This window comes from Carya illinoinensis, chromosome 3 (assembly GCF_018687715.1).
Source record: "Carya illinoinensis cultivar Pawnee chromosome 3, C.illinoinensisPawnee_v1, whole genome shotgun sequence".
In the NCBI taxonomy this organism is placed as follows: Eukaryota; Viridiplantae; Streptophyta; class Magnoliopsida; order Fagales; family Juglandaceae; genus Carya; species Carya illinoinensis.
Window position 1 is genome coordinate 46,887,651 of NC_056754.1, and position 72,089 is coordinate 46,959,739.

The 72,089-nt window shown below is 37.9% G+C and overlaps 1 pseudogene; it reads right to left on the reverse strand.

The window, feature by feature from the left end:
- Window positions 1-26,139: 26,139 nt before the first annotated feature.
- LOC122304875 lies at window positions 26,140-32,147 on the reverse strand (annotated as a pseudogene).
- Window positions 32,148-72,089: the final 39,942 nt, after the last annotated feature.

Here is a 72,089-nt window from a genome sequence, read left to right on the forward strand (position 1 = left end):
GAGCTGTCGCCATTTTGTCTCTGATGATCCGGACTTGGCTTTGCATTTCTTGAATTATTTCGGGTCCAATTACCCTACTCTCCCCAACTTCATCCCAACACAAGGGCGACCTACACTTTCTCCCATAAAGAGCTTCATAGGGAGCCATCTGAATGGTCGCATGGTAGCTGTTATTGTAGGCAAACTCAATGAGCAGCAAATGATTTTCCCAACTCCCTTGGAATTCCAGGACACATGCTCGCAACATGTCTTCCAGGGTCTGAATGGTACGCTCTGACTGGCCGTCTGTCTGCGGGTGATAAGCAGTGCTGAACTTCAACTTAGTACCCAAAGCTGCCTGCAAACTCTTCCAGAACTGCGACGTAAACCTCGGGTCTCGATCCGACACTATACTCTTTGGTACGCCGTGTAGTCGCACTATCTCTTTGACATACAAACGGGTCAACTTACCCAAAGAGTCGGTGTTATTAACAGGCAGAAAATGAGCACTCTTCGTTAACCGATCCACAATCACCCAAACAGAATTCTTCCCACTAGGTGTTCTCGGCAAACCCACTACGAAGTCCATCGTGATATCATCCCATTTCCACTCAGGAATAGGGAGGGGTTGGAGCATACCTGCAGGTCTCTGATGCTCGGCCTTCACCTGACGGCACGTGTGGCATTTCTCCACATATAAGGCAACGTCCTTCTTCATTCCATCCCACCAGAAATTTTTCTTCAAGTCTCGATACATCTCTGTACTGTCGGGATGAACTGAATACGGGGCCGCATGAGCTTCCGCCATGATCCGTTCTTTGAAATCTGAGTCCTTTGGGACCACTCTGCGATCTCGAAACCGAAGTATTCCATCACTATCCATGCTATAGTGCAACGGCCCTCAAGACTTTCAGACTCTTTTCCTGATGTTCAGCAACTTCGGATCCTTTCTTTGGAGAGCTTTCAATTCTTCAAAATCAGTTACCCGAATATCAAGAACTGAAGACAAAATCTCTACTTGCTGCGAACTCTCTATAAGGAGCCTTCTCATCCCACAAAGCAATGATTCCAATTCTGACGGCTCGGCTTCATCTTCCAAGTGTGACTTCCGGCTCAAAGCATCAGCAACTATATTAGCCTTCCCCGGGTGGTACTTGATCTCACACTGATAGTCACTGATTAGCTCCAGCCAACGCCTCTGCCTCATATTCAGATTTTTCTGGGAAAACAAATGCTTCAAGCTCTTATGATCAGTAAATACCTCGCAAGCTTCCCCATACAAGAAGTGCCGCCAGATCTTAAGGGCAAAAACAATCGCAGCCAATTCTAGATCATGCGTCGGATAATTCTTTTCATGGTCCTTTAGCTGACGAGATGCATAGGCTACAACCCGTCCTTCCTGCATAAGGACACAACCCAAACCAAACTTAGACGCATCACTGAAGACTACGAATGACTTATGCGGTTCTGGGAGTGCTAACACTGGTGACGTTGTCAACCTGTTCTTCAATTCCTGGAAGCTTCTCTCACACTTCTCTGACCACACAAATTCTGTATTCTTCCGAGTCAAAGCTGTGAGAAGTCCGGATAGGCGAGCAAAACCCTCTACAAATCTTCGGTAGTATCCGGCGAGCCCCAAGAAACTCCTGATCTCACGTACTGTAGTCGGGCGTGGCCATGACCAAATGGCTTCTACCTTACTAGGATCAACTGCCACTCCGCCCCGGGAAATTACATGCCCAAGAAATTTAACTTCTTCCAACCAGAACTCACACTTGCTGAGCTTGGCGTATAGCTGGTGTTCTCTCAATCTCTCAAGTACCAGACTAAGATGATACACATGCTCTTCAACATCTCGGGAATAAATCAGTATATTATCAATAAATACTACCACAAAGGAATCCAGGTAAGGCTGAAACACCCTATTCATTAAATCCATGAACGCTGCAGGGGCATTAGCTAACCCAAACGACATCACCTTAAATTCATAATGCCCATACCTCGACCTGAAAGCAGTTTTAGGCACATCCTGGTCTCTGATTCTCAGCTGGTAATATCCCGACCTCAGATCAATCTTAGAGAACACGGCTGCTCCTTGAAGTTGGTCAAACAAATCATCAATCCGCGGGAGAGGGTATTTATTTTTGATGGTCACCTTGTTCAATTCCCGATAGTCAATGCACATACGGAGGGTTCCATCTTTCTTCTTAACAAATAAAACTGGTGCACCCCACGGCGACGTACTAGGCTGAATAAATCTCTTCTCTACTAACTCTTGCAACTGAGTCTTCAACTCTTTCAATTCAGCCGGTGCCATGCGATAAGGAGCTTTATGCACAGGAGCCGCTCCAGGTTCCAAGTCTATGACAAACTCCATCTCCCGAACAGGGGGTAGTCCGGGCAAGTCATCCACAAACACATCGGGGAATTCTTCCACAACTGGAATGTCTGCCAAAGACTTCTTCTCAGACGGCGTGGACACCATCTGCATCAAGAATGCATCCGCTCCCCATGCAATCTCTCGTCTTGCCTGAATCGCCGATATAATTATCGGTTTCTCCTTTAACCTACTCCCCACAAATTCCAGACAATCACCATCTGGAAGCTGAAAGCTAATTATCCGACTTCTGCAATTAATACTCGCAGAATATCGGTATAGCCAATCCATCCCGAGGATGATATCAAAACCCAACAGCTTGAACACCACCAAATCAGCATCCAGGAATCTTTCCTCAAAATTTAACGGGCATCCCAAAGCAACCTTGGAACACCACACCATCTCGCCATCGGGTAGAGCCACTACCATAGCCTTCGGCAACGGCTCCGTGACCAAATTACACACCCGAGCAAACGTGAAAGATACAAACGACCGTGAAGCACCGGAATCAAACAAAGTACAAGCATAAAACTCATACAAACGGACTCTTCCTGAACCAAACACACAACCCATGAAATCCAAAAAAAACAACGAAGAAACCAAATGCACCAAAAATTAAATCCAACTTAAAAAATTAAATTAATCCATACCTGTGATTACTCCAGCATCATGGGTCGCTGGTGCCTCATCATCCACCTCTCCGGGTGTGACAGCATAAACCCGGGCTTGCACTGCTTGTCTCTGGTTGGTTCTTCCACCGTGTCTACCTCCACGGCTTCCTTGAACTCTGACGGGGCAATCCCGAGCAATATGTCCCACTTGGCCGCACCGATAACACTGGGGTCCGCTACTCGTCCGACACTCGCCCTCATGAGCTCTATTACAAACTCCACAAACAGGCATACGTCCTCCCATGCGAACACTTGAGGATGCTTGAGGTCGAGTTTCGGTCCGCTGAACAAACTTCTGAGGTGAACCCGAGCTGCTTCCTTCACCAGAAAAACTCCGCCTCTTTTGCCCTGGAGGGGAGCCCATACTCAGATTATTTTCCCGCTCTATAAGGGTGGCCACATCCACTAACTCCTGAAAAGTGGATATCCGATGGCTGACCACCATACGGCGTATGTCATGACGCAGCCCCTCCTGGAAACGATCTGCTCGCATCTCCTCCGTGGCGACAAGGTGAGGAGCAAACCGCTCAAGTTCTATGAACCTCCGGGCGTACAGCTCCACTGTCGCGCCCCCTTGGACCAGATTGGAGAACTCTCTTGCCTTTTGCTTCCTTACCGATGCGGGAAAGAAGCGGTCATTGAACTCCTTCTTGAAACGCTGCCAGGTCACCGCAGCGAAAGATCCCAGTTCAGATTCCAACAGCACCCTCTTGGTATCCCACCAATCAGAAGCGGTACCTTGCAAGAGATAGCTGGCGTAAAGTACTTGTTGTGCGTCAGTGCACCCACACACCTCAAAAGTCTTCTGCAGATCTTTGATCCATTTTCCAGCCTGAAGTGGATCCTCATTTCCAGTGAAGTGTGGAGTCCTATGCGCCAAGAAGCGCTCATAGGTGCATCCGGCTTGCACCATGCTACTGGACCCTCCTGGATACATCCAAGGCCCTCCCTGATATGGCCAGGGACCTCCTGGTTGTGGCCAATACCCTCCTTGTTGCGGACAAGGCTCTCCTGACGGTGGATAAGGCCCTCCTGATGGTGGACAAGGCCCTCCCGATGGTGGCCAAGGACCCCCTTGTGGTGGCCAAGGTCCTTGTGGTGGCCAAGGCCCTGCCTGTTGAGACCTCGCACTCTGTTGCATAAACTCCGTCATCTGCCGAATTGCTTCGGCTATGGAGTCATCCCTGGAGGTATTGTCCTGTGGTTCCTGAGTATTTTTCCTTGGTCTCCCTGGTCTCCCCATACTCTTGTCACAACACCACTCTTGACCCTCCTTTAAGAAAACAAATAAAACCATCATAAAACCAACAAAAACAAAAACAGCACTACACAGCAAGAAACAAAAAAAAAAAAAAACCAGCATGCCAAAACATAACTAAATAAAATAAAACAAGCAAACAAGCCCAAACAAATAAAACAAATAAAACAACTATACTTAACATAATTTTCAAAACACAACTTTAACAACATTCTGGTACTACCTACGGGACATGTGGCTTTACCCAGAGCCAAACCGCTCTGATACCACCTGTGACGCCCCCAAATCCCCACGCCCGAACACGGAAAAATTGAGACGTCTGGATGGTGACAACCCGGGTCACCATCCCATCGACGGGTGCCGAGTGTGTGCAAGGCAACAGATGTGTACAGAGAAACACGCAACGGATAACGAAAGTCATAGCTAAGTACCAGAATTTTTCTTAACGTAATACAAGCTGTTTAAAACGTACATAGATAAAATATTACAAAACACAAATACTGTTTTAACAAATACAAAAGATAGCATCAGCAACCCGACGGAGCCGCATCCTCGGGCTCAGCCTCCTCCTATTCGTCCTCTAACTCTGCACCAAAAGCTACGGAACCACGAATGGTACCACAGGTAAGTAAAACCCAAACACTACCAGATAAAAACACATAAAACTCAAACAAGATGCATGAAACATGCCCAATGCACAAAGCCCGTAAAACACCAGTTTTCCACGCACGCCAAAAACCCATTTGGCCCCAAAAAACATCCTTTCCGAAAAACACGCCAAAAGTCACATTTGGCCGCCAAAAGTCCATTTGGCCCAATATCTCGCTAGAACTCCATCTGGCCCAATATCTCGCCAGAAGTCCATCTGGCCCACGCCAAAAGTCCCATTTGGCCTCACAAACCATTATCCAATTTTAACCGTATGCACCATGACCTCCCCTAGGGGTCATCCGCACACCCTGGCTCCAGTGCCACACCGCAGAGTACCACCGCGCGTGCGACACCTAACAAGCGATGCCCAGTTCCGCGCCCCGCGCGTGCGTAGCCAAGCATCCTCTAGCCCTCACCAACGAAGGGCCACGGAGTCGGTGGGTAGGGCGATGCCCGGTTCCGCGCCCGGCGCGTTCGTAGCCAAGCATCCCCTAGCCCCGCTCTTGTCATCGCTCTCGACAACTCAGGGGCATCACTCAGTTTATTCCGCTCCCGAGTGACCAGAGGAGCTCCACCGAGATAATAACCCATCCCGGCTTGGGCTCGTGATACACACGCACCCGCAATACACTTACGCCAATACACAGGCTTTTCACATAAATCCACAAACACACGTGCATGCACCATGTAATGCCATAACAATGCATAATAAAATAATCCAACAATCATAAATCAAATAAACAGGCAACTCCGTCCTCCATCCATCCGACCCCCGAAACTCCTCGGACTTAGTCCGGAATCAACAACCAACAACAGTAAATAATTGAATGAGCAATATATATTAAAATTTGAAAATAGGGTTTGGAAATTACTTACAGCGCTATATGGCAATTTTAGAAAACAAGCGGCGTTGCAAACGGCGGAAAAACAGCAACGTCACAGTGAAAATTCACTGTGGTCGTGGGTTGTGAAAAACCCACTTTTGAACGGGGACAAACTAGGACACGAGATTGATAGGGTATGGTCTAGGGATGGTTGTGAAGCTATTGGAAGTGATGAACGGCCGTGGGTGGCGGCGGAATCGCCGGAAAATGGCCGAAATACCCAAATCGGAAAACAAGCTCGTAGGAGCTGCTCCGGTGGTCGTTGGAGGCCGGAAATGGGTGGGTTAGGACGGAAAGGGACCGGTGATGAAGTGGTGAAGAAATGGTGGCCGGAGGTGGAGCGACGGCAGCGGATCGGAGCCAAAACCGTGCGGCTTTGTTGGGCTTTTTCCGGCCAAATGGCCGGCCGGTTGGGGGTGAGCTTTGGAGGGGTGGTGCACCGGAGGGAGGGGAAGAGAATGGGACCGGTGGGGGGCCGAACGGTGGCCGGACGGCGGCGGTCTGAGCTGTTGAAGGGACGTCGGCCTGAGGGAGAGGGAGGAGAGAGAGAGAGCTCGGGGGGGGGTCTGAACGCGGGGAGAGAGAAGAGAGAAAACGAAAAAAGAAAAAAAAAAGAAAAAGAAAGGAAAAAGAAAAGAAGAAGGAAAAAGAAAGAGGAAAAAGAAAAAAGAAAGGAAAAAAGAAAAGAAGTGTAGGGAAAAGAGGAGATCTAATCCTCATCCGGAAAACAAAACTAAACCGCCAAAAAGAGATTAAAACCACAAAACAACTAAAAGAAATAAAACAAAACCTCAAATAAATTAAATTAAATTAAAAAACTAATTTTAAAACGTAAATAAATTAAAATAAATAACTGATATATTAATTAAAATAAAAACAATTATTTCAGCAAAAATACACTCAAAAGCGGGTCATCACACTTGACATTAATGTGAACTTAAACATAACATTAACTTAAACTTGAACATAACATGAACGTGAACTTGAGACTTGACATTAATGTGAACTTAAACATAACATTAACATAAATTTGAACATAACATGAATGTGAAATATATGAACTTGGAATCTTGTTCAATAAATTGAACTTGAGCATGAATGTGATATAACTGAACTTGAACTAAAACTGAACATGAATTTAACATGAAATGAATGTGAACTTGAACAAAACATTAATGTGAAATACTTGAACCCGGAATCTTATTCAATAAATTGAACTTGAGCATAAACGTGACATAAATTAACTTGAACTCAAATTGAACATGAACTTAACGTGAACTTTGAAACATAACATGAATGTGAACTTGAACATAACATAAACGTGAACTTGAATTGAAACTTAACTTAACATGAACTTGATTTAAGTTTTAAAAATCAAAATGATTTTGCCAGTGGTTTCATCAGGAATAGTGAACAATCATAATGATTCCGCCCAACGTATTCCATCTGAGATACATAGACAATCAAAATAATTCAATCATGAGTATTTTAAATCATGTACCCTAGCAATCAAAATGATTATACCAGGAATACTTTGTAATACTCTGACAATTAGACTGATTACATCACAAATATTTTAAATTAAATACCCTAACAATCAGAATGATTATGCTAGGAGTATCTACATAACTAAACTTGAACTAAATTCTAACAATTAAAATGATTTTACCAGAAGTACCTCGTGCGAATTATGAATGGAGATGCTTGGACAATTATAGTGATTACATCAGGAGCATTCTAGATATAATTGACTTAACATGACTTGAAAGGTGATTCTCGAGATGTACAAACTGTACTCGTAATGAAACATGACATGAAACAAGAGGACAGAGATCCTAACATAGTGTAACATGACATGAACGTAAGATGATAGACATAATGTACTTTGAGACATAAATATAATAGACAACATTTAATAACATGACATATATCTAACAGAAAATATTTTGTAACATGACATAACATGTTATAGATAATATTTCATAGCATGGCATAACATGTGATAGAAAATATTTCATAATATGACATAACATGTGACAGACAGTATTTTGTAACATGGCATAACATGTGATAGTGAATATTACGTAATATGACATACATGTAACAAATGACATTCATGATGTGACGTACTTGCAATAGAGAGCAACAGGTGATAGAATATAATGTATAACATATAAGTATTTAATGACCAAATAATTCATATAACAGATAAACATTTGATGACATGGCATAACATGGGATATATAACAACATACAAACATTAAACTGAAGTTCCCTTACCCATCACACATACACAATAAACTGATAGTAAGTTAAGAGCTAATTTATCTCGATGGTCGAGTTCTACGAGAATAAAGTACAAAACACGAGAGAATGTAAAAGGGTATTCTAAAAGTTAGAAATTTAATTACTAACAATTAAACGCGTGTAAGAGAGAAATTATGGTAAAATTACCATTTTACTCTCTACATATAGAAAAATGACTATTTTATCCCTAACTTTAGGATTTCATATCCTAACTCCAAAAATTATCAAAATTTATATTCTTCATGTAAATTTTATCTTAAACTCAAATATCAATTCAAAAAAATTTAAAACAATCCACAACTATGGAAACTCACTGTGGCCGAAACATTCATAGGCCATTTCACTTAATTTTTATTGCAATTTCTTCCAACTTTAAAACTCTTGATTAAACCAAAATTTTGTAACAAAGATCATCCTATTCTAATTTTAAAAACATACTTAAAATGTCCATTAAGAAAAAACTAAGCATCAATACCAAACTTTTTGTAAAATAACCCAAACTTTTTAACAAAAAGCAAAACCTTGAATCACAAGTTTTGACTTTAATCAAAACATTTCTGAAAATTCCAAAAAATCAAATCATACTTCTAACATATTCATAATATCATCTTAAGATCAACCATCCTTTAACTCATCAAATAAAAGTCACCAAAATTAGGAAATAATACTTGGAGTTTTTGGTTTTACACTTAGTTCAAAAACAGAAACTTTTTCTCAACCAACTTTGATCAATCTCTTGATCCATGGTTTAAGATCTTCGAACTAAAACATCACATGGTTTAAAAATGTGTCCTAAAGAAGATCCAACCATCAAATTAAAAATGAAATGGCTAAAAATCAATAAAATATGGATCTAACCCAAAAACATCAAATCTTAGGCCTAACCGAAATTCTCTTGCAGAAAAAAATCATATCTTTTATAGTAATAGTAAATATCTTCAAAATAACATTCTAAAATGCAAATAAGAGACTTCAGATAAAATATCAAAGCCTTTGGAGTAAGATCAAATCACAAAATATTCAAATTTTCTCAAAACAAAAACTGTTTTCCACTTCCATTTTTCAAGTTTCTATATCTAAGAAACTTTTGTGAAGAAGTGATTGTGAGAAAATACTTATAAAGCATCGAAAATCACCATTGCAAAAAGACACAAAAATCTACCCGAGAGAGCTCTTTTGGGTTTCTATTAAAGAATGGGGTGAAAAAGTAATGAAAGGAAGTGAAATATGTCTTGCATGACTTTAGACCTCTGGAAGGGGAAGGCATGGGCTTGAATGACCCTTGATTGGATGTGCTCATGTCACATAAAGTGAAGAATAGTGAGTGGCATGGACTGCTTGCATGAGCTATGAGGTATGGAGGGTGATGGGGGTGGATTTCTTCTTTACATTAAGATAGTATTGGTTGCAGCCAAGGATAGTGGATGGCCTACCATGTGAGGGAGGAAACTTCTTCAAGAAGTTTTACCAAGGTGACCAAGTTCGTGGGCCTCAACCATGTGGGCTTCAATTTGGGGTTTAAAGAGGGTTTGGTTAGGGTTTGTGATGCTATCAAGCCCAAATCTATTTTTTTTAGCTCAATAAAATTTTCAATATTTAAAAGGTTGGATAACGATATTATAACAATAATTTGATGAATTAATAGCATGTAAAAGTGATTTAATCAAGTAATTAAACACAATATTAGAAATTGGATAAAAAAGGGTTTGAAGGCCAACTTTAGGGTTTGGGAAAACCGTTTAGGATTTCAGTTTCAACCAAGCTTTTAGGGTTTCAATTGGATTCCAACCATTTAGATTTTCACTAGGGTTGAAGCTCTCTTTGTTCAGGCACAATTTGGTTGATCAGATGAAATAATAGAGTTTTGCTTAGGTGGCATGATCTCACACCCTAATGGTTCCTTTTTGTACCAATTGTCTAATACTATTCACCAAGTGTGACTAAGATCTTATCAAGTATCTAAATAAAGTTTCTTTAACCTAATTTGGCCATTCACACTATGCTTTTAAAAACACTGTGCTAGGTGCTACCATTGAGCTTACTATTTACTCTGGAAAGGTGAAAAATAAACTTTATACTGAAAAATCGTAAATATTTATACCAACATAACTGTGCAATTCATTTATCAAAATTCAACCCCGAAGTGCCTCAAAGAAAGCAAAACATGTTTTCAAATAAGCGTATCGTCCGAAAATTAAAAATGGAATTATTGCAGTATAAAATCTTAAATAATCAACTGAGTCAATTGGTGCAGACCATAACACATTCTAACATTTTTAACTACCTCAAATAAATAAAATTATACTTTTGGCGCCATAGTGAGTGATAACACTGACTATGCTGACTGATTAAATCTACGCAATTAGTTGATTTGTGAAAACTGATAGGATTTTCATGAGGTTTTTAAAATCTATAGAAATTCCACCACTAGATTTCTAGCATACTGTTACACCACATGTTTTGTGCCTAGGTGGGGTGACAGCATTAAATGCACTGAAATGCCTTCTCAAGAGACATGCGTGTGTCAAGCTGTAAGGGTCAGAGGTGTAGAGGAGATCACAAAATGAAGTGCAATAATGAGCCCCCTTAGTATACGCGCTGATGTTAGGCCACCAAAAGGAAGGAAGGGCCACGACAACACCATGGGCAATATATAGGGAAGGAAAAGTGAGCTTGTAGGTATGATCCTATTTCTCTCCCCTTAGACACTCACACATATATACACTCCAAAGAATATTAACTGACTTAGGCATTAAAGGCTCTCCCTTGGGGCCACTGAAGCTTAAATTTTGTCCCTAAAAAAAAAACGGAAGGCGTTTACCTTTCAAACCCGTTCGAATGGTATATGTAGGAACCAAAAATTTCAGTTCTAATAAAATAACTGTATGAACATTGATAAAAAAATATGTTCAAACAAAATAAAATAAACATTTGATTGAATATTATATCTGGTCGAATAACAATTTGGCATGTTAAGTAACAAAATTTAGTGGGACATTGAATTATCATTTGAACAACATACAACAACTTTCAAACATCATGGTTAATCAATGTTCAAACAGATATTATATATGATCGAATGAGAAATTGGTGGGTTAAGTCACTAATTTTAGTAGGACATTGGCAACTTACCATCCGAACATATTATTATGCCTCAAAACATATTTCATTGTATATATTTAGTTATTTGCATTTATTTTAATGACTCTATATCTATTAAATATGTATCTAATAGCAATAGTCAAATACCAATTACGATATGACAACATTCTTTGTCTTATGTGTCGGAAAACATGATTGCTCTACGTTCTAAATCTTTATCATATTAAAATTCCTTAACTAGTGATGTTGAAATTTGTACCAAAGTTCTGAGTCCACATTCAGGATTTTTGAGGAGTTTGGGTCATTGAATCAAGCCTTCTAGCTCTTCCACATCGTCCAACAATGCCTCCAACAACTCTAAAGAATTGGAGGAAGCGAGGTCTGAGATTGAGGAATTGAGGACAAGGCATAATGAGTTAGAGGCTCAATTGGCCCAAAGAGCCTACAGGTAGATGCAAATGAAACAACAAGAATAGCAACAAGAGGAGTTCAATAGAGAGATGCTACTAGAAATGCAGGACAATTCAAGCTTTCAATCAACTAATTTATTTATTTGTTTATGTTTTCGTACGATGAACACTAGTACTATTTTATTTATTTTGTTCCGACTTAAGAGACTATTTTTATGTGTCTTGAAAAAATTGATTTCTGTTTTTTTAATATATTATGTATGTGTATTTGTTTTTTTATTATTGTGTAAAATCAATTTATTACTGTTTGAACGACAAAAAAGCATTCGAACAAAAATAGTCAAACGATTCAAACAATGAAATATACCACTCGAACATTGTTTGTAAGAGACTTTCGAACAACAATCGTAAATCGTTCAAACATAAAAAAAGGTTCAAATGCTTACTGACTACATCAAATGCATTCAAACATATTTGTCTGCTTGACCACCAAATTTAACATTCGAATAGTTTTCGTTTGAAAAAATTTTGTTTCGGTCAACTACTCATGAAGTATTCATTTTAACATAATTAATGGTGGAACGTTATGTTTTTATCTTTCGACGGTAAATTTGGAGCAAAACTAAATTGTTAAAAAAAAACCATTGTTCGAATGTGATCGAACAGTTTTGCTCAATTTCATCCCGAAAGATATTTTTTGGGAAAAATTTGATATTTTCATCCCAAAATACTTATTAGAACGTTTTATCGTCCCAAGAATTATTTTGGGAAGAAATCATAGTCTTATTGGACAAAAATTTTCATCCCAAAAAACCACTTCTATTGTTGTGGAATAGGGCATTTGTGCTTCGTGTTCAATGATTTTTGGGTGGCCAATTTATAGAAAATGATGGATTTAGGTTCTTTACTTAGCCTATAAAGGGATAACATTGATGATTGTGCTAGTAGTGCATGAGACTAATATTGGCGAAAGCTTATGTTGATAAGAAAATAATAAAGTTTGTGAAGATGGGAAACATTTCAAGATCACTCAACAACAAGTCTTTGAGGTTAATAGAAATGTTATTTTACTTTTTATCAAAAAGCTTTTAAACTAAGTCCTAACTCAAAAATTTATGATTTATGCATATTTGTGAACATGAAGTGCACACCAACAACAGTTAGTAAGTTAGTCTCTAACTTACTCTTGGTATATGCTAATATGCTAGATAATAAATGCCCGTGCACAATGATCCCATCTTTCATTTAAATTCTTGTAATATGCAAAATATTTATGTCATACCATGATCCCATATGTTATAAGCATGAATATTTGTCATATAGCATGAACATCTGTCATGAAGCATACAAGTTTGTCATGAATCTCGAGTCAAATATGAAAGTTAATTTTTTATCACGACTTCAAATGCTAGAATGAGAGATTATCCTAGTAAAACTTCCATGTCCACTTTGAAGTGATTAAAACAGAGTGGAATCCATTAGGTTGACAAAGAACTGTCAACAGGTTTCGAATGGAATCAATAGATTTTCGAAGCAAAGTCAAAAGCACTTAGCACTAATGGATGCACAAATGAATAAGATACTCATGGTGTAGGCATTTTTATATGTCTGAGTATCTTTGATAAAATGAATAAAATACACATGGCATAGGCATTTCACTGTATCTGAGTATCTTTGATAACGTACTCATAGTTAGTGGATGGACCTATCATATGATGTGGTAACCAGCAAGAGCACATGGTTTATGGGAAACTGTAGAGCTTTCATTCTATTTAAGAACAAGAACAAGAATGAATGGAAACGGTATATGAAAGTAAGCATGTCATGAAGTATGAAACTCTATTGATGATGATGTTTTCGATAATGCAAGTTCATGTCAGTCATGTTTATTAGTAACCATGCTGATGCACGAGGATTCGAGTTAGATGTTGTTGAGTTGTCAGATGGCATATTGATGGCACTAAGATACCTTGAGCTAGTGATCAGCATAAAGATGGCAGGCAATCGTGATGTTTTCTTAATTGGGGCAGCTTTGGGCGCGTTTTGGTATTTTGGCAATAACTTTATATTAAAAAACATAAGCCGAGGTTGGGGTGTCACAACTTTGGTTGTGTTACGTTTGGGCTAAGTGAAGGTACTCCGAACAAGTAGATTTGAATAAATGCATCATGCTAAATTCTGGTCATAAGTGAATAGGCCTCTAAGTGTATTTAATGTATTCTGGGACACTAGAGATTTTGATGGGAGTTTAGGTATGATCTATTTGATTTCTTAAGAACAGTGTTCAACCAAGTTAACTCAAGATAGTAGTAATTATGTTTAGGTGATAATTGCTATCTGTTTGGGACATTTGAAGGAAATTCAGAGAAAGTTAACAAGTCAAGGAAAGCAGTGCTCCTATGCTAAGATTTTCCTGAAAACAGACTAAGGTTGATTTTATGAAAGCTTGCATGTTTTGTTAAGAAAACAATATTCATTGCTTTTTCGCACTATTTCTTTGTAAAAAGTAAATATTATTCATGATGGGTATAGACATGAACATTTTTCACACTTTGTTCTCAACTTGTAAAAGAGTAATTATGAAATTTTCAAATTTGGATATGAATATATGATTTGTATATATTTAGTACTCTATTATGATATGATGTTACATTTGATAACCCTCTAGCATGACATTTTATTTCTGCTTCCATCCTGACCTTATCACAGGTGTAAAATTATGATTTTTGTTATTATGTTGGTACTAACATGTCTATTGCTGGTGCACCTACTTTAGAAATAAAGTGATTTTTTGCATAACCTTTCTTGTGTGCACACTCGGCACACCGAGTTTAAAAGGAATATTACACATTTTATTTCTACTCAGTTGGCCTCCAAGATTTGCACAACTTTACTATAGGGCTTAAACATGGAATTTGTTTTGATACGTTGTTGTTTAGTTATGTTTTTGCCTAAGGACTTTTATATGTCGTACTATTGTAAATAAATGCTTTCTGAACTATCACTCTGTTATTTTTATATTCTGCTTTGTTCTGCATTCTATAATAGTTAATGTTTAAACACTTGTATATGTTCACTATTTACTGAGTTGTTGATAACTCTCCCAATTACTTTCAATATTTTTTAGATGTTTTTGATGTCTCAATTGAGGACCAAGCATGGTAAGCATGGATGGGATTAGTTGAACATAGTGGAATAAGTACCCAAGAGTCACAAATGTATCAACATATAAGAATAAGTGGAGAAAGTTGCGCAAGATTATTAGATGGTCTTATTAAGAAAATTTTTCACTTTCTTTTAATTTGATATTTTGGGATATTAATGTTTCTATTGAGACCATGTGGAATTTTTTATTAATTATATTGGAGGAGTTCATTGATGTCTTTGTGGAAGATAGTATACTTTTGAATATTTGATTTTTTTTTTTTTAATGTTATAAAGGCTTTCTTGGTATCATTTGGAGTTATGTTTTGTATTGTTGGGAACCTATATTACCACATATCAGGAAAAAGGGTTTACCCCTGGGTATGGGACATTACACAACTTATCCTCTATTTATAACAAACAAAAATAGAATTAAAAGAATAAGAACAAGAGAAAAAGCAAAGGTACCTAGGTCTAAACTGGTCAACCTTATATATAGCTTTGACCCACCCTTGGAGTATACTTTTATGTCATTCAAAGCACCTAACAAAATCAAGCATCCACTTCCTTTTCCTCTAATTTCTAAGTTTGAATACGCTATGCAACAGCAATATATCAAACAAAACTCTTGACACTACCTTAGGCTCATGGCCTTATTAAACTAGGAAGAAGTTGTGTCAGGCAATTTCCCTCAATCAAATCGAGTGAGTTTAACCAATGACACCAATATCACCTCAATCCGATATGGGAATCAAAAGTTATGATCAATTTACTATGGATAGGTCGATCACATCAGATCTTTGCATATTTGCAATCTTTGCACTTTTTGTTTCAATTGCAACCTACACTCTACATAGCATATTTACAATTCAATTGGACTAAATTTTGTCATAAGAACATGCCAACATATTATTTTTATACTAACAAATGAATTTGTTTTTAATTCCATGATACTACTAACATCCATTCATAGTATGATGAAAACGATTTGTTAGTATCACCAGAAAAGAGCCCATCAAGAAACAACCTTGGAGGGATTGAGCCAAAGTATGTACCCTATCAAACCAAACAAGGAATTGGGATATTTTTGTAGCAAAAATTATTAGAGGACCATAAAATGGCTGAATCTTATGATCTATTATTAGGGATGTAATATTCATGTCCAATTTTGGATAAATTTTGGAACCAAAATTATACATACCGGTTTTGGGAATTTAAGAACTAATACAAACCGACTCATCATGGAAATCGAAACTTTAAGTTTTTCCAGTTTCGGCCCCTTTTTCTTGGTTTATCATTTACATATGTGGCACTAAATAAGTTGAGAATATATTAACGAATGTATAAAAATGTATTTCTTAAAAGAATTTATATTATAATTCATTATGTCAAAAATCTATTTATTATTTATATATCCAAAGTAAGTTTATATTAATAACTTAATATGAATGTTCATGTTTAAGATTGAAATTTCATGTTATATTAATTTTATATTATAAGATTAATAGACATGAATAATAAGCTTAAAATTTCATATTCTATTAATTAGCAATTTAGCATATATTATATATAACATAATATCAGAAGTAATGTATAATATCAAAAAATTAAAATCTATATAACTGGTTCAGTTCGGTCTGATTTTCAAAATATGAAAACCAAAACCAAATCAGATTTGGTTCTTAAGAACCAATTCCAAACTGGACTAGTTATGAACTGAATTGAACTTACCTATCAATTTCGGTTCAGTCGGTTCAACCGATTTTTCCCTTTTTTACACCTCTATCTATTACAACAACTTTTATTTAAAGTTAATTTTAATACTTGGCCCAAGCTTGGAGGAAAACTCAGCCCAGGTGTGAAGCACACCATTTAGTTCTCTTGTAAGGGTTTTAGCTATTCATTTCATTTCCTGTCCCCCGCACCAGCACCCCCTTCCCACTCCCATTTTTGTTACACCCATGCCTCATTACCGTTACTTTCATGCTCTATTTTACCCACTCCATCCTCACATTCTTAGTACATCGTCTCTCTCTCTCTCTCTCTCTCTCTCTCGCTCTCTCTCTCTCTCTCTCTCTCTCTCTCCATGCATAGGCTTTTCACTGCATGCCTTTGTCCCTTGCTTCACTAGTTGTTTTTACTGACAACGATGATAAGATCCTCACATTTCTGTCATTCTTTATGTTTACTTTCCCTCTCTGTCAATGTCCCCTCACTTGTTCTCCCTCTGACAATCGTTCCCTCTCCTCATTGTGATTGACAACCACTGCCTACAACCATTGCCACCAGCATGCTGTCATTGATAAGTTCTTGATTGCTTTCTTTGTGTCCATATCTCCCATGTTTCTCTCCCTCTCCGATTTATTCTCTCCTTCTTGCATAACCCTATATCTAAGCCCTCGGATTCTCCCTCCCGCAACCACACACTCTCTCTCTATGCTTGGATAGTTTGGGTTAAAGGCTTAGATAGTTTATTGCAAGAGGTTGACTTTATGAAAACTTGCACGTTTTGTTATTAAAACAACTTCAGATGCTTTTTTGCACTATTTCTTTGTATTTGAACAAGAAAAGAAAATATTTTGGTTTGTTCTCAATTGTTTAAAATAGTGAACAAGAAATCTGAATATTTGTATATGATTATATCATATTTAATTGTTCAGTACTATGTTTTGATTTGATATGTTATATCTTAAGATCCTTTGGCATGACATTTATTTCTGCTTCCATCCCAACCTTACCGCATGTGTCAAACTCTAGCCTCTATTATTGCATTGGTAACAACATCTCTATTTCTGGTGTACCAAATTTGGAAATAAAGTGATTTTCTATGTGATTTTTCCCATATGCACACTCAACTTGCTGAATTTAAAAATGGGATATTTCACATTATAATTCTACTCAGTTGGTCACTAGGATTTGTACAACCCTACCATGGAGGTTAAACATGAAATTTTTTCTAATATAATGTTATTCAATTATGCTTATGCCGAATGTCTTTTGTCTAAAATAATTTTCTTGTAAATAATGTTTTTATGAAATATCACTTTGTTATTTAGTTTGTTCTTCGTTATGTAACTAGCTCAAGTTTACACACTAGTATATGTTTGCTTTTTACTCAGTTGTTGGATAACTTAAACAATTATCTCCTTTACTTTTCAAATGATTTTGATGTTTTGACTGAGGATTAAAAATAGGAAGCATAGGCAGGATTGGTTGAGCATAGTGGAATAATTGCCTGAGAGGTAAGTGTAGATTACATACTAGGATATTTGCCAAAGGGTACCAAAGGCTATTAGAGATCTTATTCAAGAGACTGGTCATTTTCTTTTGTATTATTTTGGAATATTGATGTTGCTATTGAGACTTTGTGGCACTTTTGATTAATTATGTTGGAGTAGTTCATTGATGTTCTTATAGAAGAACTTTTATGCTTGGTTTGAGTAAATGAATTTTATATCTTATGGAGCATTGGAGTTTGTATATATATATATATATATATATATATATTTATATATATTTGCACTAAATCAGTTGACAATGTTGAATATATGATCATAACGCTAGCTAGGACAAACAATGGGTATCAGCACAAGAGGAATCATACAAACTAGCTATAATCATTTGGTCTATCATTTACAACCCGAAAAACTCTCTTGTTAAAAATGTTTTGCTGCTAGAAGAAGTGGAAGAATTTTTTCTAATTTGTTTGGAAAATTAGGATCTGCAGAAGATTGATATAAAAGGTGGTTTGAAAAAATGCTCAATACTTCTTCAAGCCCCTCTCTATACTTCCCAGACTGATCATACCTTGTCTTTTGACACATCAAAGAACACCTTAGTCTGACATAGGGGACATAGATGTTGAGCCATTTGGTTCCATAAGTAGTATGGCAGACAAGTTTACATGGAAGTGTCATCTATTGTTCACCTCTTTTATATTCCATCTAGCAAATCACACATCTCTCATCTCCAGACTCCTTTCTTGAAATGAAATCACACCCATACTTTGAAATTGGGAGGAAAGAAATCTGTTCTTGAGAAAGACCTCGACTTTGAGTTTCATCTTCCCTTGCATAAAGATCTCCACTTTGAGTATCAACTTCATTGGCTTGTTTCTTGAAGCGTATTGAGCATAGTAGTCTTAAATTTAGCTTTCCTTAAAGATGTCTTCCTAATTTTCAACTCGTGCGTGCATACTTGTGTTTGTTGGTCAAAGTATTTGCTAGCTAGTCTAGCAACATCATATAATTTGATATCTTTTAAGTTTTGTTTATTTGGATTAAGATCTTTTACTCTTTTCTCTAATCTATTTAGAGATCTCAATTAGGGTTTAGCAAAAATCCAAAAATCCGACACCACTCCAATTTCAACAAAATAGAGTTGAAGTCGATTTTATTTTTATTTTTTTAATTTTTCATTCAAAGTCAAAGTTGGAGGTGTTATTGGACCAACTTCGACTCCAATCCAATTTGACTCTGACTTTATGCTCTCTGACTTTGACTCGTACTTTGCCCTCTGAATCTGACTACAGTATTGTACATATGTTATAAAAATATGTACTTATTTATATATTTGTTATATATACTAGTATATTTATATAGTTATATAACTATAACTTATATAGTTAAATTCAATAATATACTAATATGAGCTAATTATTATAAAATAAATATACTTATACTACAATGTAAATAAGCTAATAATAGTTTAGTATATGTAAACATCATATTATTACTATGATACATAATCAATATAGAAATAAGTTAGATACTAATATTGAAATAAACCTAGTATAATAAGCTAATAATACAAAATACTGATTTATTAAAGTATAATAATATGTAATTAGACACAATAGTATAAGTCTTGCATATAAATAAATTAGACACTAGTATAGAAATAACTAATAAGTCTAGTAAAATAAGTTAATAACACATAATAATAATTTACTAAAGTATAATAACATGTAAATAGACACTAAAAATAATATGTAAAACTATAGTATAATAAAATGTAATTAGACATTATAGTATAAATCTAGTATAAAACTAAGTTAGATAATTAGTATAGAAGTAAATTAGTAGTTAATAATTTAGTTTTAGTTTTTAATGTTTAGAGAAACTATAATTGGAAAGCCCACAAAAAATACTTTTTTAAAAACGGATTAAATATCAAACTAAAAAAAAAAAGCCCAAATCCAACTCCACTTTAATAAGTCAAAATCAGATTCGAAGTCCAGATTTGAACTCCAACAAAGTCGGAGTTGAATTTAGGAGAATCTCATTCAGACTATGTCGGTGCTCACCCCTAATCCTAACCATTCTTTTAAGAAAAATACTATAAGTAAGCCTTACATGACCACACACATCCACCTAACTAATATGTAATTTAACATTTTTTACCTTATATTTAAACAAACACATTTAAACGTTAAAATGGAAGGATAAAAAAGACAAATCACATGTTAATTTGGTTGAGGTATGTGATATAAGGCTTTCATGTAAAATTTCTCTTCTTTTCATTAATCATTGATCATTACATGAACTCTCATTTTCAACAATTTTCTTAATGTAGTCAGGTATGTTATCAATCCATACCAAACTAGTCTGTAAAGATATACTTTCCTTAGCTAATAGATGGGCAACTTCATTGTTGGATCTATGTGTATATTGTACTGACCACCCATTTCTTTGCTTTAAGAGTATTTTTATATCCTGAATTAAACTACCATGGAAAGATAGGTCCTCTATAACCGAATTAACTGCATTAACCACTACTTGAGCATCCCTTTCAAACTGCACCTTTCCCAATCGAAGCTCTCTACAAACTTCCATAGCCCTCCACAGAGCATGAGCCTCTGCAACCACAGGTAGAACAATGTGTAGCTTTTGCTCTTCCATTGCCACAAAGAAGTCCCCATACTCATCTCTCATTAGCACCCCTACACCCACCTTCTTTTCCATCTTTCTAACTGCTACATCCCAGTTTACTTTAACATAACCTGAACTTGGTTTTATCCACCTTTGAACTCTTCTGCAAACATCCTCATTTCTGCTACTCTTAACTTTGATCAATTGTTGTGCCTGTTGAAACTCGAATATATCATTCTTTGCTGCTCTTAAGACCTGGCTTGGAGTTTTAAATTTTTTCTCAAAAAAGCTTTCATTCCTCCTCAACCATAACCCTCTCATAACTGCTGCTGTAACTTCTTGTTCAGTCTCATTAAGTGACTCCCTTCATTTGCCCCAAAGAGCCAATAAATCAACTTCATTGGTCTTCATTTTTTGCATCTTCTTCAAAAACTCTGACCATACATCACATGCTGCTGGGCATTGTCAAATAATGTACATCATTGTTTCCTCCTCCCTTTTACAGATATGACATAAAGGGCTGTTGGTAATTTTTCTTGCAAAGAAATTCCTTTTGGTAGCCAGAAGTTCATTTGCAGCTTTTGAGAAGAAAATTTGAATCTTCTCTGGAACATTCAACTTCCATAAACTATCCCAGCTCCTTTTCCTCTCATCTTGCTTTGAAGAACCACCATAGATGGCCTGCTTCCTTTCCTTATCCAAATGATAAGCACTTTTAACAGAAAATAGCCTTTGATAGAGGGTCCCCAAATCATTCTATCCTCCACCCCCAACTTGCTCAGAGGCAAACTACAAATATGATCAGCTTCCACCTCATTGAAAATGCTCTTGATTAAAGGTTCATTCCAATTCCCTTGCTTATTCATCAGCTCACTCACAAAAGCTTCTCTATCTAGTATTTTAATTGGTGACTGCACCATACCAGAAGATGGTAAGGCAAGCCATCTATGCCCCTATATCTTGATCTTCTCCCCATTACCCACCTTCCATCTCAAGCCCTCTTTTAGTAACTTCATAGCATTCCACATACTCCTCCATATATAAGAAGGTCTATGTCCCAACTTTGCTGTCAAAAGAGACTTTTCCTTGAAATATTTTTCTTTCATAATCTTAGCAGCCATACTTTTGTCATCTTGAAGTAATCTCCAACTCTGCTTAGCCAGGAGAGCCAGATTGAAGCTCCCTAAATCCTTATAGCCTAGCCCCCCTAACCCCTTTTGTCTTCCCATTTTTTTCCTAGCTACACCACTGCATGCCTTTCCCTATTTGGTGATTGCCCGACCAAAACTTACCCAACATGACATTGAGATCCTTGCATAATTGTTTTGGGAGTTGAAAGACACTTATAGTGTACGTGGACACAGCCTAAAGGACTGCTTTGATCAACACTTCTTTCCCTGCTACAGACAAGAAGGAGTTCTTCCAACTATTGATCTTCTTCCATACTTTTTCTTTGATGCACCTAAAGGCATTATACTTAGACCTTCCCACTACTGGAGGTAAACCCAAATAAGACTCATAGGAACCTCTCATAATAGCTCCACCACTTTGCTTGATTTTCCTTTGCTCTTCCTCCTTAGAGTTAGAGTTAAAGAAAACTGCAGTCTTGTCTTTGTTCAGAAACTGGCCTGAAGCTTTCTCATACTGCCATATACCATTAATCTTCTCCCATTCCTCAAACTTGGCTCTCCCAAATAAAATACAATAATCTACAAAGAGGAGATGGTTAACTTTAGTCCCTTCCCTAGAAACATTTACTCCTCTTGTCTCCCCTATCTAGTCTGAGAAGTTTAGCAAGGAACTAAGCCCTTCAGCACACAAAATAAACAGGTAAGGGGATAGAGGATCCCCTTGCCTCAACCCTCTCGATGGCATGATCTTTTATCCTGGTTTCCCATTAACAAGAACTGAGTATGAAATTGAAGACACACATTTCATAACCAGCTCGATCCATTTATTTTCTCCATGACAACTTTCAAAACAGGCCACTCAATCCTATCATAGGCTTTTGACATGTCAAGCTTGATGGCCATATGCCCTTCTTTCCCCCTCTTTCTCACTTTCATGGTGTGCAACATCAAAAGATACCAGAATGTTATCAGTGATTAATCTTCCAGGTATGAAAGCACTTTGATTAAGGGAGATGATATCATTTAGCACACTTTTTAATCTATTTGCCATTACTTTTGTCATAATTTTGTAAGCCACATTACACAGACTAATAGGTCTATAGTCACTAGCCATTTTGGGTTCTTTTTTCTTGGGAATAAGGGTAATGCAAGTATAATTTGCAATAGAGGATAAAGAGTTACCATTCAACTAGGCCAACACTGAGTTGCTGACTCATTCTCCTACAAGGTGCCAATATTTCTCGTAGAAGCAGGCCCCAAAACCATTGGGCCCAAGTGACTTGTATGGTGCCATATGTCTTATAGCTGCCTCAACTTCCTCTCTAGTGAAAGCTTTAGATAACTGTTCATTCATTCTGCTAGTTACAGAAGACTTCAAATTCCTTAAACAGTTTTCAACATCATCACTACCAGGTTTAGATGAGGCAAACAACCTTTCAAAATAGGCCTTGAAAGTCCCTACCAACTCTTCTTAACTAGTATATCTTCTATGCATCTCATCAGTAACTTCTTGAATCCTGTTGACCTTCCTTCTCTAGTTTGCATAGCAGTGAAAAAACTTGGTATTTTTGTCTCCGAGTTGATACCAATTCACCTTTGCTCTTTGCCTCCACCTCAAGTCCTCCTTTGCCATCACGATCCTTATTTCCTTTTGAAGGTCTTTTCTAACTGCAATGTTGTGTTCCTTCTTGTTCTTGTTACTCTCTCAATTGAGCAGTCTTCTCTGTTAACAACTTTTTTTGATTAATAACCATTTTCTTACTCCACCTCGAAAGGGCACCTTCTATCTTAGACAACTTGTTTAGGAGTTCCATGGTAGGTATCCCATCCTTAGTACCCTCTTTCCAATCTGTTTTAACAATTTCTTCACAGTTACCATCTAGTGCCCAACTAGACTCAAATCTAAACAGCCTCTTTTGTCTTCCCCCCAAACCTATTCTCAGACTCTTGCTCAGCAAGATAGGCCTATGATCTGAGCACCTGGCGACCAGCACCTCCACCCATCCTTCTATATGGTTGTCCATCCATTTTGAGTTGGCAACTACCCTATCTAACCTTTTTTTTGTAAAGGTCTCATCCTCATGCTTATTACTCCAGGTGAATCTATTCCCTCTCCATCCCAAGTCAAATAAACCCCCTTCTCTAATACCTCTCTGAATCTGACCATCTGTCTTTTTGGTCTTTGTTTCCCCCCATATTTCTCATCATGAGCTAGGATTTCATTAAAGTCACCTATCACACACCAGCCTTTATCACTCTGTGGCTTTAATGAGCTTAAAAGGCTCCATGTTTCTTTCTTAAACTAGAGTCAGGCTGACCATAGAAGCCTGTTAACAACCATTTTTCTGCACAATCTGGTTCTTTAATCCAAGCAGTTATATGCCAAACAGAAAAGCTTACCACCTCTACTTCTATCAGATGATCCCACATCAACATCAAACCCCCCTTAACCCTACTGATTCAACTACCATGCACCCCTCGAATTTTAGCCTCCTCCTTAAGCTTTCAGCTTTTGTTTTTTTTCAACTTTGTTTCCATCAAGAACACTACATTGGGCTTCTTTTCCTCCACCAAGCCCTCGGCAGTTCCAACTTAATGTTTTCGTGAGGACAGGTGGGGCTGCATCACAGCCTCCACCAATTCAGTTGAACTGTCTTCCTTTGGTTTAGCTTCACCACCAACCATCCATTTAGATTTTTTCTCTACTCTCTCATCCTCCTCCTTATCTACCCCTAATCTCAGCAGTCTTTTTGAAGGTGAAAAAGATGCTGTAGAACCCTCACCCCTTTTCCCAACCTCTCTTGCTCTTCTTTTCCAAACCCCCCTCCCCTTACTTCTTTTTACCACTTCAGACAGGATACTACTCACAACTACCCCAACAGACTCCCCTAGACTTTGTTTTTGAGTCCCCTTCTTCCCAATCCCCTTGCATCCCTTGACTTCATCATGCTCAATTCTCTCTCTCAACCTGCTTTCCCCTTCATCCACACCCTCTCCCTTTTTTTCACTAGCTTTCATGTTTAACAATGCAATCTCTTGAGTGACAGGAACACACTCCACTTCAATTCCCACTTCCCCTTCCTTTTATTTTTCTGACCCATTTCCTCTTCCTGTATTATCACTCCCTTCCACACTACAAACTCCTTCTATAGAAGCATTCATTATTTTCTCCTTATACCTCCATCCATCACTGTATTTCGACCTATTCCCTGCTCTTAACCATACTCCAAATTGAGCCTCTCCTTCCTTCTCCCCCTTGCACCCTAGCTCATCATGCATAATGCACCCACATTTAAAACAGAAATGAGGTAGTTTCTCATACCTCAAAGGGATCTAGTGACTCCTCCCCTTGAAGTTTATGGTCCTCCCCCTTGCTAGTGGTTTCTGAATGTCTATCTCTATTAGTACCATTAGATAGAGCCTCCATCCGCACCCATCATCTCCTGTCTCAACCTCAATAACTCTCCCAATAGTACCACCCACCATTTCCCCCTTGGATTTGTTCATGCATTTGAGAGGCATCTCAAACATCTGTATTCAGAACCTCTCGATATTAAATTGCATCTTGTGTGGAGGGACACACCTGTCATAATCCAATAGCACGAACATGTGATCATCAAAGAGCCAGGGTCTACCCGCCATGATTCTTTGCTTGTTTGTTAAACTACCAAACTCTACCACAAAGGTGTTTGGCCCAACTACATGCAATTTTGCCCTTCTGCTAATCCTCCAAATTTTTGCCATAACCGATTCAATCACCCCCTTGTTTATTTTTCTCTCAATCCAGACCTTCCTTATCAAACACACCTCTTCTTTGAATTTTTTTTTCTTCCAAACCTTCATCGTCCAACTCAATGTTCAGAGCTTCCTCCTCCGTCAACCTCAGCTTCTTCCACCGATCCTCTAACTCATTCATCTTACCATTACTTTTACTTGTTCTTTGAATCACTCTCCCTCGATCACTCCCACAAAATCAAATCCTCATTGTGCTGACCACTATGGGCCACCACACTCTACCTCTAGTCTACAGTGGGAAAAAGAAAACCATTATGTTCCCTCACGCCTCACCACCACAAATTCTGTTAGAATCTTGGTGGACCCCACATCACCTCCTTTTCCTAGAGAGAAAACGAGAGAAGACTACAGATACAAAAAAATAATAATTACTTAATTTGAAACAATGGTTTTATTTTAATAACTCTAGACTCGCTAGGAGATTAAAAACTTGCTTAATTATTATCAATTGATTACAACATTTATTTATTTATACCTATCTTAATTTGAAATACTTCAAGCTCTTTATCTCTAAAAGACAATGTTAATTAGAGCATTTTAGTCAAAGGAAGTAGTCTTGATCAAACGATGGATGCCAAACTTATACCATCATCATCATGTTCTAGCATCCTCTCACGCTTCAAACTCTGAGGAGGGGATAAGCATCTATATCGCAAGCATGAATACTTGCACCATTAATATTCTCTCCATAACCGAGTAAGAGCTGGTTGTAACATCGCAGCAAAACCTTCAAAACCTCTTTCATGGATGGCCGCATAAAAGGCTGTATGTGAATACAATTGAGTTCGAGTCTAAAAACCTAACACATGGAATCCATGTAACACTGTTCCTTGACCTCCTCATCCAAGGCATCAGCTATAAGTTTTTCTTCTTGAACATATCGCCATGCCCATTCTGCAAGAGATGTGTGTTCATCCTCGTCATTAGCTTTCCTTCCTGTTGTCAGCTCCAAAAGGATAACTCCAAAACTATAAACGTCAATCTTCTTATTCACTCGTGTCGTACGAGCATATTCTGCAGGTTCAAGTTAACAACAACAAGAAATAATAAAAATCATGGGGATTATATTATAGAAAATATGTAACTTGGGAAGTTTTGATGTTATACCTGGAGCTATGTAGTCGAAAGAGCCTACCTCCTTCATCAGCATCTTGGCAAGACCAAAATCAGCTATCTATGCATTGAACTCGAGATCTAAAAGGATGTTGCTGGACTTCACATCTCGATGAACAATAGGTGGTGAGCAATCGTGGTGCATGTAGGCAAGCCCTTGAGCAGCCCCAACTGCTATATGCAACCTCTTAGGCCAATCTAGGTAAATATGATGGATTGAACCTGAGACAATTGATGCTTTTCTCTTCCCGTGTAGCCATTAGTCTAGGCTATGGTTTTCCAAATAATCATAGACAAGAAGCTTTGAGTTGTCACTGGAGATGCAGCAGAGCAATTTCACTATGTTGGAATGTCGAATTGAACTTAGTATTTTGACTTCTGCTAGAAATTCTTTTTCAAGCTTTTCTTCAAGCTTTCTGTTATTCCACATCTTCTTCACAACAACAAGATCAAGTGAATTATTAAAAGAAACACAGTATACCATCCTTGATCCACCACAACCTATCACATTTTTTTCTATCAATCCTGACAAAATGTCTGATTCTGTGAAATTTAGATTCTAGAATTGGATGATGTTCCATGTGGAATCCAATCCATCTTTTCTTTTTCCATAAACTCTGATGATAAAAAATGAGATTAACAAACCTAGAAAAACTACTATCATGAGACTTATAATCCAAGCCATTAATTGGAGTGAAGTTTTGCTTGGATTTTGGAGTTTCGAATTGCACTCGTTGATGTTTAGCGAAGGACAATAAGCCCAGAGGCTAGAATTGTTCAAGAAGTTGTTGGCATATGCATCATTTTCGAATTCAATTGGAAAACTCCCACTCAGATGATTGGAAGAAAGATTGAGGGAAGTGAGCTTCAAAAAGCCAAGTTGTAGTGGAATTTGGCTAGATAGCTGGTTTTCTGACAAATCCAATTTAGAAAGGCTTGGTAAAAAACCAAGTTTCCTTGGAATTTGTCCATAGATTGCATTTCGACTAATGTTTAGAATATTAAGAGCTTTCCATGATATAATATCTGATGGAAAGGGCCCGAGAGCCGGTTCCAATCAAGCAAAAGAGTTGTCAAATTAGGAAGAATTGTTAATTCTTGAGGAATGGTTCCATTCAAGAGGTTATTACTAGCCTCAAGAACCATCAAATTCCTCTAGGAAGAAGCTCCCTTTGAAATTTTACCTGAAAACATATTGTTGCTGATCTCCAATCGTGAAAGATTCCATGACAATCTCTCAGGAAGCTCACCCGTAAAAGAATTATCACTTAACATCAACTTTCTCATGTTCTGTGATGTCCACAGGCCCCTAGGAATACACCCAGAGAGCCGATTACTGGAAACCCTGACAATAAGCAAACTACTACAATTTCCAAGAGACTTTGGCAATTCTTCATCGAGGTTGTTTTTAAAAGCTACCACTCCCAACAACCTTCCATTGTCACACAAGTATTCTGGAAACTGGCCTGTAAGCATATTGTTCGCAACCTGAAACTTTTCAAGCATTGAATACCGACCAAAGTCTGGAGGCAAAGTACCTGAAAGATTGTTGCTAAACACTCTAAGAACTATAAGCCCCAGAAGACGGCCAATGCTATCTAGGATTTTTCCAAACAATTGATTGCAAAACAAACTCAAACCCGATAGTTTTCTGAGTTTTCCAAAATCATCGGGAATTGTCCTAGTCAAATTATTTTTAGAGAGATCAATGATGTCTAGGTTCAAAGCTTCAACAACACGAGGAATCTCCCTAGACAAATTGTTTTTGTAAAGAAAAACTATACGTAAATTCTTTGGCATGAACAAATTGCTCGGAATTTTCCCAATCAGATAGTTGTTAGACAAATCCAAATGCTCCAGTGAAGTCATCTCTCCAATCTTATCAGGGATTTCCCCAACCAAGTTCGTATGAGCCATCCATAGAAACTTCAGCTTCTTTAGCTTGGTGAAATCAGAACACAATCTTGGCGCCATTTTAGAATTATATGCCAATCCTGGTTCTTCAAGATTAGACAAGTTTCCAATCTCTAGTGGTAAAGAACCAATAAATTGACATGCAAAAAGTTCAAGTGTCCTTAGTTTTGTCAACTGCCCAACAGATGATGGATGTTTCTAGAGAAGTTATTGCCTCCAAGGTTGGGATTGTGAAGTCGAGTCATGCAATTAATATCATCGGGGATGGCTCCAACAAAGCAATTCTGTGAGAGGTTGAGGTCTTCAAGCTTGGAACAATTATATAGAGCTCTCGGGAACTCAATTGAGCTGAAGTAGTTATCCGAAAGATTAATGGCTTTAAGGTTCTTGAGGTATCAAATAAAGGATGGGATTGTTCCATAGATGTTCTTGCTCTAGAGGTGTAGTTCAGTGACTGAGCCATTGAAGCAAGTAATCCCCAACCAATTACAGTGGGAGGAGGAGTTCCATGGAATCCAAAGGTTGAGAGAATTCGGGTTTTGCTAGTGTTGCTTTAGGTTAAGTAGCACTGCTTGTTCTTGAGTACTAAGCTAAGAGTTGGCACTTGGCATGTCAAAGGAGGACGAGGAGAAGGATTATGAAGAAGTTAGTGTAGAGAGAGAAATCAACCGATGTTGGGATTGTCCTCGACATTTTGAGGTTGAGTTCGTTAGCTTTGGTTTGAACTCTGATCTCAACGTTGGTCTTTTTAACATGTGAAAATCAGTAAAAAATAATAGGCAAAAAGAAAACGAGGGTCGATCGTAAAATTCAAAGAAGTGGGACACGATGTTCTTAATTGTAGGCCCCTTTTGGAATTCGTTGTTGACCAATAATTAAAAAGTTCAGTCCAACTGTCCAGCCAGGCTCCATTATTTAAAAGCCTAGATAATCAAAACGAAATCCTTTTTTTATATATAGTTAGTAGTTAATTATTGTAAGCTCAAGTCATCATTTTCAGCGGAAACAATCTGTTTTGCAATATTGTCCTCCAATCTCTTGAAGCGCCTTGAATCAATGGAAACGTTTAAGGATAAGTTTGGATAGTGAGATGATAATTTTTAGTTTTAGATGAAAATTAAAAGTTGAATAAAATATTAGTACTTTTTAATATTATTATTATTTTGAAATTTGAAGAAGTTGAATTGAGATTAGAAAAAGTTGAATTGTTTATTATATTTCATATAAGAATTTGAAAATTTTATAACGATGCTTCGTACAAAAAACCCATTTAGAGCTGACAATGTTCATTTTGGAAGGCCGAGGAACAAGATCCCAAGTACAGTTGTCACGAAGAGCTTTGATCTCGTCATCCATAGCAGCGAGCCAGGAAAGATTTTTAGTAGTGGTTTTGAAACCGCGGGGCTCAGATGTAGTAAGAAGAGCATGTAGAAGCCCCGAGACATGATAACTGAGGTAAGTAGGATATCGCGGCTGGAAAATGCCTGCCTTAGCTTGAGTGACCATGGGATGAGAAGGTGGAGGTATGGCCGGAGCACGAGAAACTGGAGCATCAGACTGTGGCAGATCCGACGCTGGAGAATCACCAGCAAGAGACTCAGTAGAGACCTGCAGAGGCTCAGAGAAAGAGTTAGGACAGAGACGACATGCATGAAACCCAGACCGAGAATGGGGATCCGATAAAGGTGTGGGGGGCAATGGGGTTGGGGTTAAGGGTAGGTCATGGGTAGGTAGAGGTTCCAAAAAACGGGAGAGATCTAAAGAGGCGAGAGGCTAGGCGAGAGAGGTGGGTAGTAAGGGAAAATGTTGTTCATCAAATTTGGCATGAGGAGTGACGTAGATTTTGGATGTGAGGGGGTCTAGACAATGGAAGACTTTATAGGAAGGGCTGTAGCCTAAAAATAAGCAAGAAATGCTGCGGGGAAGAAACTTGTTAGCAGCATAGTCACATAAACAGGGATAAACTCTACAACCAAAAGGATGAAAGTTGGTGTAGAGTGGAGGTTTACCATGTAAAATTTCAAAGGGAGAAATACCTCCAAGAAGTGGGGCCGGCAACTGGTTAATGATATAAGTTGCAGTACTAAAAGCGTCGACCCAATAGCAAGTGGGTATGCGTGAATGAAATAAGAGTGCAAGACCCATTTCAGTCACGTAGCGATGCTTGCGTTCAGTGCATCCATTTTGAGAGGGAGTGTAGGGACAGGACATTTGGTGATGATACCAGAGGAACGGAGTTGAGATTGAAAATGATTGCTACAAAACTCAGCGCCACCGTCACTCTGGAAAATTTTGATTTTGCAAGAATATTGATTTTCCACAAATGACTGAAATTGAAGAAAAATGTCAAGAAAATCATATTTAAATTTCATGGGATAAAGCCATGTAAAACGGGAATGATCATCGACAAAAATGACATAATAAGTAAAACCTAGTTTGGATTTAACTGAGGTTGGTCCCCAAATGTCATAATGAACAAGACCTAAAATGGAGGTGGAGCGAGAATTATGATTAGAAAAAGGAAGCTTATGGCTTTTTGCAAATTGACATGTAGCGCAAATTGTAGGTTTAGGCAAAATAGAAGTAAGAGATAACTGGCCTTTTTTATTTAATAAAGAAATGATAGAATGATTAACATGACCTAGACGCGCATGCCATAGATCATATGACACCGTAAGAGCAGATTTATTAAGGATAGAAACAAAAGCATCATTGCCATGCTCAAGTACATAGAGACCGCCATCACGTTTTCCGGTTGCCACCACCTTTGTTGTGAGCTTGTTCTAAATGACAAAAGAGGAGTCAGTAAAAATAACTTGAAAAGGGAAATCAGAAGTCAACTTACTAATGGAAATAAGACTTTTGGTGAAGTGGGGAACTAACAAAACATCAAGTAATTTTAAGTTGGAAGTAGGATGAGAAATACCTGTGTGGGTGATGGGTAAGGAAGCCCCATTGCCCACAACAACTTTATCCTTTCCAACATATTTTTCGGAAGTATCAAGTGCAGTCAAATCCGGCGTCATATGAGCGGAGGCACCTGTGTCAAGATACCAATCTGAACTAGAGGAACCATCGGAGAGAGAGCAGCTATTTTGGAAAGCTTCAGCAAGCTATGCCGATGGGTCTGCACGATCATAACGGTTTCGGCATCGATCAGCCGTATGACCCTTTGTTTTGCATATTTGTCAGCGAGGAGTGTAGGGACGACGGGAGCGGTTGTTGCTGGAAGAGTGCCCACCAGATGAAGAACCACCTGTGCTGCCAGTTGAGCCACCTTTGGAGCACCGATTACTTGTGGAACAAGATTGACCTCCACGTCCAGAGAAACGGTTTGCTGTAAAAGCTACAGGTGAAACAGAGTGAGTCTCAAGAGATTTTTGAAATAAATCATAGCTTTCGGCTAGAGGAACCAAGTCATGGAAAGAGGGCAGTGGCGTGAGAGCCATCTGTGTGGAGGAGAAACCAGCGAACTCGGTGCCGAGAGCACGTAAAAACCAGTGAGCTTTGTCCACTTCGTCAACAGGACGTCCAATGGCCATTCACTGGTCACAAAGACCTTTGAACACACGGGCAAACTCAGCAATAGATCGGTTGCCTTTCTTCATCAGCTAGAGTTCATCCTTCAAGCGTAATTCACGAGTTTTGGAGCTGTGACTAAAGGCATGTTCAAGTGCAACCCAGACAGCCCGAGAGGTTGCATGACCAACGGCGGCTGCCATGGTTTCTTCAGAGAGAGACGCCAGCAACAAGCTAAGAATACGCTGGTCTTTGAGTTTCCATTCAAGAAACTTGGGATTGGGTATGGAGATGCCATCGGTGGGGTTAGGCAGAGTTTCGGATGGCTAAGTGAAGGAACCATCAACGAAGCTGAGAAAATCTTGGCACTGAAGCAGGGGCAAGAGCTGGCTTTTCCAAAGCAAATAGTTGGTTGCCGAGAGCTTGATAGTAACCATGTGAACCATGATATTGAAGGAGAGGGGTTCAGCCATGAGGAAGAAGAAGGAAAAAAAGGAAGTATCGGAAGTGATTCCTATAGGGCTCGTGATACCATGATAATGTTTGGGAAATCACCACACTTTTGGCGGAGTCCGAATATCATATATATATCATATATATACTAGTATATTGTTACAACTAATAAGGAAAGATTTATAGAGGAGGAAATAATTATATAAGATTACAAGCCTACAATCAAGGGTCAACTATAACAAATAAATAGAGTGGTGTTGTCTCTTTGTTACCACTAAATTGTATCATGTATGATTTGTTTATCGTCACTCAAGAGCTTTACGGTCTCCCCAAAGAGAACGAAACTCTTCTAGGAAATTGTGATATTATATCTCTTGAAATTTTATTAGAGGACTAAATAACGGACTCATCTACTTTAAAGTTAAGCTAATAGAGAAAATTAAATTTATTCGTTTAATCTATTATTATAATACTTTTCTTCCTGTGTGGATCAGGTCTCCAGACTCTTAGACTTCTCCTTACTGAATAGGTTCGATCCACCATATTTTCAGATTTCTAAAAAAGTTCTGAGGGAACAACTCGAAAGCTCACAATGAGTGCAAAATACTTGGCTGGAAATAAAGGCGCATGCACTGCCGATCATATTCCAAAGAAATTAAGAGCAGTAGACTTGACTTGACTCAACTTGCCACTTTTAATAGATCGGATCTTATCAGCACCCGCACGTAATAATAATTATTAATTATTATATTAAGGAAAAAATAATTATTAGTTATTAATAATTATTGATTATTATAATAATTTTCTATAAGATCATCATTGTAATCGCCGGCCCCCACGATAATTGAACTTTGGTAAGATGGAATGAAACATTGAATGAATATAAGATCCTAGTCACTATAGAAGAATAATAATAATTAACAACTCTTTTTTTAAACAAATAAATCACTCTAATTAAATACTTAGCTGCCACCATCAACAGAAGTTATTGATGCAATTTTCTGATGTAGTTAGAATAGAACAATGGCCCACGATGTTGGTTTGGGTATTAAAATGGTACTCAGACAATTATCAATAAAACAAATAATAAATAGAGTAAATAAAATGTAAATCAAGAAAAAGATACAGAAAAAAAATGGTTAAGAATGTTTGGAAAAAAGAAAAGAAAAAAAAACTCAAATGCATTAGGGGCCAGGCACGCTGGGCAGCCCCTTTGCATTGTCCTAATTAGTTTAGACACTCACAAAGTCTTTGCCGACTCTAACTAACTTGAAATTTTATGAGCAATACACTCTTATGCTATTTGGATAGAGAATTGAGATGAGAAGAGTTGAGATAAAAGTTAATAAAATATTATTAATTTATTAATATTATTATTATTTTAAGATTTAAAAAGGTTAAATTGCTTATTATAATTTGTATGAGAATTTGAAAATTTTATAATGATGAGATGAGATGAAAGATTTCTTATTTCCAAGCGGGATCTCAATCTCTTATCAATAACTTCGAAACTTTGACCCCTTCTATAGTTTCCCAACAAACAAATCACACTTGATCTATTGGAACTCCAGCAGCACTACTGATAATAACCTCACGGCCAACACACCAATTAATGAACTCACCCACTTTGAAATGTTACCAAGCTCGCCTTCATACGATGTCTACATTAAGTCATAAATGACCATTTTAGTCCAGCTAGATTTCGATAACTCAATAGGAGTACTGAATCTTGGACTCCATATGGCAAGAATATGGCAGCACATGATTATTTTTACATTTAACACTATCGAAACCTAGGTTCGAATTGTTGTTGGTCACACTCACTACATGTTGAATGTTGGTAGACAAGTGACAAGCTTGACGTTTGAGGTAGCAAGTAGCAAGGTCATGGAGAGCTAGACAAGCACAACAACTCCAACATTGACAAAGTTAGGGAGCTTTGGGGTACGGTGATTCACTCATTTCCATAAGAATATTGTTTTCGAGTGGAGGGAGAGAGAGAACGAAGGATGAATAATATTTTAAAAGAGAATGTGCACTACATTGAGATTCCCAATCAGTCTATCTATGGACCTACGGTACTGTTGGTTTAGATAAACTGACTATTCATTTGAAATAGTGGATCTCAATACACCATTTTAATAAAAAGCTAATATATAATAAAATGAAAGAGAATAGACTAAAAAAAAAACAATAAGAGAAAAAATAGAGACTTGACTTGAAGTCTCAAAATCGGAGACTTGACTTAAAGACGTGAAAAATATGGGAGCTTTTTCTTCTTCCTACCCACTCTTTTCCTCTTCTAATACCATTGTACGAGAGAGTTAAAAAAAAGAGATGAGAGGTTGTACTAACGATAATTTATTGAAGATTTCATCTTTCTAATGATGTACGTAAGCATTAGTGTCCAAACATATAAATATGTGCTTGTTCTCCTTCATTTCTATTTATTATTCACAGAATGGATGAGATCCCCCAAGCACCACACGCTATAACACAATTTATATTTTGTGACAGAGAAAACCGTCACAAAAAATGACCCAAAATGTTACCAAATATATTTGGTAATGGTTTCAAATTGTCACTACAACCATCACCTAATGCACATCATAGAATACAATTGGTGACAGCTTATTGTGCAACCATCACTAAAAGTACTTTAGTGACGGTTGGAGGGGTTCTGTTTGGTATAACGTTCAAATGTGGAATTTGTTTTGTGATAGTTGAAAATTATCACATAAAGTAACTTTCGAACGTATGACATAACGTTCGAGCGTCAACCCAACCAATTGGCATTCAAATGACAAAAGTTGATGTTTGTTGATTATATTTTGAACGTATCATTAAAACGTTTGAATTTTTATATGTTCGAACGTTAACCACAATAAACAATCAAATTTTAGTTCGAACATTAACGTACCAATGTTCAAATGTAACTAGTATAACGTTCAGTAGTTCGAATGTTAACAAAGAAGCATTTGAATGAATATGGGTATGTTCGGATGTTTTTTTTCGAACGTTAATCATTTAAACACTTGAATGTTTTGTTAGTTTGAGTGTGTTTACGTTCGAACGTTATGTTTTAATTTTTTTAAATTACATTCGAATATTTGTTTGAACGTGAACCAACATTCGAACATTTTTTATTTACATTCGAATGTACAAATCGAAATACTAATTTCATAAAATTAAAAAAACATACCAATTGTATCATATTACACACCATCGTTTAATAACTAATAACGTCTTCTAATGTTTCAAAATTAGATATTAAAAGTTACATACACTAATAAAATTAATAAAATTCATTTCTTCTTCTTTTCTCCTAGCCCACCGCGATTATGTTGGAATGGCATAACACCCTCCAATTGCACTATCATCTCCGACTGTGCTTGCTCTTGGATATCACTGCGTATTCTTTCCTCTTGGTCTCTCTATTGGTCTTGCAAATGTGTCTTTAAATGAGACTGTCGCTCTAAGAGGGACTCCAACTCTTGCTATCTCGACCTCATATACTCATTCTTGCACTGTGCAACTTCTAAATCTTTGGTAAGATTATTAATTTGTGAAGTCAATGAGGTTGAGGAAGATGAACTGGATGAATGCTTGGAGATCACCCCAAACCACTTGCTATACTAGACTTGCACCTGAGTACTTGCGTGAATATGTCTATGTCACTCGGAGAGGATTCCCCAGAAGCTGACTGCATTTCCATTAAGTAACGTATTACAAGAAATACAAATAAAAAATAATCTAGATAACATTTTTTATAATTTATTTAACAAAATTAACACTGCTTACATAATTATCTGCAGCAGCAGGAACCATCCACTCACTACGCTCATTAGTGTGAGCAGTACCATAGACATGAACGAGAGAAAAGTTTTCAAGATCATCACGTTTCTAACAAAACAACATTAGCAATTTAAAAAGGATAGTGTTAGTACTTATATAAAAAAGTATCAGAAAAGTAAATGAATTATATAATTTATTAATTACCATTTTTTCAGCAAGATGGTGGAATAACCTTGAACTGGCACAATGGTGGACAGTTAGAGTGGATCTATTCTGTGCATTTGTAAAACTTAAGTACTACAAAATTAATTAAGAATGTTAATTGTAATATATATACATATAATATATAGAAAAAATTTAAATGTAAATAATTAAAGAAAATAAATCTAGAATACCTGATAATCCAGAGATCCGAAAAGATTACAATACTTTCTCCAATCGTTTAACTTCATTTGCTAGAAAGGGGACTGCGCAGCCTCTTCCAATATCTCAAACTTCTTGAAGTGGTCGTGACATCGCCCATTGTGACGTCAGAATAGTGTAGCCATTAACTCATTCACAATTCTTAAATCCTCGCTATGGCCAAAGTCAAGGTTAATAAGTGAATTCTGTCAAAAATATGATATAGTAATGTAGGTGAAAAGAATGGACTCTCAAAGTAAACTTACCAACACACGACTCTGAATGTTCTTCTTAATCTCATTCGAAACATCTTTCCATGATCGCACATGAAATGGAGTATAAGCTTGGACTACTGTGCCAATATAGGAGGAAAGCGCTGCAGCATTATCATTCACTCCTCTAGTAGAATTATCAAGAATAGTGACCTTGAGTTTTTCATGCTTTCAAATTTTTTTCAAGACAAATGCCATGTGTATAGCCACGAATGTGGCGAGTAGATGCATCAACTAGTACAATTAATTAATTATATAGTTATTGAGACAAAATTATTAATATATAATTAATTATTAACGACATTTCCTTACTGGTAGGTGTCAATTGGCTGTCATTCTTTGCAGTGTTAACTTGATCTTCAGGAGCGGATTCCTCGGGTGGGGAGTCCTCAACGGGTTTGGGACTTGGACTTGGCAGAGGAGGCACATTTCTTCTTTGTCGTTTTGGTGACATCCTTAAAAATGATTAACATGAGAAATAAAATTAATTAGAAGAAATTATGAAAAGTATAATATTCTACAGTCACCTATATTGTAGAATATTTTTACTACTTTTATGTTAAATACTGTGGAGTCTGGTCCACACCGCTCGAGCGGAGGCATTGGCCGCTCGAGCGAATTCAGGCAAATTCAAACACTCGGTGTAAGCTCGACAGTGAGCTCGAGCATGAAGCTTTTGCTCGAGCGGAGGCACTGGCCGCTCGAGCGAAGTCAGGCAGAGTTGAATGCTCGATGTCAGCTTGACAGTGAGCTCAAGCAGGATGAGGAAGGGAAGTTCTCTCGATGCGCGCTTGACATGCCGCTCGAGCGAACATGCATTTTTAGGGTTTTCCACCCTTTAACTATATATATGATGCTTTACATCATATGGCCGTACGGTTGATACATGAGTGAACACAGTGGATGTACTGTGTTGAGATCGATCATTGTAGTGTGATATTCCTCAATAATAAAATCCTCTGTAGCTCCCGTGGATGTAGGCAATTTGCCAAACCACGTAAATCTCGTGTCGTGTGTGATTGCTTTTCTCGTTCCATTTTCATTCTCTTTGTCAATTCATTGTCATCTTTTTTTTCACAAAAATTGGTATCAAGAGCCAAGGTTTGGGTCTGAGGAAAAATGATGGTTGGAGATGATTTGAAGGTATCGGGGATCGAGAAGTTTGATGGCACGGATTTTGGATACTAGAGGATGCAGATAGAAGACTACCACTATGGGAAGAAACTCCATCTTCCACTATTGGGGAAGCAACTGGAGAAGATGGATGATGCTAATTGGAACTTGTTGGATCGACAGGTTCTGGGGGTTATTCGATTAACCCTGTCGAGATCCGTTGCACACAACATCATCAAGGAGAAGACGACTGCGGATCTCATGGCGGCTTTGTCAGGTATGTATGAAAAGCTGTCAGCGAATAACAAAGTACATTTGATGAAAAAGTTATTCAATTTAAAGATGGCAGATGGTACATCTGTTACACAACATCTGAATGATTTTAATACTATGACAAATCATTTATCGTCTGTTAAAATTGAATTTGATGATGAGATACGTGCACTGATACTATTGGCTTCACTACCAAATAGTTGGGAAGCCATGAGAATGACTGTCAGTAATTCTATTGGAAAATCTAAATTAAAATATGATGATATTCGTGATTTGATTTTAGCTGAGGAGGTGCGCAGGAAAGATTCAGGCAAGACCTCGGGTTTGAGTTCAGCTCTAAATGTTGATTCTCGAGGGAGATCACACGACAGGAACTCAAACAGAGGAAGATCAAAATCAAAGAACAGGGGCAAGAGCAAGTCGAGACCTGATCAACATGCAACTTGCTGGAATTGTGGCAAAGCTGGCCACATAAAGAAGAACTACAAAAACCCTAAGAAGATGGAGAAGATGGAGAATGATAGTGCTAATGTGGTAACTGAAGAAGTACAGGATGCACTATTGCTTGCAGTTCATAGTCCAGTTGATGACTGGATACTGGATTCAGGGGCTTCCTTCCATACATCTTTCCACCAGGAGCTAATGCGGAACTATGTTGCAAGTGATTTTGGGAAGGTGTATTTGGCTGATGGTGAGGCTTTGAACGTAGTAGGGATGAGAGACATTGATATTGCACTCCCTGGCAAGAACAAATGGACCTTGCAAAAGGTCAAGCACATTCATAAGTTGAAGAAGAACCTTATTTCTGTTGGGCAGCTCGATGAGTGTGGTCATCCAGTGGTGTTCTCAGATAGCACCTGGAAGGTCACAAAAGGGGTTTGATTGACTACTATTGCTACTACCGTTGCAGAGAGCACAGCAGATTTGTGGCATTGCAGGCTTGGCCATATAAGTCAGAAGGGTATGAAGGAACTTCTGTCTAGAGGCAAGCTACCAGAACTGAAGTCAATTAATCTCAGTATGTGCGAGAGTTGTGTGATGGGGAAACAAAAGAAGGTCAGCTTCTTGAAAAGTGGCAGGACGCCTAAGACAGGAAGACTTGATCTTGTGCACACGATGTGTGGGGTCCTTCCCCAGTGAAATCTCTTGGAGGTTCTCGCTACTATGTTACATTCATTGATGACTATAGTAGGAAGGTATGGGTTTATTTTTTGAAGCATAAATCTGACGTATTTAATGTTTTCAAAATTTCGAGAGCCATGGTTGAGACAGAGACAGGCTTGAAACTGAAATGTTTGAGGTCTGACAATGGTGGTGAGTATGTCGATGGCGGGTTCAAGGAGTATTGTGCAGCTCTGGGTATCAGAATGGAGAAGACCATTCCTGGGACATCACAGCAAAATGGAGTTGCTGAGCGTATGAACAGAACCATTAATGAACGTGCTAGAAGCATGAGGTTGCACGCTAGACTAGCACCCACTTTCTGGGCAAATGCAGTCAGCACTGCCGTTTATTTGATAAACAGAGGGCCATCAGTTCCACTGAATTGTGGATTGCCTAAGGAGGTTTGGAGCGGGAAAGAGCTTAAATTTTCTCACCTTAAAACTTTTGGTTGTCTTTCTTATGTGCTTATTGATTCTGATGCTCATAGTACACTTGAGGCTAAGTCAAAGAAATGTTATTTCATTGGCTATAGAGACGAGGCATTTGGCTCTCGTTTCTGGGATGATCAGGGTTAGAAAATCATAAGAAGCAGGAATGTAATGTTCAATGAGAAAATTATGTACAAGGATAAGTCTAGTATAGCTTCTGTAGTAGCTCCTCAGGAGTCTGAGTTTGTAAGATTGGATGACCTACCAGAGGTCACAGTACAGTGTAGAGATGTGAGTGACGGGGAGAGTGGGTCCAGTGCACCCATTCCTATTATTCCGCGGGCAGTTTCAGAACCATCCACTCCTACAGTTGCAGTTCGCAAGTCAGGTAGGACTATACGTCCTCCACAGCGTTTCTCACCTACTTTGAATTATATTCTGTTGACAGATGGTGGAGAACCACAGAGTTACGAAGAAACCTTGCAAGATGAAAATTCTAGCAAGTGGGAGCTGGCCATGAAAGATGAGATGGATTCCTTGTTAGGGAATCAGACATGGGAGTTGACAGAACTTCCATCAGGGAAGAAGGCATTACACAACAAGTGGGTGTACCGGGTGAAAACTGAGCATGATGGCAGTAAGAAGTACAAGGCTAGACTTGTTGTAAAAGGCTTTCAGCAGAAGCAGGGTATTGATTACTCTAAGATCTTTTCTCCTGTGGTGAAGATCACAACCATCAGGATGGTACTGGCTATGGTCGCTACTGAAGATCTATTTCTTGAGCAGTTAGATGTGAAGACAGCTTTTCTTCATGGAGAACTTGAAGAAGACATCTACATGCACCAGCTTGAAGGGTTTGTGGTACAGGGAAAGGAAGGTTCAATTTGCAGACTGAAGAAGAGCTTGTATGGCCTGAAGCAAGTTCTTAGACAGTGGTACAAGAAATTTGACAACTTCATGCACAGTGCAGGGTACATTAGATGTTAGGCAGATCACTGTTGCTATGTCAGGCATTTTGACAATTCTTACATTATTTTGTTGTTGTATGTGGATGACATGCTGATTGCAGAGGCTAGTATTGATGAGATCAATAATCTGAAGAAGCAGATATTAAAGCACTTTGCAATGAAGGATTTGGGAGCTGCAAAGCAAATCCTTGGCATGAGAATTGTCAGAGATAGAGTCAGAGGTACGTTGAGACTCTCATAGGCTGAGTATATGAAAAAGGTACTCAGCAGGTTCAATATGGACAAGGCCAAACCAGTTGGCACACCCTTGGGAAGTCACTTCAGACTCAGCAAGAATCAGTTACCAGAGTCAGAGGAGGAACAAGATTACATGAGTAAGGTTCCTTATGCCTCAGCTATTGGTTCACTTGTGTATGCTATGGTTTGCACAAGACCGGATATTGCCCATGCAGTGGGAGTTGTGAGTAGATACATGAGTAACCCAAGAAAGCAATATTGGAAAGCAGTGAAGTGGATTTTGAGGTACCTAAAGGGTTCCTCAGAAACCTGTTTGTATTTCTCTGGAGAGAGCTTGGAGGTGCAGGGCTATGTTGATGCTGATTTAGCTGGAGATATTGATAGCAAAAAGAGTACCACGGGCGTTTATACACTTGGTGGTACTGCAGTGTCAAGGGGTTCTAATCTACAGAAAACAGTTTCTTTGTCTACAATAGAAGTTGAGTATATTGCAGTGTCAGAGGCTGCAAAGGAGATGGTATGGCTACAGGGCTTCTTGGAGGAGTTGGGTAAAAAGAATCAGAAAGGCACTCTCTACAGTGACAGTTAGAGTGCCATATTCCTTGCCAAGAATCCAACATTCCATTCCAGGATTAAGCACATTCAGATCAGGTATCACTTCATACGATCATTGTTAGATGATGGACAGTTGTTACTTGAGAAGATTTGTGGAAGCAAGAACCCTGCTGATATGTTAACAAAGGGTGTTACACTTGAGAAACTGAAGTTGTGCGCAACTTTAGTTGGTCTTCTAGCATAAAGATAGGGGCAGTGAGTTGTAGAGGTAGAGGATATCATGTTTGAGGAAGACGGCGATACAGCGAGTGTACCAATCTCCAAGTGGGAGAATTGTTGAGTATTGTGGAGTCTGGTCCACACCGCTCGAGCGGAGACATTGGCCGCTCGAACGAATTCAGGCATAATCAAACACTCGATGTAAGCTCGACAGTGAGCTCGAGCAGGAAGCTTTTGCTTGAGCGGAGGCATTGGCCGCTCGAGCGAAGTCAGGTAGAGTTGAACACTCGATGTCAGCTAGACAGTGAGCTCGAAAAGGATGCATAAGGGAAGTTCGCTCGATGCTTGCTCGACACGCCGCTCGAGCGAACATGCATTTTTAGGGTTTTCCGCCGTTTAACTATATATATGATGCTTTACATCATATGGCCATACAGTTGATACATGAGTGAACACAGTGGACATACTATGTTGAGATCCATCATTGTAGTGTGATATTCCTCAATAATAAAATCCTCTGTAGCTCCCGTGGACGTAGGCAATTTGCTGAACCACGTAAATCTTGTGTCATGTGTGATTGCTTTTCTCGTTCCATTTTCATTCTCTTTTTCAATTCATTGTCATCTTTTTTTTCACAACATTTTATTCTTCATCTTCAAATGTATTTTCTATGCTTGTTTCAAAATCTTCCTCAATAATATCTTCATCATCATCATGAACCTCTTCTCTGTCCTTCTTATCCACTTCCTCTCTGGATTCTTCTTTGTCTTCTTCTTCTTCTTCTTCTTCTTCTTCCTCACTTACTTGAATTAAATAATTATTTAATATGGACAAGTCGAGATGGACCAGTGGGACATCATCTCTATACAAGGGGAGCAAATCGAGTGCATCGAGATCAACAAACAAGTTAATACCCTCTCCATCTTCTTGGTAGGCCTCTACAATCGGAGTGTCATCTTCATCTCTACCATTCTTGTAATCCACACTTGTTCCTGTTTCATATATATTTTGATGGACAAATTTTTGTACGACTTGCCAAGTTATCTCTCCATTATCTTCATCAGCGCTTTTCATTGGATCAGTCAAGTAATAGACTTGGCTAGCTTGACAAGTCAATGCAAATGGATCATTTTTGTACCATTTACATGCAGTATTGACACTCGTAAAGTGATTATTTCTATGTATCGAAACGCCGAGCACTGCCTAGATCCCACCAATCACTTTTAAAGACATATGTTTAGACCCGTCCAGATATTTCAATTCGATAATATCACGTATGATACCATAATAATCAATATCATCTGTTCCATGACTCTCCTCAACTAACACACCACATTTTTGAGTCTTTCTACTATATTCACGGTCCAAAGTATGGAATCTATAACCATGAACCATGCATGCTGTGTATCGAAGTGCTCTATTTAAGGGACCATGTCCCAATGCAAACAATTCTTAAGAAATTGATCCAGGATCATGAGCACGTTGTTCCAAAATCTATCAATTGAAATATTATACACTTACTTAAAAGTTATCCAGAGTTAAAAGTTTCAAAATCAAACATATATGTAATTTTAGTTCATACACGTTATTCAAACCATCCAAGAAATTCGTCCTTGTGTCTTACCTCTATATTCTCTATGCCTTCCATCCTAAGTTTGTCTATGTGCTCACTGTATATAAATGCAAATAAATATAATTAAACACAAAAGTTATAGTTAAAATTTTTTAACCAGAATTATTCAAAGCATGCAACAACATACCTAAGATAGTCATCAATCTCCCGACAATTATTTAGCATGTACCACCGATTTTTACCCAATTCTCCATCAATTAAATCGTAACCCATTTGTGCACCCAATGGTTGTACATTGTGAGAAAACATTAATAGCTCATGAGGAGGCGAAACAACAATATTAGCATTTTGCTCTAGACAATTAAATCGTATCTCAACACCACAAAGATAGAGATAGCAAAATGTTAACCATTCATCGTGCACTTCAGTTGACTCAAATATCTTTAAACTGGATACATCCAACGAAACTACACCGGTCCACCCAACAGTACCTCCCAGGGTAAATGTATTTCTAAATAGACCACAACATCAAAAAATGATGGGGGAAAAATCTGTTCAAATTTACATAATATAGTAGCAATATCTTTTTCCATCTTCTGCAACATATCTCGATTTACTACCTGAGCACACAAATCCTTAAAAAACATATAGAGTTCAGTTATGGCGACACGTACATTAGATGTTGGCTTCCCATGAATTCCTACCGGTAATAACTTCTGCAAAAATATGTGACAGTCATGACTTTTCAATCCATTAATTTTTCAATTATCATGGCTCACACATCCACCAATATTTGAGGCATACCCATATGGCAACTTCACACCTTGCAACCACTTGCAAAAATCCATCATCTCCTCCCTCGCCATCGTAAAACATGCATGTGGCATGACCATCTTGTTGGCTTCCACCCGCAAATGTAGATTATGCTTAATTCCCATTTTCTCAAGATCTTTCCTTATCTTGATCGTGTCCTTTGTCTTTTTGTCAATACTCATCAACGTACCCAGTATGTTATCACAAATATTCTTCTCTATATGTATTACATCCAAACTAAGTCTCAACATGCAAGACGACCAATACGACATGTAAAAAAAATACTATCTCTTACCCAAACAATTCATTTGGTACAATTCTGTTCTCTGCTCTTCCATCAAACTTAGAGCATTCTATTCTCCATGCATGATTTGCTAGTAAATAATGTCGATCACCAATTAAACACAGCTTTTGAAAATATTTTAACCACTCACTAGTAGTTTCTTTATTACACATCAGACATGCTAACTTCCCTTTGGTACTCCAACTGGAAATATTCTCATATGCTAGAAAGGCATTTATCGATCACATTACCACAGCATGCATCTAAAAAGATGTCGACATGGATGCATCATAAGTTCTTATGCCAGTTTCCCACAACTCTTTTAGCTCTTCAATCAATGAAAACATGTATATGTCAATGTCATTCCTAGATGATGTCGGACTGGGGATAAGTAAAGTTAACAAAAATTTGGCTGCCTTCATGCACCTCCATGGTGGAAGATTGTACGGAATCAATACTACGAGCCAAATGCTATAACTTGTACTCATATTCCCAAAAGGGTTGAATCCATCAGTTGTGAGTCCGAGGCACATGTTCCGAGCGTCGATCCCAAACCTTGGGTATTGATCATCGAAAGATTGTCACGCAAGTGAGTCAGCTAGGTGCCTCATATATGCATCATCCTTAACTCTTTTCTCCTTGTGCCACCTCATATCTTGAACTGCTTTCTTATGCATATATAGTCTTTGCAACCTAGGTCTCAAGGGAAAATATCGCAATGCCTTAACTGGCATGTTTTTCTTACACTTCTACCTCGAATCTCCACATACAGGACATACTTGTTTCTCCTCATTCTCCTTCAAGAACAAAACACAATCATTCTTGCATGCATGTATAGCTTGTACTCAAACCCTAATCCCTTTCTCAATTGTTTCGTTTCATAAAAGTTCTTCAAAAATGCAGACCCTTTGGGAAGCACCTCGTTAAATTAGTCTAATACCATGTTTATTGCCTTTGACTACATCCCACACAATAGCTTAATGTGAATCAATCGCATAATAAATGACATTTTTCAATGTTTTGTACAGCCTGGAGAAAGCTCACGCTTTGCATCTTCCCACATTGCAGCGAAATTTTCATAATCATTCCTTCGGCCACTTGAGGCATTGTCGTCAAACTCATCCATAAACATCCGAGCTCCAATGTCATCCAACATCTCCTCCATCTCATTCCACTCATAATCATCATCCATGTGTTGCAAATAACTGGGATGACCAAACAATTTGTTGACTGTGTATACGGCTCACCATGCAGTACTCATCGGGTATATCACATATTCATACTATTCACAAATATATGACTTCCAACTTCATTGCACACAAATTTCTACACTCTCGACATGGACAATTAATGTAACCACTACTATTAATAAAGGCTCTTACAAAATCAATGAAGGTCATTACTCCACACGCACAGGGTATGTAATCCTTTCCAAATCTATCGCCTAAACACATCCAATTTTTGTCCATTTCTAAAAACATCTATCTATTAGTAACATATACATAGAATTCATATGCATGTCATGCTTCAATTCTCACTACTCTTTTGATACGGTAGTTAGTCCTATCCCATTCGAGATTATATTTTCCATATTGCACATATTCTATCACTCTACTACTTTCCACGTCGTAGAAATCTCAGCAGCACATCTCCATAGTTTTCCAAGTATACATGTTCACATAGAGGGATTGTGATCTTACAAACAGTATACTCGAAGAACAGTAGAGGAATACACCGAAACTTTGTATCAAACGTGTTTAGTAGGAGTAACAAGAATGTGCAATATAGATAATATAATCCCAAACTTTCCACACTAGACAATTCAAGAATTAGTGAATACCTAAATGTACACTAATTTCCAAACAGGTATAAGGTTGTTTATACAATGTCACACAATATCTTACAAAATTTAATACAAACAATATTTCCATGTTATTTGAATTAATAATGTCTAACAAATACAATACTGTTATTATTCCTAAATTATAATTGTTATTATTCCTAAATTATAATTTTAATTGTTATTATATATCTTGGCTACTTATTAATTGATACCTATTTAATTTAAATTGTTATTATATAATTGTTTTTATATATATTTAATTGTTATTATATAAATGTTATTATTAATTGTAATTATATATGTTAATTGGTATTATATATATTTTATTATAACTGATACTTATTTATTTCTTATTATTTATATTATAACTTAGTAGAAGCACATATTAGTTATAATTAGTTATTACGTATAAAATGTTTACTAATATTTATATACTTAATTGAGTGAGTTATTTATTTATATAGACAATAAGTATATATAAGTTTCTAATTAACCATTTATTTGATCCTTAGTTATTTACTCTCTATTTTATATTAAATAGAGAGTAATTTATTCCTTCCAACTCTCAACTTATTTGGTAGGTTCAATACCTCTTTTTTTAAGAGTATTTTACTTTATTAACTTATATATATATATATATATTTAATAATATAATGATTTAAAAAGCCACAAGGGTAGGAATATTTAATGTGTTATTATTAAATATAGTTATTATATGTATATTATACTTTATATATAGTTAAGTTATTTACTTATAAGTTGCATAATAATCATATTCTAATTAAACTAGTATGAATATATTATATATACTTATTACATATTAAATATTTATTCCCATATTAAATGTTAGCATTTTAACTTTAGTGAATAATAAGTTTATCGTTAGTCTCAAATTAAGTTCATAAACTTCATAAATTCAAAATAAGTTCACAAATTTTTTCGCAAACAATAATCACAACAATTTCACATATTCATAACATATTTAATAAATACTCACACACAAATTCACAATCTATAAACATATTCCCCACATATTCAATAAAAATACACAAACAATAATCACAATATATATATAAACATATTCCCAACATATTCAATAAAACAAATAATAATCACAATATATGCATATATTGACATATTCACAAATAAAAGTGACTCACTCAAAAATGAGTAGCACTAATGCTATCCCAAGTGCAGGAGAATGTCGTGTAATAATTAGGAATAAATTCCTAGATCGTCTCCTCAGGGAAAGTTGCTTAAAATTAAACTTGTTGAAAAAATGTGAAAAACTTCACAAAGAGAAAACAATAGGATGATATGTACAATGGATGGAAGAGGTTACTAGTCATGGAATAGATTCATATTTTTAGATGTTTGATTGTCGGATTGAAATGTAAATGACTAACAAATTAAATTCAGAGATTAATAAAATTAAATTAAGAATTAAACTAGATTGGAAAGTAATCAAAATATGCATTGAAAATTGAAAATGCGTAAAACCAATATTCTAGGGTTTATCATCTAAATCACAAATTCTCAAATTAAATCATAACAATTATAATCACTATTAAAATGAAAGCTTAATGAAACAATAAAAATAAATAACATGAAATAAGTAAACAACAATTAAATTACCCAACTAAAACAAAAACAAAAGCTCTCTACCAAACCCTTCTTGCAATAAATTAAACTAGTACACTTAATTAAAAACTTCTAAAACAATTTCTAATACTTAATGAAGCTTCTTCTAAACAGAAAATAAATTAAGAAAACAAAAACTGAAACTTGCTGCTCCTTCTAAACAGAAAATAAATTAAGAAAACAAAAAAACTGAAACTTACTGCTCCTTCTAAACAGAAAATAAATTAAGAAAACAAAAACTGAAACTTGCTGCTCCTTCTAAACAGAAAATAAATTAAGAAAACAAAAAAACTGAAACTTACTGCTCCTTCTAAACAGAAAATAAATTAAGAAAACAAAAACTGAAACTTGCTGCTTCTTCTAAACAGAAAATGAAATAAGTAAAGAAACTAAAACTAAAACTTCTCGTGATGCTGCTACTTCTTCTAAACAGAAAACAAAATAAGTCAAAAACAAAACTGAAAACTGCCCTGCTATTGCTAGCTTCTAAACAGAAAATAAAACAAGTAAAAACTAAAACTCTCTCCAGCTTCTAAACGGAAGGAAAAGAAGTAAACAACTGAAAAACTCTCTCTGAAAAACAACTACTGCCCGAGAAAAAAAAACTCTCTCTTACTGCCCGAGCTAACAACTACTCGAGAAAGACCACTCAAACTCCTCTTCGAAAAAAAACTCCCTTTGTGTTGCTGCCTCTAGCTCATTAAATACTCATCCGCTGCTGTTGCTTCCCGTCCACATGAAAAAGAAAAGAAATAAAACTCTGCTGTTGCACGTGTATGAGCTGGTCCATGTGGTGTTCTTTCTGTCCGAGTGAAGTGTTTGCACTTTTCATGTGTGCATGTGATCCGAATAATGCTTGCTGTCCGAGTGTGCATTTCTTTTGCTGCAGCTGTGCTTTTCCTTGCTGCACTTTTCTTTCTTCTGCTGACCTGCTGCATGTGTGCTTGTCCTTGCTGCAGGTTGTGTTCTTTTGAGTGCTCCATGTGCTGGTTTGATTGGCTGTCAAAGCATGTGTGAAAGCTGTTTTGCTTTGCTGCTGTCCGAGTGAAGTGTTCTGCATGTGTACATGTTGGTCTGCTGCATGGTGTCCACTGCATGGTGTGAGTGGCTGTGTGCTGTCCGTGTGTCTGCATGTTTGATTGCATGTGCATTTCTTTTGTTTGAGTGGCTGTGGGTCCCATGCATGGTGTCCGAGTGAATGGTCTGCATGTTTGAGTTGGTTGCTGCACGTTCAGTGAGTTGGTGTCCTGCATTGCTGCTGTCCGAGTGTGTGCTTCCTTGCATAAAACCGAACCTGACCTCATAACACTTCATGTTTTGGTTCGGCCTGTTGGCCACTTACTAGGCCCTTTAATAAGCACAAGTTTGAATATAGGGTCATTTAGTTTGTTTATTTTGGTTTGAGTCCAGCCCATAAAGGATCTATTTGTTACCACGTACCCACTGCCACATTTACATTTCAAAGGACATCAAGCACAATGAAAAACATTTTCCTTTTGCACATTTGTCTCAGCCCATCTTTGAGCCACTCGAACCCACTCACGTTCCCTTGCCTATTCTCAATCCAGCTTTGAGCCAACTCAATCCTTCTCCATCAATCTTAGGGCCCATACCTTCTTCACCATCATCCTCAAGCTCTCTTTCTTCCAACTCAATATCACCACCTACACTGCATCATGCACATATGGTTGTCACTTGTTCACAAACAATAAAAATAACACTAAAAAAATAAATTAAAAGAAAAATAGATTATCACAAATAAACTATATATGTAAGGAAATATTGTCCCATTAAATCATAGTTATAAAATTAAGCATAAACATGATATTAATCAATTAAAAATCGCAACTCGTATTTATGCTTATTAACTCTTTTTTTCATTTAAAACCAATAATAGTGTCATAAAGAATTTAAAATACATTGGTTTTAAATAGCTAAAACATGCAATATTTCAGCTCAATCAAAAAGCAACAAATGTGCAAAAAGAAATATGCAGCGGATAACAAAAGTCATGACTAAGTACCAGAATTTTTTTCTTGTTTAATACAAAACTGTTCAAAACATACATAAATAAATATTACAAAACACAAATATAATTTGAAACCAAATACAAAACATAAACTTCAGCACCCCGGCAGAGTCGCATCCTCGGGCTCAGTCTCCTTCTCCTCATCCTCGATCTCTGCACCAAAATCTACGTTACCAAAAATGGTGCCGCAGGTAAGTAAAATCCAAAAACCACCAGATAAAAACATATAGAACTCAAACAATATGCATGAAGTGATGCCAATGCACAAAACCCATAAAATCATATTTTTACCACACATGCCAAAAATCTCATTTGGCCCAAAAGCATAACCTTTCCCAAAATCACGCCAAAAGTCACATTTGGCCCATATCAAACTCAAACCGTTAACCAATTAATTCGTATGCACCATGACCTCCCTTAGGGGTCATCCGCACACCCTGGCTCCAGTGCCACACCGCAAGTAACGACCACGCATGTGACACCTAAATGAGTGATGCTCAGTTCCGCTCCCCACGCGTTCGTAGCCAAGCATCCTCTAGCCCTCGCCAGCGAAGGGCCACGGAGTCGGTGCGTAGAGCGATGCCTAGTCCCGCGCCCAGCGCGTTCGTAGCCAAGCATCCTCTAGCCCTCGCTCCCGTCGTCGCCCAGCGACAACTCAGGGGATGTCACTCAATTTATTACACTCCCGAGTGACCAGAGGAGCTCCATCAGAATAATACTCCATCCCGGCTTGGGGTCGTGATACACACGCACCCGAAAATCCACTTACGCCAATAAAACAGGATTTTCTCAATTTAAATAAAACGCACGCGCATGCACCATGTAAATGCGATTTCAAAGCACAAAACAATCAACCAACCATAAATCAATAAAACAAGCAACTCCGTCCTCCATCCATTCGACCCCTGAACTCCTCGGACTCAGTCCGGAATCAGCCAACCAACAGATAATAATTTATTGTATGAGCAAAATATATTTAAATCTAAAAGTAGGGTTTAGAAAATACTTACAGCGCTATATGGTATTTTTAGAAAACACGCGGCGTTGCAAACGGCAGAAAGAAAGCAACGTAACAATGAAATTTTACTGTGGTCGTGGGTTGTAAAATACCCACTTTTGAACGGGGACAAACCAAGGTTCAGGATTGATAGGGAATGGTTTAAGGATGTTTATGAAGCTAGTGGGAGTGGAGTTTGGCCGTGGGTGGCGGCGGAAACAGCGAAGGAAGGGCCGAAATGCCCAAAACGGAAACTAGCTCGTGGGAGCTGTTCCGGTGACTGTTAGAGGCCGAAAATGAGTGGGTTAGGATGGCAAGGAGTCGGTGATGAAGTGGTGAAGAGGTGGTGGCCAGAGGTGGAGCGACAACGGCAGATCGGAGCAAAAACCGCTCGGCTTGAAGGTGGATTTCCGGCTAAACGGCGGCTTCGTTGGTGGTGGAATTTTGTGGGGTGGTTCACCGAAGGGAGGGGAAGATTTTGGTGGGGGTGGTGTGCAGCACAGTGGCTGGCGGTGGTGGTTCTGGGAGGTTCGCCGAATGACGTGAGGGAGAGGAGAGAGAGAGAGAGGGACGGACGGGGGGGTATCGCGCGGGAGGGGAGGGGAAAAAGGAAGAGAAAAAGAAAAAAGAACAAAGAAAAAAAGAAAGAAACAGAAAAAAAGAAAAAGGAAAAAGGGAAAAGAAAAGATGAAGGGAAGAAATGAGGTCCAATCCTCACTCCGGAAACCAAAACAGATCTGCTGAAAACGACATTAAAAATTGTAAAACGACTAAATAAAATAAACACCGCATCAAATAAATAAAACCCAATTTAAAACGCAATAATTTAAAATAAATAAACCAATATATTAATTAAATTAAAAACAACACTTCAGTGAAAATACACGTAAAAGCGGGTCGTCACATAAGTTATACGTTTAAACGTTAACATTTATCGCCCAATTTTCATCTGAAACTTTCAGACGTTAAAAAATATATCTAATATTTACATTTGAACGTAAATAATATAATGTTCGAATGTTTATAATAAGTGTTGAGTAAATAAGCGGGAAATTTCTCACATTTTTCTAACTTCCGAACATAAATAATGTAATGTTCGAACATTTATAATTAGATTTGAGGAAATGAGTGGGAGATTTCCTGCATTTTTCTAAGGTCGGAACATAAATAATGTAACTTTCGAACGTTTATAATAATAGCTGAGGAAATAAGTAAAAATTTTCCCACATTTTTCTCACTTTTGAATGTTAAATAGGAACGTTCGAACGTTACATTTTTTATAACTAATATTATGATATTAATATATTAATATTAATATGTTATAACCAATAATATATATATTATTAGCTATATATCTTCTAACCAATATATAATATGTTATATTAAACAATAACATATTATATTAATATTATAATATATTAATATAATATTTTATAAATGATATATAAATTTGCTTCCTCCCATATGCAATATAATATATATTCTTAAAAAATAGTTGATTATTTTAAGAATAATAAAATATTCTATAAAAAAATTGATTTCAATTAATAATTTATGGCATAGGGGAAAAATATGGGACTTGAGTTGTAGATAAAATGCACCATGTATAGTATATAAAGATTATAAAAAATAGTTGTGCGTGTAAAATAATACACATTTTGATTTGACACCTGTATGACCCGCTTTCGCGTGTATTTTCACTGAAGGGTTGTTTTTATTTTAATTAATATATTAATTTATTTATTTTAATTTATTGCGTTTTAAAATTGGTTTTTAATTTATTTGATGTTGTGTTTTATTTATTTTAGTCGTTTTGCGGTTTTTAATCTCTTTCTCGGCAGTTTTGTTTTGTTTTCCCGGAGTGAGGGTTGGACCTCATCTTTTTTCTACATCTTTTTTTTTCCCTTTTTCCTTTTTCTCCTTTCTTTTTCTCCTTTCTTTTTATTTTTCTCTTTTTTCTTTCTTTTCTTTTTTTCCTTCTTGCTCCCCGCGTTGACCCCGTCTCTCTCTCTCTCTCTCCTCTCCCACGCCGTTGCAGCCCAACCCCTCGACCCACCGCCGTCCGGCCGCCGTGCGGCACACCGCCCCCACCGGTCGAACCCCCTCCCTCCGGCGCACCTCCCCACCAAATCTCAGCCCCATCCAGCCAGCCATTTGGCCAGAAAATGCCATCAAAGCCCCCAATGTTTTTGCCTCGATTCGCCGCCGTCGCTCCACCTCTGGCCACCATTTCTTCACCACTTCATCACCGGTCCCTTGCTGTCCTAACCCACCCATTTTCGGCCTCCAATAGTCACCGGAACAGCTCCCACGAGCTAGCTTTCCATTTTGGAAAATCTACCCATCAACCTCCATTTCCGCCGCCACCCACGGCCAACCACCACTTCCAATAGCTTCATAATCATCCTTAGACCATTCCCTATCAATCCCAAGCCCTGGTTTTTCCCCATTCAAAAGTGGGTATTTTACAACCCACGACCACAGTGAATTTTCACTGTTACGTTACTTTTTCTCCGCCATTTGCAACGCCGCAAGCTTTCTAAAAATACCATATAGTGCTGTAAGTAATTTCCAAACCCTATTTTCAGATTTAAATATATATTGCTCGTTCAATAATTTTATCTGCTTGTTGGTTGATTCCGGACTGAGTCCGAGGAGTTCGGGGGTCAGATGGATGGAGGACGGAGTTGCTTGTTTTATTGATATGTGTTGGTTGTTTATTTTTGTGCATTGATATGGCATTTACATGGTGCAAGCACGCGTGTTTTTGTTTAAGTGTGAAAAGCCTGTTTATTGGCGTAAGTGGACTTATGGGTGCGTGTGTATTACGACCCCAAGCCGGGATGAGGTATTATCTCGGTGGAGCTCCTCTGGTCACTCGGGAGCGGGATAAACTGAGTGATGTCTCCTGGGTTGTCGCTGGGCGACGACGGGAGCGGGGGCTAGGGGATGCTTGGCTACGAACGCGCCGAGCGCGGAACCGGGCATCGCCCTACGCACCGACTCCGTGGCCCTTCATTGGTGAGGGCTATAGGATGCTTGGCTACCAACGCATGGGGCGTGGAACTGGGCATCGCTCGTTAGGTGTCACATGCGTGGTGGTACTCTGCGGTGTGGCACTGGAGCCAGGGTGTGCGGATGACCCCTATGGGAGGTCATGGTGCATACGGATAAAATAGATAATGGTTTGAGATGGTTATAGGCCAAATGTGACTTTTGGCATGATATTTGGAAAGGATATGTTTTTGGGCTGAATGAGATTTTTTTGGCGTGCGTGGAAAAATATGTTTTTATGGGTTTGCGTATTGGCATCATTTCATGCATATTGTTTGAGTTCAATATGCTTTTATCTGTTGGTGTTTGGATTTTACTTACCTGCGGTACCATTTTTGGTTCCGTAGATTTTGGTGCAGGATTTGAGGAGGAGGAGGAGGCTGAGCCCGAGGATGCGACTCCGCCGGAGTTTTGATGTCGAAGTTACGCTTTATAGTTTGGTTTAAAACAATATTTGTGTTTTTGTAATATTTTAATTATGTATGTTTTAAACAGCTTGTATTATATTAAGAAAATTTTGGTACTTAGTTATATGACTTTCGTTATCCGCTGCGTGATCCTTCGTGCACATTTGTTGCTTTTGCACACACTTGGCACTCGTCGATAGGGTGGTGACTCGGGTTGTCACCATCCGGACGTCTCGATTTCCCCGTGTCCGTGCGTGGGGATTTGGGGGCGTCACAGGTGGTATCAGAGTGGTTTGGCTCTGGGTAAAACCACATGTCCCGTAGGTAGTACCAGAATGCTTTTAAAGTTGTGTTTTAAAAAATTATGTTAAGTACAGCTATTTAATTTGTTTTATTTGCTTTATTTGTTTGAGCTTGTTTGTTTGTTTTTATTTATTTAGTTATGTTTTTGCAAGCTGGTTTCTTTTGTTTTCTGTGATGTGGTGTTGGTCTGTGGTTCTGTTTTTGTTTGTTGTTGGTTTTATTTGTTTTTGTTTTCTGAAAGGGGGTCAAAGGTTGTGGTGGCAGGAAAAAAAATGGGGAGACCAAGGAAATCTACTCAGGAGCCATAGGGCAATACCTCAAGAGATGACTCCATAGCCGAAGCAATACGGCAGATGACGGAGTTCATGCAACAGAATATTAGGCCTCAACAGACAGGGCCTTGGCCACAACAAGGAGGACCTTGGCCACCACAAGGGGGTCCCTGGCCACAACAAGGAGGGCCTTGTCCACAGCAAGGAGGGTTTTGGCCACAACCAGGAGGTCCTTGGCCACATCAGGGAGGGCCTTGGATGTACCCAGGAGGGTCCAGTAGCATAGTGCAAGCCGGATGCACCTATGAGCGCTTCCTGGCACATAAAACTCCACACTTCACTGGAGAAGAGGATCCACTCCAAGCTGGAAAATGGATCAAAGACCTGGAAAGAACATTTGAGGTGTGTGGATGCACCGAGGTGCAACAGGTACTCTACGCCAGCTATCTGTTGCAAGGCACCTCGTCTGATTGGTGGGATACCAAGAGGGTAATGTTGGACTCAGAATTGGGATCTTTCGCTGTTGTGACCTGGCAGCGCTTCAAGAAAGAATTTAATGACCGCTTCTTTCCTGCAGTGGTAAGGAAGCAAAAGGCAAGAGAGTTCTCAAATCTGGTCCAAGGGGGCGCGACAGTGGAACAGTACGCCCGGAGATTCATAGAACTTGGGAGATTTGCTCCCCACCTTATCGCCACAGAGGAGATGCGAGCTGATCGTTTTCAGGAGGGACTACGCCCTGATATACGCCGTATGGTGGTCAGCCATCGGATATCCACCTTTCAGGAACTAGTGGATGTGGCCACCCTTGTGGAGCGAGAAAATAATCTGAGTATGGACTCCCCTCCAGGACATAAGAGGTGGAGTTTTTCTAGTGAAGGAAGCAGCTCGGGTTCGCCTCAGAAATTTATTCAGCGGACTGGAACTCGACCTCAAACGTCCTCAGGTGTTCGTATGGGAGGACGGGTGCAAATTTGTGGAGCATGTAATAAAGCTCATGAGGGCGAGTGTCGGCTGAGTAGTGGACCCCAGTGTTATCGGTGCGGCCAAGTGGGACATATTGCTTGGGAGTGCCCCGTCAGAGTTCAAGGAGGCCGTGGAGGTAGACACGGTGGAAGAACCAATCCGAGACAAGCAGTGCAAGCCCGGGTTTATGCTATAACACCCGGAGAGGTGGATGATGAGGCGCCAGCGACCCATGATGCTGGAGTAATTACAGGTATGGATTTATTTAATTTTAAGTTGGATTTAATTTTTGGTATTTTTGGTTTCTCCTTTACTTTTTGGATTTCATGGGTTAATGTGTTTGGTTCAGGAAGAGTACGTTTGTATGAGTTTTATGCTTGCGCTTTGTTTGATTCCGATGCGTCACAGTCGTTTGTATCTTCTGCTTTTGCTCGGGTGTGTAATTTGGTCACAGAACCGTTGCCGAAGTCTATGGTAGTGGCTCTACCCGATGGTGAAATGGTGTGGTGTTCCAAGGTTGCTTTGGGATGCCCGTTAAATTTTGATGGAAAGTTCTTGGATGCTGATTTGGTGGTGTTTAAGCTGTTGGGTTTTGATATCATCCTCGGGATGGATTGGCTATACCGATATTCTGCGAGTATTAATTGCAGAAGTCGGATAATTAGCTTTCAGCGTCCAGATGGTGATTGTCTGGAATTTGCGAGGAGTAAATTGAAAGAAAAGCCAGTAATTATATCTGCAATTCAAGCAAGAAGAGAGATTGCATGGGGAGCGGATGCATTCTTGGTTCAGATGGTGTCCACGCCGTCCGAGGAGAAGTCTTTGGCAGACAATCCAGTTGTGGAAGAATTTCCCGATGTGTTTGTGGATGACTTGCCTGGACTACCCCCTGTGCGGGAAATGGAATTTGTTATAGACTTGGAACCTGGAGCGGCTCCTGTGCATAAAGCTCCTTATCACATGGCACCGGCTGAATTAAAAGAGTCGAAGACTCAGTTGCAAGAGTTGGTAGAGAAGGGATTTATTCAGCCTAGTACTTCACCGTGGGATGCACCAGTTTTGTTTGTTAAAAAGAAAGATGGAACCCTCCGTATGCATTGATTATCGGGAATTGAATAAGGTGACCATCAAAAATAAATATCCTCTCCCGCGGATAGATGATTTATTTGATCAGCTTCAAGGAGCAGTCGTGTTCTCTAAAATTGATTTGAGGTCGGGATACTACCAGCTGAGGATCAGAGACAAGGATGTGCCTAAAACTGCCTTCAGGTCGAGGTATGGGCATTATGAATTTAAGGTGATGCCGTTTGGGTTAGCTAATGCCCCTGCTGCTTTCATGGATTTAATGAATCGAGTATGTCGACCTTATCTGGATTCATTTGTGGTAGTATTCATCGATGATATTCTGATTTATCCCCGAGATGTGGAAGAGCATGTGTATCATCTTCGTCTGGTACTTGGGAAATTGAGAGAACACCAATTGTACGCCAAGCTTAGCAAGTGTGAATTTTGGTTGGAAGAAGTTAAATTTCTTGGGCATGTAATTTCCCGAGACGGAGTGGTTGTTGATTTTTGTAAGGTAGAAGCCATTTTGTCATGGCAGCGCCCGACTACAGTGCGCGAGATCCAGAGTTTCTTGGGGCTCGCCGGATACTACCGAAGATTTGTGGAGGGATTTGCTCGCCTATCCGGACCTCTCACAGCTTTGACTCGGAAGAATACAGAATTTGTTTGGTCAGATAAGTGTGAGAGAAGCTTCCAAGAATTAAAGAACAGGTTGACGACGGCACCAGTGTTAGCGCTCCCAGAACCGCATAAGCCATTTGTAGTCTTTAGTGATGCGTCTAAGTTTGGTTTGGGTTGTGTCCTTATGCAGGAAGGACGGGTTGTTGCCTATGCATCTCGTCAGCTAAAGGACCATGAGAAGAAATATCCGACGCACGATTTAGAATTGGCTGCGATTGTTTTTGCTCTCAAGATCTGGCGGCACTTCTTGTATGGGGAAGCTTGCGAGGTATTTACTGATCACAAGAGCTTGAAGCATTTGTTTTCCCAAAAAAATATGAACATGAGGCAGGGGCGATGGCTAGAGCTAATCAGTGACTATCAGTGTGAGATCAAGTACCATCCGGGGAAGGCTAATATAGTTGCTGATGTTTTGAGCCGAAAGTCGCACTTGGAAGATGAAGCCGAGCCGTCAGAATTGGATTCGTTGCTTTGTGGGATGAGAAGGCTCCTTATTGAGAGTTCGCAGCAAGAAGAGATTTTATCTTCAGTTCTTGATATTCGGGTAACCGATTTTGAAGAATTGAAGACTCTTCAAAGGAAGGATCCAAAGCTGCTGAATATCAGAAAAAGAGTCAGAAAATCTCGAGGGTCGTTGCATTATAGCATGGATAAAGATGGGATACTTCGGTTCCGAGATCGCAGAGTGGTCCCCAAAGATTCAGAATTCAAGGAGCGGATCATGGCAGAAGCTCATGCAGCCCCTTATTCAGTTCATCCCGGCAGTACAAAGATGTATCGGGACTTGAAAAAAAATTACTGGTGGGATGGAATGAAGAAGGACATTGCCTTATATGTTGAGAAATGCCACACATGCCGTCAAGTGAAGGCCGAGCATCAAAGACCTGCAGGTATGCTCCAACCCCTCCCTATTCCTGAGTGGAAATGGGATGACATCACGATGGACTTTGTAGTGGGTTTGCCGAGAACGCCTAGTGGAAAAAATTATGTTTGGGTGATTGTTGACTGGTTAACGAAAAGTGCTCATTTCCTGCTTGTTAATAACACCGATTCCTTGGGTAAGTTGACCCGCTTGTATGTCAAGGAGATAGTGCGGCTGCACGGCATACCAAAGAGTATAGTGTCGGATCGAGACGCGAGGTTCACGTCGCAGTTCTGGAAGAGTTTGCAGGCAGCTTTGGGTACTAAGTTGAAGTTCAGTACTGCATATCACCCACAGACAGATGGCCAATCAGAGCGCACAATTCAGACCCTTGAAGACATGTTGCGAGCATGTGTCATGGAATTTTAAGGGAGTTGGGAAAACCATTTGCCGCTCATCGAGTTTGCATATAATAATAGTTTCCATACAACCATTCAGATGGCTCCCTATGAAGCTCTTTATGGGAGAAAGTGCAGGTCGCCCTGCATATCACCCACAGACAGACGGCCAATCAGAGCGCACAATTCAGACCCTTGAAGACATGTTGCGAGCATGTGTCATGGAATTTTAAGGGAGTTGGGAAAACCATTTGCCGCTCATCGAGTTTGCATATAATAATAGTTTCCATGCAACCATTCAGATGGCTCCCTATGAAGCTCTTTATGGGAGAAAGTGCAGGTCGCCCTTGTGTTGGGATGAAGTCGGGGAGAGTAGGATAATTGGACCCGAAATAATTCAAGAGATGCAAAGCCAAGTCCAGATCATCAGAGATAAAATGGCGGCAGCTCAGAGTCGCTAGAAAAGCTACGCTGATACCAGGAGGAGAGTTATCTTTTGAAGTTGGTGATTGGGTTTACCTTAAAGTCTCTCCCATGAGAGGTGTTAAGCGTTTTGGTAAGAAGAGGAAGTTGGATTCGAGGTATGTCGGCCCTTTTCAGATTCTAGAGAAGGTAGGGTCCGTCGCCTATAGAGTTGCTTTGCCAGAGTATTTTGGGGATATTCATGATGTCTTCCACCTATCATCCCTGAAGAAGAGCTTTGGACAGCAAGAGCCACGCTTCGTCGACCCAGAGGGTATTCAATTGCAACCGGATCTCACTTATGAAGTTGTTCCGTCGCAGATCATAGATTGGAAGGAGCAACAGTTGAGGTACAGGACGATACCTTTGGTTAAGGTGGCGTGGAGAGATCCATTAGCTCGAGACTTCTCCTGGGAGCGAGTAGCGGACATGAGGGAGTAGTACCCGTACTTGTTTGAAGGATGAAGGTATGTATCTTAATCTTGGTCATAGGTGGTTTATGTGTTTATGTGGCTTGTTTTGAGTTGGTGGTTAATCTTGCAAATTTCGAGGACGGAATTTATTTTTAAGGCGGGGAGGATGTGATGACCCGCTTTCGCGTGTATTTTCACTGAAGGGTTGCTTTTATTTTAATTAATATATTAGTTTATTTATTTTAATTTATTGCATTTTAAAATTGGTTTTTAATTTATTTGATATTGTGTTTTATTTATTTTACTCGTTTTGCGGTTTTTAATCTCTTTCTCGGCGGTTTCGTTTTGTTTTCCCGGAGTGAAGGTTGGACCTCATCCTTTTCCTACATCTCTTTTTTTTCCCTTTTTCCTTTTTCCTTTTTCTCTTTTCTTTTTCTTCTTTCTTTTTTTTTTCTCTTTTTTCTTTCTTTTCTTTTTTTCCTTCTTCCTCCCTGCGTCGACCCCGTCTCTCTCTTTCTCCTCTCCCACGCCGTTGCAGCCCAACCCCTCGACCCACCACCGTCCGGCCGCCATGCGGCACACCGCCCCCACCGGTCGAACCCCCTCCCTCCGGCGCACCTCCCCACCAAATCTCAGCCCCATCCGGCCAGCCGTTTGGCAAGAAAACACCATCAAAGCCCCCATGGTTTTTGCCTCGATCCGCCGCCGTCGCTCCACCTCCGGCCACCATTTCTTCACCACTTCATCACCGGTCCCTTACCATCCTAACCCACCCATTTTCGGCCTCCAATAGTCACCGGAACAGCTCCCACGAGCTAGCTTTCCATTTTGGAATATCCGGCCATCAACCTCCATTTTCGCCGCCACCCACGGCCAACCACCACTTCCAATAGCTTCATAATCATCCTTAGACCATTCCCTATCAATCCCAAGCCCTGGTTTGTCTCCGTTCAAAAGTGGGTATTTTACAACCCACGACTACAGTCAATTTTCACTGTTACGTTGTTTTTTCTCCGCCGTTTGCAATGCCGCAAGCTTTCTAAAAATACGATATAGCGCTGTAAGTAATTTCCAAACCCTATTTTCAGATTTAAATATATATTGCTCGTTCAATAATTTTATCTGCTGGTTGGTTGATTCCGAACTGAGTCCGAGGAGTTCGGGGGTCGGATGGATGGAGGACGGAGTTGCTTGTTTTATTGATATATGTTGATTGTTTATTTTTGTGCATTGATATGGCATTTACATGGTGCATGCACGCGTGTTTTTATTTAAGTGTGAAAAGCCTGTTTATTGGCGTAAGTGGACTTACGGGTGCGTGTGTATCACGACCCCAAGCCGGGATGGGGTATTATCTCTGTGGAGCTCCTCTGGTCACTCGGGAGCGGAATAAACTGAGTGATGTCTCCTGAGTTGTCGCTGGGCGACGACGGGAGCGGGGGCTAGGGGATGCTTGGCTACGAACGCGCCGGGCACGGAACCGGGCATCGCCCTACGCACCGACTCCGTGGCCCTTCGCTGGTGAGGGCTAGAGGATGCTTGGCTACCAACGCACGGGGCGTGGAACTGGGCATCGCTCGTTAGGTGTCACATGCGTGGTGGTACTCTACGGTGTGGCACTGGAGCCAGGGTGTGCGGATGACCCCTAGGGGAGGTCATGGTGCATACGGATAAAATGGATAATGGTTTGAGATGGTTATAGGCCAAATGTGACTTTTGGCGTGATATTTGGAAAGGATATGTTTTTTTGGCCAAATGGGATTTTTTTGGCGTTCATGGAAAAATATGTTTTTATGGGTTTGCGCATTAGCATCACTTCATGCATATTGTTTGAGTTCTATATGCTTTTATCTGGTGGTGTTTGGATTTTACTTACTTGCGGTACCATTTTTGGTTCCGTAGATTTTGGTGCAGGATTCGAGGAGGAGGAGGAGGCTGAGCCCGAGGATGCGGCTCCGCCGGAGTTTTGATGTCGAAGTTACACTTTATAGTTTGGTTTAAAACAATATTTGTGTTTTTGTAATATTTTAATTATGTGTTTTAAACAGCTTGTATTATATTAAGAAAATTCTGGTACCTAGTTATATGACTTTCGTTATCCGCTGCGTGATCCTTCGTGCACATTTGTTGCTTTTGCACACACTTGGCACTCGTCGATAGAGTGGTGACCCGGGTTGTCACCATCCGGACGTCTCGATTTTCTCGTGTCCGTGCGTGGGGATTTGGGGGCGTCACAACACCACCATCAACTCATCAAGTCAATTTTTTTTTCTTTTTTTTAAATAAGCTGGAGTTGGACCTAATAAATTGCGTAAATTACCACCACCATACAACTAAGTTCCTAGAATATAATTATAACACAACTCTAGCAACTACTTAACTGAGGCATCTAAAACTGGTTACTTTCAGTATATCATCGTCACTCTTAATCAGCTCAAACACACAAACATCTCCTACTTTGCTTGCAGTTTATTGTCCATTGCAAAAGTATACCAACCACCATACATGGTAACCCGAGAACTAGCAATCAAAACAAACAAAATAGGTCACTACTGAAAAGAATAGCAGCTTCCTCACCTGGAGATTGAGGGCAACGTTCTTGAGTAGTATGGAAAATCACAAGTTGGAAAGAAGTTTCGATGCCCTTAATCAATTCAAAATTACAAACGTCACCTACTTCCAGATTATTGTCTTATGCAAACACGCTCCAACCACATCCAAACACACATCTCAACATTGTAGCACTCATATGGAAAATGTACATGATAGAACAATATCTCCCATCTAAAACGTGAAGGATGATATTATCTACCTTCTTATTCAAATAACTCTTTGCAAAGCTTAAGAGTAGATTATGGTTTAATCAAGACAGAAATGAAGATGTTATTTACACTGTTGTTTTGAAAGAAATCATTTGATACAAAATATGTTCTATTTTCAATACTGACAAGTGGCCCATACTTTACAAAATAATACTCCAAGAATTCTTGCCAACCCTTCTGAAGCCAAATATGTATAATATTATAATATATAACATAAAATATTATATTTTATATTAGATATATAGTATATTATAATATATATACTATATATTATAATAATTATATAAAATATTATATATACTTGTTTAATATACTATATATAATATATATAGTATATGTTATAATATATAAAATAATATAATATTTTTTCTCACGTATGAACATTCGAACGTACTAAAATATATATATATATAATAACTATATATAATATATAATAGTACGTTTAAACATACTATTTTTTCACATTCAGATGTTTCATTCCACTTTCGAATGTTAAGTTCATACACGTTTGGACATTTACTTTAATGTCCAAATGTTAATCAGACTAATGCTCTCATCTATCTTGAATTAAGCCAAAAACCAAAATGGGAAACGTCATTTCCACGATGTTTCCCATTTTTCTCCACAGTCAATGCCGCCGTTAAATAGTCACTGCAACCGTCAAACTCCGCCACAACCATCACAAAAAGGTAGGCATCCCTATTTTGTAATTATATATATATTTTTTAGATTTAGATGAAAAAAAAATATTTAAGAAATTTAGGTGGCTAGAGTTTCAACTCTTTTTTCCAGCTACCATGGGTTGCCATTGGCCAAATGGCCACCGTAGAAAGGTTTCTTGAAGTATATACTTTATTTCTATGGTGGCATTTGGCCATTTAGACCAAAATATAGTAATTTTTTAGAATGGTTGGGTTCTGTGTGGTAATATTCGAATGTTTCAACCAGAACGTCCATACATATGACATTTCTAATGCAAAGCCATTAGTATTCCATGTATAGACGTACAGTTTTAGTATATTCGAACATTACTTTTATTAGTATATACGTTCAAACATTTAATATAAATATTCGGACGTAGTACTTTGAACGTTTATTTATCGTTTTCCCTTTTATGTTCGAATGTGTATATTTTATGTTTGGACGTAAATCTTTACTTTTAAGCATCCAAACTCATACATTCGAACGTGGAAGGAATAACGTTCGAATGCACACGTTTCAAAATTTTTAGTCGTTATCCAATTAACTTTCGAACGTGCATGTTATACATTCAAACGGTTAGTAGTTATGTTTCAACATTAAACACATACGTCTGAACATTTTAACTAAACGTTCGAACGTATGTTATATTATGTTTGAACATTAATGCAAAGCAGTTTAAAATTAATACTACTCTCCAATCAATAGTACTAATAATTTTTTTTTTCATTTTCTATTTTCAGCATATGACTCATCCTTTGCATACCAGGAAATGGGGGAGGGAAGTAGCCACTGAGGACACTGCTCGGATCGAGGCTCGCATTGTTATAATGGAGCGAGAGATCCAGATAAATGAGTTTAACTAGCTCAAATGGGAGCAGATGAGCCTCAGAGATGTCTTCCTCAATAGAGGCTAGGGAAATATCTTCACATTGAGGGGAAAGGTATACCCCTCAATGGTTCGGGAGTTCTATATGGGGATGTGCTCCATGCCTTAGGAGGTATCCTCTCATACCATAATTGTACGCAGTGTATCGTTTGAGATTTCACCAAATGCCATCGCTGACCTCCTTGGGATTTGTCGAGTAGTTAAGACATTAACTACAGCTAACTCTCAGACTGGCGACACAGTTATCGTTCACACATCTACATTTGCACACAGCACACTCAAGGTAGGTGAAGGCACTTCTACTGGCCCAGTTGAGCCATCATGAGCTGGAGGTGCAGACCGGTCAAAAGCTAAGAGTACTGACCGTGAGGCTTGGGATGATGGTCGAGATGAGGAATTCTACATCCTTAATGGGAGAGATCGCACACAGATCAAGAGGAAGAACTCCTTCAACCAAATACATTTACTACCTTTCTTCTGCATGTTGTAACTTATTGTTGCAACAAACATGGATCCTGTGGCACATAAGACTACATTTAGTTGGACTCAGGCATAATTTTTTATCCAAGTGGCACGTGAAGATCCCCTAGATTTGCCACTGTGCATCTTTGAGAGGATCCGTTATGAGGCGAGCATCCTCTCCATGGACAACCTCCCACAGGGTGTCATCATCAACTGGCTATTACTTGATTGGAGTATGTTACTCTAGCCAGAGAAGTGAGTCACAGATCATATGAGCCCCCTCTGCATGACCACGCATCAATGTAGCATTGGATAGGTGAATGGGCATCCTTGACATCAGCCACCCCCTGTACCGAATGTAGTTCCTCCAACGTAGCCCAGGCCTTGTGTGGGGAGTAGTAGTCAATAGCCGAGAGTACATCTGCTGGAGATGTGGGGTCTGCTTGGGTGGATGCAGCGATCTCACAGCTGACTGCACATATTGAACGACAGATCATGGCTATAGAGAAGTCTGTCGTTGAGATAGCTCATCATGTAGATATCCTCAACGAGAAGGTTGAATCCTTGATTGAGGAGATATGGATTGCGAATTTCATGAACAACACGTTCGTCTGAGTGTTGTCAAAATTCTATCATATTTTTTATTTTGCTTTTAATATATGTAAGGAACAATATTATTTAATATATCTATTATTTTTTAATTTCAATTCTCAATCTTCTTTAATGTTAGATTTTCCAATTATAATACTAAATCATTGCACTTCAAATAAATATATATTTTATATGTTTGTAAAATATAATTAGAGTCATGTTTAACTTAAAGTTACAATTAACGTTCAAACGTTAATCACTAACGTTCGAACATTGGTGCCAAAATATTTTACATTTGCACGTCAGTAGCCTCAATGTTCGAATGTATATGTAACGTTTGAACACTTTCCAAAAACCGTCACACAAAATACTAAATTTAAATGACATTAAATTCCATTCGAATGACATTAAATCCATTTGAATGACCTTAAAATCCATTCGAATGACCCTAAATTCCATTTGAATGAAATTATATTCCATTCGAATGATATTAAATTCCATTTGAATGGCATTAAATTCATTCGAATGACTCTAAATTCCATTCGAATGGAACTGAGCCAAACAAACATGGTTGAGTCGACTCAGTCCCGAATCTACAATTCTTGAATTCACCATAATCCAAGATTTTAGTCGATAGAAATGATTTAGGAGTGAAGCCCCATCATTTCCACTGATTACTTTTGTGTCATTTGGCCCCAAAACAACAAAATGGGGTTGGATTGATTCAAAATCGGACCCCCTCAAAACCAACGGAAATTTTCAAAAAATAACAACTCTTTAAGCTAGATGAGGACCCATACCTATTGTTCTTGGAGATTTGAGGACTTGGTTGAAGTTGGTGGCGGCGTTGTGGCTACGAACGATGGAGAATTCGACCAGACGGTTCGAATGAGAGAGCACGAAATGAACGGAGAAGAAACTGTATCACGCTTATATAGCATAATTTCATTGGAACGGAAAGGTTATACGTTCAAATGGGAAGGGTTTTAGTTCGAATGAAATATATAATAATGAGAAAATATATATAAGTACAACAGGTAAAAAATACATCTTATATTACTAATACTAGTATATAATACTAATATTATATTATAAAGTACTTAGAATATATTATAAAGTATTATAGTACTATTAGCTTTCATATATTTATGCTATTTGTACTATAATATCACTTAGTAATATACCATTAGTGATACTTAGTATTATACTATTAGTGACACTTAGTATTATATGGTGTATATAGTTTTAACACATACTAATAATAATATTGGGTGTATTATATGTATTTTTGTATATTGCTATAATTATCTATTCGAACGAATCTCAAAATAGTTCGAATAGAGATAAAGTCTGTTCGAATGAATTTTTTTTTTGTTTGGAGGGAAAATTCGTGCCAAATTATCGATATATGCTGGATTATATTCCTACTTTTTTTGTTCAAACTCTAATATTATTAGTTCAAACGGAAAAATATTGTAGGAAAAATTCGCAGTTTTTTTGAACTTCTAAAATATCTGTTCAAATGGAAATTCACATATAATTAACCTGGTCCTTTCATTTCATTTTCACTCAGATTAAAGTTTGAGAGAGAGAGAGAGTGTGGCAGAAGGCTTTGAGAGAGTATTGTGGAGAGAGAGAGAGAGCTTGAAAGAAGTGAGAGAGAAGAGATTCTTGAGAGAGAAAAGAGATGCACAAGAGCTAATATGTTTTTCTTTGTTAGTTTTCATTCTGATTTCCATTTACACTTATCTTGATATTTTTTGCATTTATCCTAAGATAGAATAGAGGTTTAATGTGTTTTTATACATATATAGATATCGTGGATTGATATTTTTATTGGATTGCAAAAATTTGAAGTAAATTTTATAGTTTTCTAAGTTATTTAATAATCATATTTAGGGATAATCATATAGTGTTCAATGTATTGTAATGAAATATACCATCATGTATGTGAAAATTGGGTTTTGTGGTTTAGTTTTTTACTCTGTTTCGTGACTGGTTTTCAGTTTGGTCCCATTAGAACACTTTGAACTCCGTTCGAATTGAATTTATCCAGTTGGAACAGAATCTGACTCGAACAGAATTCAATTCGAACATTTGGATAATTTGTTCTAACAGTATCAAACCCTTTAAACACCCTAATTAAAGTGATTAATACTTAAAATATACATAGTAAAATATTTAATTAAAGAATTATAATGAATAATTGAAAATATTTAAGTACTCTAATTAAAATGATTAATACTTAAAATATACATGCTTATAAAATATTTAACTAAAGAATTATAATGTATAATTGAAAATATTTAAGCATTAATACTTAAAATATACTTATAAAATATTTAATTAAAGAATTATAATGTATAATTAAAAATACTTAAGTACTCTAATTAAATAGATTAATACTTAAAATAAAATTATAAAATATTTAATTAAAAACTTATAATGTATAATTGAAAATATTTAAGTACTCTAATTAAAATGATTAATACTTAAAATATACTTAAACAATATTTAATTAAAGGATTATAATGTATAATCGAAAAAATTTAAGCATTAATGGTTCAAAATATACTTATAAAATATTTAATTGAAGGATTATAATTAAATAATTGAAAATATTTAAGCATTAATACTTAAAATATATTTTTAAAATATTAATTAAATAATTATAATGTATAATTAAAAATATTTAAGAACTCGAATTAAAATGATTAATACTTCAAAATATACTTATAAAATATTTAAGTAAATAATTATAGGGTCGACTTCAAAATCTTTAAGGTCCCATCATGTATACTTGTAATGTAATTTTGCAATGTATTTGTGATTTGGAATGTGATTATAACAATTGTTATGTTTACTACTAAGTTGTTAGATTTTCTAGTTATTTTACATGCAGTTAAACCTTAAACCCTTTCTAGAGTTGTTGCCAAATATTCTCTTAAATAATGTTTGGGTACAACTCTTGAATTGTCCAAAGTGGACAGTTTAGGATTCTATCATCTATATGTTAGTCAATTATATTCAGTTAAAACTCATGTGTTAGTTAATTAAAATTTTGGTTTAGCATTTTCTTACATTCTATGGGTATATAGTTCGTAAGTTTCTCGGACCATGAATAGGGTCGACGACTTATCGTGACTAGCATATTTGGAGAATTGTAAGGAAATGCTGTCGAAATTTTTACTAACATACGAGTTTTGGACTGAATATATATGCAATATAGATTATAGTCTCTCCAATAGGATAGGACCAACTACCTTAAAAAGAGATGGTAATTAAATGCGTGTATTGTAATAGTTTCTTGATAGTGTTTATCTCATGATTTGAGTTTTTACAGATGGATAAGAGTTGGATGTTATTAGGAGATAGACTTGGTCGAGACTATAAGCAGTATGCACAATGGGTGAAGTCTTTCTTATAATTTGCTTGTGGGAGTGTTGACAATCGAGGATTTATAATATGCCCATGCAAGAAGTGCAAAAGGCTTTGTTCATATAATATGATCATAGTGGATGATAATTTATTCCTAAATGGAATTGATCCTAAATACTCACATTGGGTTTTATATGGCGAATTATTTCCTAAAGGAGTTAGATTTGGCAATCATCTTAATCAGATGGACGAATGTAATGAGATCATTATGAAGTACATAAATGTTGATGTTTCTGATTATAGTTATGATAATATAGAAAATATGACTGAAATGTTAAGGGATCTTGGTGCAGGCATATCTAGTGCCAGGGATGGAGAAGGAATATCTATACAATCATTTGAGGGAAATGAAGACTTTGGATCACTGTGGGAGGATGCACAATGAGAATTGTACAAAGGGTGCACCCATCATAGTAAGTTGTCATTCACTATCAGACTGCTCTATATTAAGTCTATTTGTCGTATTTTTGCAAAGGCCATCGATATGCTGCTTGAATTATTTAAAGAGCCTCTCCCACATAATAACTTACTACCTTGAAATTTTTATGAAGTGAAGAAATTGAAGCGAGGGTTAGAATTTGATTATAATATCATCCACGCATGTAAGAATGATTGTGTTCTCTTCTGGAAGAAATATATAGAATTTGATTCATGTCTAGTGTGTCATGAGTCAAGATGGACATCAGATAAGTATAATGTACCCCATAAAGTGCTAAGACATTTTCTGTTGATTCCTCGACTTTAGAAATTATTTACTTCTCGGATGAGTACGATAGATATAACTTGGCATCACACAAAAAGAGTTCAAAATGATCAATTCCTCATGCATCCTGCAGATTCCTTACAATGGAAGAAATTTGATGACGAGTATCCATGGTTTGTCAGAGAACCTCGCAATGTACGTCTTGGTTTAGCAATTGATGACTTTAATCTATTTGGCAACATGAGCACTTCTCATAGCACCTGGCCTGTCATATCAATGCATTATAATTTGCCACCATGGAAGTGTATGAAGGATCCTTATTTATGATGACTCTATTAATCCTAGGGCCAAGGTCACCAGGTAATGAAATAGACGTATATTTGCAAGTAATGATGACAGAGTTGAAAGAGTTGTAGGAACAGGGTGTCAATACATATGATGCGGCCTTATCGCATGAATTCAATATGCATGCTACAATGCTTTGGACAATAAATGATTTCTCAGCATACGAGAACTTCTTTGGGTGGAGCATGAAAGGAAAAATGGCTTCCAGTTTGTAACAAAGATACACAATCTCAGTGGTTAACGAATGGCTAGAAATTATGTTTCATGAGACACCATCAATATCTACCTCATGATCATAGATGACATTTAAATAGAGCAATGTTTGATGGAAGGGTTAAGCGCAGGTCATCATCGCCAGAGTATTTTGGTGATAATATTCTCATGCAATTGGAATATGTTCCAGACAATAGATTTGGGAAGGATGCAAGATGTTGAAAGAGGAAACGACAAGCAGTGAAATTGAATTGGACAAAAAAAAAGTAAATTTTATTTCGAGTTGCCACTTGACACTACGTCACAATCTAGACGTACATTGAAAAAAATATATGTGAGAATATTTTGGGCACCCTGGTGTCAATACAAGGGAAGACAAAAGATACAATCAACTCTCGTAAATATTTGAAAGACGTTGGAATAAGATCGGAGTTGTATTGGCAAGATACTCGACTGTCAGCTTATATGCTCCTTGGATGGTATACACTTTCAAGTAATGAGAGAAAGAAATTCTGTGATTGGTTTATGACAATCAAATTACTTGATGGTTATGCTTCGAAAATGTCAAGATGTTGCCGAACTCATGATTAGAAGATAATTAGTCTCAAAAGTCACGACTGTCATATATTTCTGCAGCAACTGTTACCAGTTGGTGTGTGCAGAAAGCTTACTCGAGATGTTTGTTCAGCTCTCACAAAATTAGGGCGATTTTTCAGGAGTATTTGCAGTATAACGTTGAAAGTTGATGCCTTATTAAAAATGGAAGCTGACATTGCATTGATATTGTGCAAGTTGGAGAGTTTGTACCCGCCTTCATTCTTTGATGTAATGGTTCATTTGGCTATGCATCTACCTCATGAGGCTTTAGTTGCTAGTCCCATTTAGTATATATGGATGTATCCTATTGAACGGTTTTTGGAAAAACTTAAGCGATCTGTGAGGAATAAGGCTCGTTCGGAAGGATCGATCGTAGAGCCATACATTCATAATGAGTGGCATACATTTTGTTTAATGTATTTTCATGGGGTTAATACTAGATTTACGAGCCCGGATCAAAATTATGAAGGTAGACAAATGAGAGTTTTGTCAGTATTTACCATATTTTCCCATAAAGTACGTCTAATAGGTGCACAACGGAGCTATGACCTATGTGGGCGAGAGTTTGAAAGAGCTCAATAATATGTCTTGAATAACTGTGAAGAGATTGAATACTATTTGAGGTTACTGATGATCATCTAATTTAATAGTATTTTTAAGTGCATTTATAATAATATAGTATATATTGATACAAATTAATAGTTCAGATTAACATACGCAGCGAATGTATACAAAGACTTCACACGAATGGTGTGACTGACGTAGAAAAGATGCACAAAGAAGAATTTGCCTCGTGGTTTGAACATACGGTATTATTAAAAAAAAATGCACAATTATTTTAAACTTTATACCTTTAATGTTACCATATTTATATATGGCATTAATATAAGTAGAATAATATTTATTTGTGTAGGTTGCATCGAAATATGGTGAACATTCAGGTGAAATCTCACTAAAAGTGTATGCTTTGGCATGTGGTTCGTCTAAGTGGGCCATCCAATATTCAGGATGTTTAGTATGTGGATATAGATTCACACAGTAGACAGAGAACGATATAGGAAAACTCAAAATTGTGGGGTCGTAGTCGAAAGAAGCCATGGGGATGATAATATCAATTTTTACAGAATTGTGGAAGATATCATAATGTTAAAGTATGCGAGGGGATATATGGTCTGGTTATTTAAATGTAATTAGTGAGATGTCTCAAATCCTAGGTTGGGAGTGCGTAAGAATAAATATTTTGTTAAGTGTCAATACATCTTGCAAAT